Below are 65,136 nucleotides of genomic sequence, written 5' to 3'. Positions count from 1 at the left end.
ATCCGTGCCATTTTACCCGTTATTGTTTTTTAGGCGGGAATCGGTGAAGGGCTGCATTTGGGTTATAAGATTTCTGCCTTCTGATTCCACTCAGCTCAGTCCTGCTCCTCCTCTCCACTCCTCTTCCTCCACTTTGGGTAGCCCAGGTAGGTGGCAGCACCTAGCCAACAGTGGAAGCTGAAAAAAACAAACGAAGGAATAACAGAACAACAGAATTGGAAGGGACCTTTCAGGGGTCTCCAACCTTGGCAACTTTAAGACTTGTGGACTTCAACTCCCAGAGTTCCTCAGCCAGCAAAGTCTTAAAGTTGCCAAGGTTGGAGACCCCTGTAATCTATCTAGTCCAATCCTCTGCTGAAGCAGGAGACTCTTCCAGACGAGTAGGCTGTCCAGTCTCTTTAAAGCCTCCAGTGGTGGAACATCTACAGCTTCTGAAATTCGGACCAGATTATTGTACTGTCCACAAAGGATATTCCAAAGATCTATAGACTAAACTGCGAAATCAATAATAAAAACGAAACTATTCTTTATTGCTACCTGGAAAACCGTTCAAGCATCCTGCAATAATTGATAATCAGCATGCTAAATGTGAGCATGCGTACAAGTGTCTTTTACCTACAACCATGTTTTTTGCCAGGGACAATAAGTTGGTGGTTAGCTCTATTTGGAAGGGGAATTAATATTTCCTGTTAAAAGCTAAGTCAACTGCTACTTCATTGAAATATATGCCTTGTACAGTATAAGAAATGCAGGTTGCTCGTTACAGATCAGCCTTTCCGCAGTAAGTTTGAATGCAATATTTTTCAATAGATTTAACTTACACATTCAAGAGATTATTGCAAACTACAGTCTATGTAAATATGAAGTAGCGTATATGAATAGTACTGTATTTAGGCAGCAATCGGTTACTGGCCAGACCATTCAGTCATAATTTATACTTTACACTTACAAAGAACAAGGTTCAAACATTTTCACTAACCTTATATTGAGAGGACAAATTGAGGACCTTTGGATTTTTTACTAATTAAATATATACTCTATCAGAGAAGTATCCTCTCTCAAATTCAGACACATGACACACCTGTTGGAATTACACATTGTTTTCTTACTGCATTGCAGTATTACTTGATTGCAGTAATGCAATGATGTTTGCTATTGGTGCATTGAATTACCATTAATGTCCTTTTTACATCTCAGTAAGATGATGGGAAAAATAGATTCTCATGGTTTTATTTCAAGAAAGTAATCCTGACCATATTTTCTGGTTGTATTTTTGAAGCCAAATGTTTATTTCTTGATAGTGTGGTGTTATTTTTTCTGTCTCTTAAACTTTAGTTTTTTGTTGATGTGTTCATTAGGAACTTAGTTTTTACTAACAGCCACTGTATCCAGTGATGACCTCCTTTTACCAGTCCACAATAGAAAGCGTCCACATATTGCATTTACAGTGTGATATGCTGGCTTGACAGCGTGGTTAGAAAGACACTACAGAAGGTGGTGAGTACAGCACAGAACATCATGGGCTGTTCTCTGATACCACTAGATGACATTGCTAGCGCTTGCTGCCTTAGAAGAATGAGGAAAATTCTCAGGGATGACTCACATCCTCATCAGCACTTCTTCACTCTCCTACCTTTGGGTAGGAAATATAGAAGCATAGCCAGCTGCACCAACAGGCTGAGGAACAGTTTCTACCCATGGGCTTCAGACTTCTGAACAGAAAATAACTTCATAGTCAACATAGCATGATAGGCTTGTAGGGCTGGCGCGTTGTGCAACAAGGTCACATAGTGTAATAAGATTGAGACTGAGTTAGGGACTTCTGTCCTCACTGTGGGTTGTGTTGGGGGGTGTATGTGCACGAAGGGAGGCTCAGCCAATCTCATTGTACACATGTACTCTGGCAATAAAGGTAATAATAAGTTCCATCTCAAACTTCTTAAGCTAAAATTTCAGAGACAGAAAAAGAAAAGATAACAGTATATTACTATCAGGAAATAAACATTTGGCTTCAAAAATACACCCAGAAAATATGGTCAAGATTATGAAGTAACTTTTTAGGTGTCTTCTAATGTGTGTTAGGTTGATAACCTACATTATATATTTTTTTAAAAAATCCAAGATTCTAAATGGTGAAGTGGCATTTTGACAGTGCCTTGAAGCAATTTCCTGTTAAGATAGTTTAGTAGATATATTTTGCTTTTATGCAGGAAATCTATTTGTCATATCTGAAATTGGGAAACACTTCCTCCAGGTTACATTAGCTAACGCCTCTGAAGAGGAAAATAAGGTCATTGCACCTTCACTGTACTATATTTTGTTCCATGCTTTTTTTCTTCTAGTGGTACTCTAATCTGATTAATAAAATGTAGGTATATCAGGTTTAACATCCTGCTTTGCTAAAGGGAATTTGCATGGTTCAGTTGTATTTGTTGCTGTATGAGAAGCTTTCAAGATACTGCATGAAATACAAACTTGCCACTGTGCATTTTGAACATAGTGAATGAGAGCAAAACGATGTATGAACTACTTGTGTATTTAATAATTATGTGATGGATTGAAATGTCAATTTCCATTGGAATGAAGTCAGACCAAATGGCAATGCTTTATCTGCTGGATTTCTTATTTGTTTCATATACAAGCAACCTGCTGAAAATGTAGAATTCAAGTAACTACTAACAATTCCCTTTATTAGTATTACTCAAAAGAGTCAACTGAAAAAAACAATACTTCAGCCACTCTTTTTCTAAGATTTTAGTCTTCAGAAGATAGATCGCATTATTTAATATTTTTAATTGTTGTCCATCAACTTCAAAAGCATTTGGAAGTATTTGTTTTATGTTCATACTTGCAATGTAGATATTTATCCATAAAATTATCCCTAATGTTTTAATATTGCAGTGGGGTTAGTGTACTGCTGATAAACTCGCAAACCAACTGAAACTTATTTTTAAAAAAGTTTCCTATGATTCAATTTTATAAATATTCCTTGACAATATAATGTGGCAAGGGTCTGTTGTTTAAAAAAGTCTACTAACTGAACTGGCAGCTTTAAAAACAACATAAACAGGTTTTACTCTGATTAGATTTAATGAACTAGTATTTCTGGTTTACTTATAGAACTCCATGTGTGTCATATAAAAATTGAAAGTCTAAACCTGTATTGGTATTCTATACAAAGAAATCAATTTAGAACTTGTCATTTTCTTCAATAGATAAAAATAAAGATTAATTAAAATTATGTTTATTGCGATTCAGAACTGGAGAGACTCATCCCTCCAAATTGGAGCTGGGGATATAAAAATCCAGATGAGTAATAGAAGGTATCAAAGACATACAGAAAACTTATACTTTTTGCTAATACCTTGTGATTGCCTAGCATCTTGCAGCTTAGACCTGATAACCCAACTGCTTCGGCATGTAAAACAAACCAAGATATAGACTCAATGAAGGAAACACTGACAGCTTTAAAATGATGTAGTACTTAATGGGTAATATATTTCCTATTCAGAATGTGCCCTGAATGTGTTCTCTTGGTTTCTGTAACCTAAAAGAAGCCTCAACAAAAGGACATCACTGCGTGGATAACATCAATATTAAATAGATAATATACTTTGCAAAGAAAGATGAAGTTCTGTTGATTCAGCAATGAAAACCAGGGGGTGACTGTGGCTTAGCTTGTGAACCTTTCTTGTGAAATCACAAACTAATGCAAGCAAAATCACACCAATAAGTTATGCCTCAGCAATATTCCATACAATTATACAGTGAAGTTGAAGAACGGACAATAGTTTAGTTTTGGTTAGAGTACTAGAGTGCTGTCTTGAAATTTATGATACCTCCAAAGATGAAGCCAATAAAAATATTCCAAACGCAAAAAGTAAACAAAGGGAAAATGGCTGCCTCCTGGTATATTTAAAATAGCTGAAGAAAGAAAACAAAAGGCAAGGGAAACAAAAAAAAAAAAAAACTTTGTCCAATTACTTGCTGAATTCCAGAGAAAAGCAAAAAGAGATAAAGAGAAACGTTTAAATAATCAGTGGAATCAAGCTGATAGTTAAGAGCTTAATTTGATAAATTTTCAGGAATCAAAGGAAACTTTGTCCTTTAGTTAACAGATAACAGATAATCAGAGTTGGAAGGGACCTTATAGGTAATCTAGTCCAACCCCCGCCCAAGTGGGAGACCCTACACCATTTCTGACAAATGGCAGTCAAATCTCTTGAAGGTCTCAAATGATGGCGCTCCCACAACTTCCGAGGTCAAGCTGTTCCATTGGTTGATTGTTCTCACTGTCAGAAAGTTTCTCCTTGTTTCCAGGTTGAATCTCTCCTCGTTCAGTTTCCATCCATTATTCCTTGTCTGGCCTACAGGTGCTTTAGAAAATAGCTTGACCCCTTCTTCTCTGGCAGCCCCTCAAATATTGGAAGACTGCTATCATGTCTCCCCTGGTCCTTCTCTTCACCAGACTAGCCAAGCCCAGTTCCTGTAACCATTCTTCATATGTTTTAGTCTCCAGTCCTCAATTATCCTGGTTGCTCTTCTCTGTACTTTTTCTAGAGTCTCAACATCTTTCTTATAATGTGACCAAAATTGGATGCACAATAAACGATAAAACAAAGATTTACTGGAGAAAGGAGATGGAAAAAGATGATGCATGAAAGATAATGTCTGTTGGTATACCAAGCAAAGGAGTGGCCAGGGGTCCAACAAACATCAATTTACATATTTCAGTACCAAAAAAAGGTAATGCTGAAGAATGCACAGGCTATTATCCTTAAGGCAGGTGAAATAATGCTGAAGATTTTGCAATGTGGATTGCAACAGTATATGGGGAAAAAAACTGACTGCAAACTGAATTTGGAAGAGATGCGTCAATTGACTTAACAAATTCAAAGTTCAAATGGATGTCTATTTTTGCTTTATTGATTATACTGAGGTTTTTGCACATGAAAAGGGATGGATTGTTGTCCTCTCACATCTAAATCCTAAGAGGTGAGTAAAGAAAACGATAGGGACAGACACGGGTAAAGGGAAAGAAATATAGGGTGAATATTTCAGATGTTCGGGTTTATTATATTGTTATTTATTTATTTATTTCCTTTATTTTTATAAATAGCTCAAGTCCTTCCTCCTCCTCCCATTTTTCCCAATAACAATAACCCCATGAGATGGGTTGGGCTGAGAGAGAGAGAGACCAAAGTCACCTCAGCCAGCTTTTATGTATAAGACCCAACTAGAACTCACCATCTCCTGATTTGTAGCATGATGCCTTAACTACTAGACCAGGGGTGTCCAACCTTGGCAACTTTAAGACTTGTGGACTTCAACTCCCAGAATTCCTCAGCCAGCTTTGCTGAGGAATTCTGGGAGTTGAAGTCCACAAGTCTTAAAGTTGCCAAGGTTGGACACTCCTGGTCTAGACCAAACTGGCTTTCAAATGTTATGAGCTTGACAGCACCAGCCAGGAGTTATGGAAGTTGAAGTCTACATGCATCTGGGTAGGATTGATGACCTCATGGAGTCATTATGCAATCAGTGATGGGGAGAAACTGGTGCGGGGGTTGGACTTGACCTCTTAACTCTTATTATCTACAAATTGTGGGTGACCTTCAAAGCTATGGGTATATAAAGCCACCTCTCTGCCTATTTCTTTGATGATAAAAAACAGCAACAGTTAAGCTAGAAGGTGAACTAAGTAGTTCAAAATTAGAAAAGGAATATGCAAAGATTATATACTTTAACCGTATTTATTTAATTTATGTCTGGACTATATCAAAAGAAATGGTGGATTAGAATAGAAATTGGAAATAAAATTGCAGGGAGAATTACCACTGACCCTAGATATGCTGATGAAAGGGGAGATATAAGGAATCTTCAGGATTTAAATTTAAGAATGCAAAAGCCGGTTTGCTGTTCATTGTTAAAGACTAAACAGGTAGTGCAATGCAAATAAGTAGATAAGAATTTGAAGTAATTACAGATGTTTATTTTCTTTGGCTCAAAATTTCACAGGGATGGTGAATTGGGAGAAAGATAATGATAAATCTAAATAAAATATTAAGATGCAGAAACATTACTCTTCCAATTGTGAAGGCTATAGTTTTCCCAGCTGTAACATGACTGAAAATTGGATCATTAGAAATTCTCAATGAAAAACATAGATGGTTTTGAATTGTGTTGCTGGAAAAAATATTGTGAAGGTCTTGGACTGTAAGAAAAATAAATATCAGATGAACTGGACTGCTGACTATAAGCAGTAATAATGAAGCTAAAATTTATTTTCAAAATCACTAGAAAAGATGTTGATGTTTGAAAGGTAATTGAAAGATAAATTAGCAGAGAATGAGATGACTAAGCTTATGCTTTAACAACACAGATATTGGCAGACAATCCTTGCAAAATGATTTCCTCCAGTTCATGGGAACAGTGCAAGTGAACAACAGCCTAACCCTATTTTTCCTTTTCCTTGGAGCCACCTCTCATCACTACTGCTGAAAATTTGTGACAATATTTCCCACTGTTTGGGGGAAAGAAACAATATAAAGTCATGCATGCCCTAAAATAAAATAAAAATCACAAGCTCCCTTCAAAAATCCAGAAAAAAATACAAGATTTCAATTCTCCTTTTTAAATTGGCATCACTTTGTATCATTATCCCTTTGACCCATACTCATAGCTCTAGGCAAATTCATTCCTTGGATACCAAACAGTTTCCCAAAGCTATCCTAAATATTTGAGGCCCTTTGTTATAGAAAGAGGTTGAAGCAAAAGTATGATGAGCATTTTCAAACTAGTTGAACAACTATTATAAGAATATTCCAAATAATAAATAACTTGTTAAATAGCCTTTTGTTCTGCAATAAATAGGCTTTAAAATGTTGTGATCAAGTAGTGGAAAAATAACAATGATCCTTGAAGTAATATTAAGAGAGATGCTTTGGTTTGGTGGTTGAGATCAAAATCCTAGTCCTACATTAAGAGAATCGTGGATTTTTATTAAAAGACCTCTGTTAGTTGCTGGTGTTCCAGAGTTAGGGGCCAATTAAAACTGTTAATACCCTAAAAGGCATAGCCCACAGTTATTGAAGGGATAGCTTTACTCCTATGAGAGCCAGTTTGAGTAGTGTTTAGGGCACCAGATTAGAAACTGAGACCGTGAATTTAAGTCCCACCTTAAGCACAAAGGCAATTGGGGAATCTTGGAACAATCACTGTCACTTCAATCTTAGGAAGCAGGCATTTCAGTTCAAGGAACCAACCATTTCAAAAATCTTGCTAAGAAAACTGCAGGGGTTTGTCCAGGTAGTTGCCAAGAATCAAAACTGACTAAAAGGCATAAAAACAAAAATAAAAAAAAATCTATCAGAAAAACCTATCTGGTTATTAAGGTCAGCAGGCAACACCCTTTTCATGATGCTCTCACTGTCTGGGGCCTTTTAGTTGGATACAAGGCAAGTCTTCTCCAGTGTTGCTCCCAAACACTGAAATGTTCTCTCTTTGAAGTTGCTCCAATCATCCACCCAAAATGATCCTGAAAAATTACTCTTCAGCCAAGATTTTTCTGTTTGATTTGGTTTAAGAATGACTCTCTTTTGTAAGATTTTTAATTGTTACTTTTAAAAAAGACAGGATATAATTTGTCAAAATAAATGTAATTTAACTCTTTCTGTCTCTGGCCTTGGGAAAGGAACCCATAATTATAGTTTGCTTACTATTTTATGACAGATGTTTCGTGCCCTTCAGCCTTCAGTTTATTGTAGTTCTTGACTTCTCATCATTGGGTAAAAGGGCTGGTTTTAAAAGGTTGTTAAAAATGTAAGTAAAAGAGTGGTATTTCTAGGACTTTCCTCTGTCTTTGTTGGCAAATTTCTGTAAAGGATGGGTGACTTTGGGACCATTCTCTAGTGTCTATAAAATTGGTATAGCTACTCTATATGAGGACTCTTAATGTTTATGAGTAAACAATATCCCATTTAGCAAGAAGCAAATAATGTATAATAGTTAGTTGAACATAGGAAAGGTAGAATAGAAATAGAAATAGAAATAGAAATAGAAATAGAAATAGAAATAGAATAGAATAGAATAGAATAGAATAGAATAGAATAGAATAGAATAATAAGAGTTGGAAGGGACCTTGGAGGTCTTCTAGTCCAACCTCTGCTTAGGCAGGAAACCCTACACCATTTCAGACAAATGGTTATCCAACATCTTTTTAAAAACTTCCACTGCTAGAGCATTTATAACTTCTGGAGGCAAGTTATTCCACTGATTAATTGTTCTAACTGTCAGAAAATTTCTCCCTAGTTCTAAGTTGCTTCTCTCCTTGATTAGTTTCCACCCATTTGCTTCTTGTGCTGCCCTCAGGTGCCTTGGGGAATAGCTTGACTCCCTCTTCTCTGTGGCAGCCCTTGAGATATTGGAACACTGCTCCCCTAGTCCTTCTTTTCATTAAACTAGACATACCCAGTTCCTGCAACTGTTCTTCATATGTTTTAGCCTCCAGTCCCCTAATCATCTTTGTTACTCTTCTCTGCACTCTTTCTAGAGTCTCAACATATTTTTTACATCGTGGCGACCAAAACTGAATGCAGTATTCCAAGCGTGGCCTTACCAAGGCATTATAAAGTGTTATTAACACTTCACATGATCTTGATTCTATCCTTCTCTTTATGCAGCCTAGAACTCTGTTGGCTTTTTTGGCAGCTGCTGCCTGCCCACTGCTGACTCATATTTAAATGGTTGTCCACTAGGACTCCAAGATCCCTCTCACAGTTACTACTATTGAGCAAGGCACCACATATACTGTACCAGTGCATTTGATTACTTGCCTGTATATGCTTTACCAGATAACGCAGCAAGCTGTAACCATATATCATGACTGCTGAGCCTCAGTGTTGGATGAGTCATCTTTGTGAAAGCTTTCAAACTGAATTTATTTTCTTTTTAAAAAAATATGTAACACTCCAGTGTGGGGGAGAGTTCCCTTGGTTAGAATGGGGAATAGTTGAGCCTCCCCCTCAATCTGTTTGTGTTCCCAATTCAGCTCTATATAATGTGCGGGTGGTAAACATAATGATGGGAACAGTAGGGACAACTACAAGCAGAATAATTCACATCTTGAATCTCTAGACTCACTTCACTTTCTGGCTTCTAATGTTGCCTAGAGCCAGGGGTTGTATTCAGGTGGTTTGGGCCAGTTTGCGCGAACCGGATGTTAATTTTACATTTAGTTCGCCAAACTGGTAGTTCTGAAGATCAAATGGCCCCACCCCATCCCTCCCCTTCCAGGAGCCCCCACGTGCCTGGTTCTGGCTCCCAGGTAAGTGCCGGGAGGCTTGCTAGGCCCAAAAACGGGACATGGGGGGGGTGCGGCGTGTCCTCCCCCATGCTCTGTTTTTGCTTCCAGGAGGCTCCAGGGAGGCTTGCTAGGCCAAAACGCACACCCTCCAGGCCCTGTTTTGGGCCTAGGAGGCAACAAATGGTGCGCTCCGCTAAAGAGGCACTCGCTAGAATGGGCCCGGGGGAATGGTCTACCAAAGTGGATCAATATCTCTTAGCACAGCACACCACACCCTCTCCATCCACCAATGTTAGCCCTGCTAAAGTATTGATGGGCCGGCAGTTAAGGACAGACTTAGACAGACTGCATCTTGAATACTCCCCAGAAAAGCCTAGACTCTGCAAGAACCACAAGAGAGTTTCGGGAGACGGACTGGGTGAATGCAAGGAATTTCCTGCCACCATTATAGAGATAACTGGACCGTGCTCTTATAAGGCCGAATTAGAGGATGGCCGAATATGGAAGCAGCATATAGATCAATTACGAAGGTGAAGGTTTTCCAGACCACACCAGCCAGACGACACATCCATGATCGCCAAACCATGAGCCTGGTCAGCCGGAAGCACATCAGACACACAAGAGCTGACTGAACCAATGCTGTCCTAGCCACCGACAGAACCATCCATACCTGTCGCTCTGAGCCTGACTCCAGCATCACCGAGTCCAATTGAGGAGGAAGCCCAGCCGATAGTTCCTCAACATCCAACAGAAGGAAGTTCCCCTCCGGAGACTGTGCTGTGGAGATTGGGGCAAGTGCGGCGTAGGTCTGCACACTTACAAGACTATGCCTGTGCAATCGAGGTGGGAAGGGATGTTGTGTCCGAAGTCTTCACTACAGTCCGGAGCAGGCAGAGGACTCTATCCTGAGAGCTGATTGGCTGCCCTGCCTGAGCAGCCAGTATATAAGAGCTGTCAGATGCCCTGTTCGTTTTTTGCCAGACAGTCAGTTGAGCTGTTCTCTGTTAGCACTAATAAACCGTTGGCAGCTGATTAGCTTGTCTCACCTAGTTCTTCCCTGTCGCTTTCGCAGAACAGAAAAGTTCTGAAAATTCTGGTTGCCACCTGATTTGGTCACGAACAGAAGCGTTCGCGACCCGAGGTTCCACTGTACTTAAACAGAAAGAATTTTGTTTTAACACATATGGCTTCAATTCCAAAGCTACTTTTTATGAAGACCAAGTCATGAAACTGAGATGGGAAACAAAGCAAAGGTTAACCTTCTCATTCTTTCTAACCCTTCCTTCTTATGTGGAAGTGAGCCTTTCTACTTGCCATTTTATTATGAAGAATTTACCACTATCTTCAAATTAAAGAGTTGCCTTCCAACAACAAAAAACACAAGTTTGCAAACTGCCTGAATAGTAACACAGCACATAATTTTGTATGTTAAATATCGAACCACAAAGTGAAAGGGAAAATATTTGTGAGAAATATTTACTGTGTTATTTGCTTGTCAAATTTAAACTCCATAAAGGTTGTGACAGCAATAGAAGTAATGATGTAACCATGAAGCAGCAGCTAGGCAAACTGCTGAATAGTCTGAATTATGCTTTGGAAATTGTGTATGCATGCTCTGAAATTGAGCAAATGAATGAGACCTAAAGGTAAGCTGTTCTCTACAATATACATTATGAACTTACCACACTAAGCCTGGCATGAAAAAGCAGAGCAACTTATTTGTTTTGAAGAGGAGGATATGGAATAAAGAAAGAAGATTGGCTCCAATCTTCCAGGAGACTGCATAGTTTTGTTTACCTAGAACATTCCCAAGGCAGAATCAATACTGTATTAGCTCTAAGTGTTCTTTTGGCTAAACATTGAATCCAGGCATACTGGATGGATGGATCTCCCAGGAGACTGCAGGGAGGTTTCTCCCTTCCCTCCCTTTCTTTCTCCCTGCCATCCCTTTCTTTCTCTTTTTTTTCTCCCTCCCCTCCCTCCCTCTCTTTCTTTCTCCCTTCCCTCCCTCCCTCCCTCTTTCTTTCTTTCTTTCTTTCTTTCTTTCTTTCTTTCTTTCTTTCTTTCTTTCTTTCTTTCTTTCTTTCTTTCTTTCTTTCTTTCTTCCTTCCTTCCTTCCTTCCTTCCTTCCTTCCTTCTTTCTTTCTTCTTTCTTTCTTTCTTTCTTTCTTCCTTCCTTCCTTCCTTTCTTTCTTTCTTTCTTTCTTTCTTTCTTTCTTCTTTCTTTCTTCCTTCCTTCCTTCCTTCCTTCCTTCTTTCTTTCTTCTTTCTTTCTTTCTTTCTTTCTTTCTTTCTTTCTTTCTTTCTTTCTTTCTTCCTTCCTTCCTTCCTTCCTTCCTTCCTTCCTTCCTTCCTTCCTTCCTTCCTTCTTTCTTTCTTTCTTTCTTTCTTTCTTTCTTTCTTTCTTTCTTTCTTTCTCCCCTCCCTTTCTTTCATTCTCCCTTCCCTCCCTCCCTCTTTCTTTCTCTTTCTTCCTTTTAAGAGAAAGAAAGAAGAAAGAGAAAGAGCTACCATGCATCTCTATGCTATTCATGGTATATTTTCAGCTGGAACCTCTTTCTACCTAACCTTAGTACAACAACCAGATATTTAAAGCCACTAAACACCTTGGATTAATCTTGAAACTTTTTGCATACTTGTACAGTGGAACCTCGGGTTGCAACTGAAATCTGTTCCAGGATTATGGTCGCGACCAGATTTGGTCGTGACCGGAAGCAAGACCGTCTGCACATGTGTAGACCAAAAAAAAAAATGGCACCGAAGGGAAAATCGCCATGGCGATTTTTGGGTTTGCTTGGTTGCCACCCAAAGATCTGTTCATGACCAGAAGCAAAACTGTTCTTGTCGTGTCCGAAGTCTTCACTCTGGTCCGGAGCAGACAGAGGACTCTATTCTGAGAGCTGATTGGTTGCCCTGCCTGAGCAGCCAGTATATAAGAGCTGTCAGATGCCCTGTTCGTTGTTGCTGTACGGTCAGTTGAGCTGTTCTCTGTTAGCATTAATAAACAGTTGGCAACCGATTAGCTTGTCTCTCCTCATTCTTCCCTGCTGCTTTCGCAGAACAGAACACCGGCGATGAGGATGGGATACCGAGGTATATCCTCGACAATTAGGTTGTTTGGGCTGTGGGGGGAACCACCCGCAAACAGCCTGCAGATTCAAAAATGCGGATTGTCAGCGTTGTGGTAAAAGAGGCAACATAGCCAGAGTCTGTAGGTCCATTATGCCAGCTGTTCCTTCACATCCAAGGCAATCTTTTGAGAAGGGAACCCCTCGGAAGCAGCCACGAAAAGGGGATGGCTGTTTCACAATTATCAGGGATAATCATCCAAATAAATTGGGCATTGGTCAAACTACTTCAGCCATCAGGAAAAAAATTCACTTCACCGTTAGTATAGAGGGAAAACCCTGTCAGATGAAGGATGACACGGGTTCTGCTTTATCCTTAGTGTCATGGGGCACTATTAAACGATTAGTGCCCAAAATAGCAAAAAAACACCTGAAACCTTGTTTTCTAAAAATTAAGGATTATCAGGGTAAGGCTATACCCATTATTGGGTCAGGGAAATTTAGGGTTCAGTTTAAACAGTTTACAGGGCGACTTCAATTAGTCATTGTGGAAGGTTTCCTCCTTAGGCTGTTAGGGCTTGACTGGTTCGAATCCTTTGGGCTTGGCATTACTGGCATCAACAATATAAACGGCTCTTACTTAGAAACCTTGACTAAAGAATTTGCCAGTGTTTTTGATGGGGGATTTAGGCAAATACAATGGTACTCCCATTGCCTTTAATTTGGATCCCCAGGTCACCCCTTTGTGTCTAAAACCTAGAAGAGTGCCTTTTGCACTTAAGCCAAAAGTGGATGCAGAAATTGATAAACTCCTGGCTCAAGGGATTTTTGAACCAGTGGACCACGCCCGTTGGGAAACCCCAATAGTGACTCCAATTAAGCACGATGGTTCGGTTTGTCTATGTGGTGACTTTAAGTGCATTCTGAATTTAGCTTTACAGCAGAGTGCTTACCCGGTGCCAGTGGTTCAGCACCTTTTACAGCCTTTGGGCAGGGGATCGATCTTTGCCAAGCTGGATTTGGCTCAGGCCTACCAGCAACTGCTCATAGATGAGGCCTCTGCCGAGGCTCAGATGATAAAATGGAGGGAGGGAGGGAGAGAAAAAGGAGAGGAAGGAAGGACCACAAACCCTGGCACTAGACGCAGCTTCAGAGGATGCTTTGAAACAACGCAGCAATCCAGGGCTGGAAGGGACTTTGGAGATCATCTAGTCCAACCCCCTGCTCTAAGAACATTGTTAAAGTGAGTTTCTGTCTTTTGACCCACCTAGTCACATGACCACACAGCCACGCCCACAGAACCGGTTATTAAAAAATTTGAATCCCACCGCTGCCTAGACCATGGTTGAGATAGGAAACACTACAGTGCAAATGTAAAAGTCACATTAGGTGCAACCATGTTATGGTTCAGTGGAGCCTGAAGCCTGCTCTTAGTTTAATACTAACAGATTATTTACTATTTCGGCATTTCTTTTTTTTTTCCCCAATCACCCATTTTTCCTTTATATTTAATATGAGAGCTAGTTTGGTTCTCATAATGGTTAATGCATCAGACTAGAAACCATGACCCTGAGTTGTTCTAATCCCACTTTAGGCATGAAGCCAGCTGGATGATTTTGTATAATTCTGTTTCAACTCTAGGAACCAGGCAGTGGCCAACCACTTCCAAAATTTTGCCAGGAAAACTGCAAGGATTTGTCCAGGCAGTCATCAGGAGTTAAGCCTGATTCGAAGGCAAACAAACATATAAATAAATGGCTTTCTTTATGCTGAGCTGCATCTTTGTAGCATGATACCATAGCCTCCCTCTGGCCTTTTTACACTTTTTCACTGTTTAATTTTGTTTTAATTCAGCTTTAATTCTGTTTTTGACTCTGTATTTTGACTGTCTTTTTTATATGATTATATAGTTTTATTTGTAAACTGCCCAGCATCATAGAAATGAAATAGGCAGTATAGAAATTAGATAGGTAGGTAGATAATACTGCCTCCTCCCCCCACCTTGATTAAACCATTCACACACAAAGTATAGTTCAATTAAAAATCATACTATTAGGAGGCAGTTGCCTTCATACTTAAAAAGTATGACACTTAAAAAGGCCATAGTCTTCATAACTCTGGGCTAAGAGATCATGTGACTACTGAATTCTTTGTTAAAATAACAAAGAAAGCTTGGCTGGTTTTTATGTTTATAGCAAAGGATATTTTGAGATCAGGATTCAGTTTCATTTTAGCAGACGGTCACATCGGCAACGTATACAAATGTTGTCTCAGAGGTTAACCATTGCTGATACAGTTTTGCAAAATGACGAGCAGTTTGACCAGATGGATGCAGTCTATACCTTGAAGTTTTTTTCTCTCTCCATCTGTGAGAAATTACAGCAGAGTTTTGTGATAGTTCTTCATTTCCCCATCTCTACAAGTCTCTTATTATGCAGTTTTTAGACACAGCTGCTGCACCAGCTGTTCCTCCTACTGTCACAAAAGATGATTTTTTTTGGGGGGAGAAGGCAGCCCCCATGGCAAGTTGCTCAGAAGCTCCCAGTAGAATTAAAAAGTCATTCCAAAGCTTCATATGTGATATGGAATCAAAAGAAAGGCAAATAGTGTGCTCCTAATGAATATATTTCTTTTCAAAAATCAATAAAAGGAAAATGGCAGGAGGGAGAATATGTAGTTTGGGGTTTAACAAGACTAGCTGTCAATCCCATAATATTTTTAATTAGTGTATGGGATGAAAGGTAGGCAGGACATAGAAGTGTATCAACTTGCTTCCAATCTATTTTATGCTCTCCTAAGCAGGAAGATTAAAAAGAGTTGAATGGAAAATTTTACATATATTTTTTCTTTGTTTGCCAGTACACAAACCAATTTCTTTCCTTTCCTTCCTTAATAGCCTCTATGTTTATTCACCATCTTATGTTACCGTGTGTATTAGATGTGTTTTCATCTGGCCAATTTTTGCTGTATGGTAGTGCAATATAGATATTGAAACTCACTGTCCTGTTCAAAATTTGACCTAACTGTATAGATAGAATACATTTAAAAATTGGCATTAGTTGTTATGCTCTGTGTTCTACACCATAATATAGAGAATACCGATGTGTGTTTTGAAAGCATTATTTGAGTTTCCTTCATTTATAAGAAACTAAAAATTTTATGATTGTGTAGTAGATTGCATACACAAGGAAGATTTAGAATCCACAAACAACATATTGATAAAGTCATAAAATGACTTTGATGACATGAGGCCAAAAGCAACGATTTAAAAGGCTGAAGTTGTTTTTCATTTATTGTAGTTCCTAAATCCTGTTTTTTCTCTTTGTCAATTCATTGCTCTTGAAATAACTAAAAGAAAAGTCAATGCCTTTCATCTCAAATGTATAGAATTTTAATTGTAATCTTTATTTTGAAGCTTTGTATATTTAAAGACTATAAAAAGAATGTGTACATTATATGCATGATACAAGAATATTTTATACAGGAGACCAACTTTAATTGACAAATAGCCTTGGGGAGTTACAGTCTTAAGCAAGCAGCTGCAGAACTGCTTAAGTTTTTCTTCTGGTAGCTATTCTACTTAGTATCACACAAATTACCCCTTTTCTTCCAGGTGAACAACAAAATATTTCTTGCCATGGGGATAAAGTCAGAGAAATTATTTTAAATAGACATACGTAATTGTTCACATTGGTACCACCACAGAATAATATCTTCCTCAAATGAACAAACAAAACAAGGAACATGTTTCAGACAACTCTATGTAATTGCTCAATTTGGCCTTTACATTTAAGAAATTCTGTAGAGGGCTGTTCCTTTAATGGAAAATGCATGTACTCCACACAGCTCTAATATGTAAAGTACACTGTATGTTTTGCTTCATATGTTCTACATAGCATTGAAACACGAGAGAGGAGGCATCATGATTTTCCTTTAAAATTTTGCAGGATTTAAATTTTTAAAAATATTTTATTCATAAAGCCTTTAAAGGGCTTATCTGAAAATATCATAGCTGAAGAATAGCAAGAATAGCAAGAATAGTAACATATTTGCATTGCCTTTGTGCTTATACAGGTGGTCCTTGAGTTACGAATGTAATAGAGTCTGCCCATTCCATTCGTAACCCGAGGATTCATAGGAGTGAATCACGTATCTTGAATGTGATCACTCCCTCCTTTTGCGCATGCATTCGCTAATCAAATGCATGGCTCGTTAAGTACACATGAGGTAACTCGGGGGAAGGAAGGCCGTGGGAGGGCCTAGTGATGGAACAGGCCACCTGCTTAAGACCACCCAAGGTCTCCCTAGACCCACTGAAATACTTCATGCTCCCCACAATTGCTTCCTCCCCCCAACCTGCTGTGCTGGTTCACTTACTGTACAAAGATCTAGCAAGCTATCTCCTCCAGCCTCTCAGCCACATGTTCCCCTCCACAGCTTCATTTTGGTGTACGCAGGCCTCGTCCAGCACTTCGCAGCCCAAAACAGAGCTTTGGAACGGCAGCCCTCCGAAGCTCTGTTTTGGGCTACAAAGGCTTTGCAAACAGAGAGAAAGCTTCAATGTTTCAGGCCTTCCCTCCATTTGCAAAGCCTTGTGCTGCGGATCTCATCCTGACCTCTGTTTTCAGAGAACAGAGGCCTAAAGTATCATGAGATCACGAAAGATCAGTAGCATGAGATCTTGAACTACTGATCTGGTGTGATCTTGCGATACTTTAGGCCTGTATTCTCTGCATACTCACTGAAGTCCTGAAGCATCAAAACAGGCCAATAAAGCAAAGGGTCTCTAGATGAGGTGAGTATCCATAGGCCTAGTCCCTATGAAGCCCCGGCCCCTGGTAGAGCAAATATTGCGGAGTCTCTGCGGTTCGTAAGGTGGAACAACTACTGTGGTGCTGCAACATTTTTAATTTTGGGACTTGTTCGTAAATGCTAGGGGCGCTTATCACGTAACTTTGAATGTTCACTAAGGAAACGCTAGTAACCTGGGGATTACCTCTATTAGCATGTGTAATTGTCCTCTTTTGTGCTATAAAATAAGCTATTATTTCATATAACTTATCTTTTCCCTCCTGTTAGGAATGTGTATGTGATTAAAAATAAGTTTAATACAATGTTGTATTTTTTAAAAAGATGGCTCCTAAGGAAATGTGCCATTGCAATGAGGGTAGGGAGATTTGAGGATTTTATTTGGAGTAAGAAAGGTCTAGATAGATTAGAAAGGGATTTTTTTAATAATGTGGGGGAGAGTAAGTTGCATAGGAAGATTTAAGCCAGGAGTATTGGAAAGCTTAATGAAAAAGGGAAATGGAGACAGAGAAGATAGAAAAAAAATCATAATTGGAAAAGCTGACCTTGTAACAAATGGAAATGGCAAGGAGCCAGTGAGTGATAAAGGCAGCAAATGAAGAATAGTTGTTGAAAGTGAGACTCCAGTGTTGCCGTACTTGGAAGCAATGGAGGTGGCTGTGCGGCTATCATTAGAGAACTGCTCAGAGGAAAATTGGCTAAACAGGGTAGCCTCAACACACAAGCTGATGCAGACAAAGTGATGAGCTAATGGTTTGGCAAGTTCTGTGGACTATTCGCCTTGTTATCAGGATGCACTTGGAAGCTTCAATAGCTATGAAAGGCAGATCCCCACATTTTGGATTCTGGGAGGATTATTGAACAGGTGTAGCATTGGGCCTGCCACTTAGAGAAGCTACCATTCCCCCCAACTTTCTATATTGGAGAAAGCCTGTTGGGTGTTACAAAGTATAAGATGGAGTGATATATATTGTAGGTGTGATTATTAGATGTAAACAGCAGGAGAGAACAAGCAGATGCCTGTTTTAGAATATGGAGGTGGAACATTGCTTTGGAATTATTCCAAATGGAATAATGTGGAGCAGTGTGGGAACTTCAAGAGGCCCACATTGTATAGTGGTGTACTTTGTGAAGACCAAAGTTATGAATAAGGTCCTCCATAGCATAGGTTGTACCACATATAAACTAGATTCATGTCAAGCAGACAGACTGTGGCTGGCTTTGAAGGAGAGTTGGTGCCAATCTGCATTAACAAAAGTTACCATGTTTTCTTTGTATTTTTATATTTCATATTTTCATTCTGGATGTTATTGTGATAGGAGATAAAGTGTATAAAATTATATATTAAAGCAAATTTAATTGATGGCTTCGGTCATTTTGAATAGAAGTAGATAACATGTCTAGTACGTGTGGCTGTATTGCAAAGGCATAGTTGTAGGCAGGACAGCTGCTTCTAATGTGGACATTCAACTGCTCTTTATACCATTTTAATGAAGGCAGCAGATGTTAAATTACAACTGATATTCACATTACAAAATTATACAATAAGGATTTTGTTCAAATGTCTTTAATTTAAAAAGTTTAAGGTTCTGTGTAATTTTTATATGCCATCCAAAAAACTTCATTTTAAAACAGGAATCTAATCTTTTTGAAATATCCTTTTCTTCTCAACTTTCTTTTAGTTTTCTACATTTGTAAATTCCTATATTTAATGTGAGCCAGAGTTATTGTTTTCATGTTTCTTACATTAATCTGTTAACTGCAGGTTATTCATCCTGTAAAAAGACAATTAAAATATAAAAATAAACATGAGTTGCACAGAATGAAACTTAAAGCAAATAATTTATATATAATATACACCACTCTGATATCAAATGAAGGTATCTATTTAACTTACTGTTTTATTACATTGATTAAAGCTACATTAAGTCTTTCATCTTAAGCAAACTGAGCAAGTCATTAGCTGGTTTACATATTGCATTAGACCAGTATTTCTTTATCTTGGCAACCTTAAGATATAAGTAGTCTTTGACGTACAACAATTCAATTCGCAACCTTTTGAAGTTACTTCAGCTTATGACCAGTCCTCACACTTATGATTGTTGCAGCATCCCCAAAGTCACGTGGTCAAAATTCAGTTGCTTGGCATCTCTGGCATGTATTTATAACAGTTGCATTATCTTGGGGTCCCATGATCACCATTTACGATCTTCCTAGTTGGCTTCTGACAAAGAAAGTCAATGGGGGAAGCTGTATTTGCTTAAGAACAGTGTGATTCACTTAAAATCGCTGCAGTGATTCACTTAATTATGGCAAAAAAGATTACAAAATTGGGTGTCACTCACTTAACAACTGCCGTGCTTGCTTGCTTGCTTTATTATTTATTTATTTATTTATTTATTTATTTATTTATTTATTTATTTATTAAACTTCTGTGTTGCCTATCTTGCCTAGAGGCAATGCTAGATGGCTTACAATCAACATGCTTAGTAATGAAAATTCTCTTCCTAATTATGGTCAAGGACTATCTGTACAGAGATTTCAACCCCCAGAATTTCTAAGCCAGCCATAAATTGAAATCTACACATCTTAAAGTTGCCAAGCATTAGACCATGTGCCATGTTTATAAGCCACAGTGGCCATATCCATACATTGCACTAAACTAAAATCAAACAAACAGAGTTTATGTAGCTTGATGTATGTATATAACATAAAATGTTTTAAATATATTTCAATAAAATCAGGATTTCTCTCTCCCCCTACAAAAATAATTTCAGTTAATCATCAAAATGAGCATGAATTCAGCAAGCCTAATGAATGATATTACATTCCTTTTTTTTAAACAAGTTTTATTCAGTTTTCCCCATTTTAACATCTCTTTAGTGAACAGCATGATTACAGGTTTCACATATACATACAAATATGACGATGGTTACATATACAGTTTTTATATTCAATTTCTTATCTTAACAATGCTTTTATACATTTTCTATTTTATTATATTATTCCAAATGTTTACCTCTTATTTAGTTCACCTATGTTAGCTTCATAATTATTATACTTTGATACTTTTAACTGTCACATTAACACATATTTCATCTTAAATTCTAATTAAAAACACTCCTTCTAAGAAATAGTTTCCCCCTTAAAATATCAATTTAAATGCGCCATCTCTAAGTACTACATATTCATTATCTCCTCTTTTAAATCCCATTAAACATTTAACATTTTATTACCTAAAACATTAAAATTAATAATCCCTTTAAAACTACATAGTGTATATAAATCTGATTCTGCATAGTTTTTCCCCTTTTTAATTTCATAAGATTTGTTTACAATTTCAAAAAAGAAGACATATTAATCTACTCATTTAATCCTGAACCCTGGTGTTAATCCCATTTCAGCTCTCCTCCTATATCATTTCATTTATTTTAGTATATTTAATACAAAAATTCCATTAATTATTCCATTCATCTTTATATATTTAAACAAAAAAGCCTGCAATCCACTTCTAAAAAAATATCTACTCCATTACAACCCTTCTTAAATTTCATTTCAATTATTTCAGTATATTTAATAAACATATTCCATTAGTTATTGCAGTTATCTCTATACATAAGAGCTTAAATTCCATGATCAAAAGTAACAGTTCTATTTTTCATCTTATCAGTCTATATGTCCCTTTTTCATAACTTTAAATTTGTTTATGTAACCCCCCATACCTTGCAGAATCCCCTTTCTGAATATTAATCAACCATTATCTCTATGTCTAATTAAGCAATTTCCCCCCACCTTTTTACAATTTTCATATTTCTTTGTTTCCAAGTCCTGTTTCTTATCCCTTTTTTCCCCTTCTATTTTCCCCTTTATTCTTCCACTCCAGTTTTTGTCCCCCTCTCTATTTGTAGCTTCCTTCCACCCTTTGAATTTCTGCTGATTCTTTTTACCTTTTTTAATTATTGGAATATTCCCCTCTTTATTTAATTTCTTATCTCCTATATTTATTTCCCACTCTTTTCCTCTTTCTTTCCATAATTCTTTGTTCTTGATGAGAATTAAAAATGGCCTCTTCTGAAGTTTGTTCCACTTCCTCTTCTATATTTTGTCTTTGTTGTTCATGTTCTGCAATCGCATTTTCCATAATTTTAAAGCAAAGCCCAACGATTCAACCATGCTCTTGTAATGTTTGTTTCATGTTTCTAAGCTCCATTTTTAATTCCAGAAGAGACATTGCCATTTTAAACCTTTTCTATTTAACAATTTAATCCAAATAGTGTCTATGAAATTGATTTCCAACAATCAGCTTTTATTTTATTCCTCTCGAGTCTTGGTCCTCAGCTAATCCAATGCAAAATCCATACCAGAATCAACAGTTAATCCAAGGGCAGAATCTTCTTGTTTCTTTCTTTGTTACAGTGTTTCAGTTTTTCAAAGTTCTTCTTTTATTGTATCAATTTTCCTTACAGTTTTTAAGAAAGAGTCTTTTAGAAAAAAAAAAACAAGTTAAATTTAACCAGTTAGATGGCACTCTTTCTTATATCAGATCTTCACCCCCTTTTTTTCCCAGCTATTCAGAGCTTTTTAAACCAAGAATAAAAATCAAATCCAATCAGTATTACATTTTCTCTTTAACAATCTATATTTCAGCTTTACTAGTGCCTATATTGAATCAAAACATACTTATCCAAATTAGTTAAATTATTTCTTTTTCCAGCTTCTACCTTTCTCAGTTCAAAGCCCCACCACTGTCAAAAGCAATTCACACCTTTTTTTTCCACCTTTCTCTTCGCTGCTTTAAATCCTTTCTTAAAGATTCTTGAAAAAGTTAATCCTGGGGGTATTTTCCATTTAACTATATCGTCCCGTTCCTCCTGCTGTTCACTTCTTTTTCTCTCCAGCACAATCTTATTCAAGCTTAATCTTCCCCTTCAGGGTGGCCATTTTAGACCACCGCTTCAGACTTTTTTGGGAGGGAGCAGTTGCCAAGCCAGCAAGGGGATTTGCAACTCTCCTCTACCCGGCTGACGGTCTCCCCTTCCTCTGCCGCCCCTACGAGGCAGCTTCTGCTCTAAATCAGACTGATCGGGGCTCTCCGACACCGAAGCACGGACCAAAGCCGCGGACAATCGCAATCAGCAGTCCCTCTTCAGGGAAGTTCAAAACTGTATTGGTATGTAGTGCCCATGGCATTATTATTTCAGGAAGAATCATTAGGTGACTCATACAGCTTTAAAAATGTTTGGTTTGAGAGAAAAAGAGTTCAGTCAGCACTCATAATCAGTATCTTTTTATAGCCAATATTATTTTTAAAAATGCACTTGCACACAATATGATCACTTTGTTTTATTGAAAGAGAGGAACAGAATAACTAGGTAACACCCTGAATATTCCACACTTCAAAAAGACAATCTGTTCTGTGAATTATGTAAGGATAGGTAATTACAGGTAGTCCTTGACTTATAACAGTTCACTTAGTGACCATTCAAGGTTGCAACAGCATTGAAAAAAGTGACATGACTACCGTATTTGCCGGCGTATAAGACGACTTTTTTGCCCTGAAAAACATGCCTCCAAGTGGGGGGGTCGTCTTATACGCCGGGAGGACTCCGACTCCCACTTCGAGCTTGAGTTGCAGCCGGGAGGGAGGCTGGGGGGGGAGCTGTGTGTGTGTGTGTGTGTGTGTGTGTGTGTGGCGGGTGTCACTCGCCACGCTCATGCAACCTTTCCCCCTCTTCCTTCCTTAGCGGTGTGGGGAAGGAGAGGATTCGAAGATCCTCACGTGCGGCGTACTTTTCTTTTTCTTTTTCTTTTTTTCTTTTTGCACGCAGGTTTTGCATGCGGGCAGCTGTAGGTTAAGAGATGGGGGAGCCCCAGGGTGGGTTATCAGGTTTTACGGTGCTTCCAACATGTGCGAACGGTGGGAGAGAGGGGAAGAGAGCGAGCGAGCGCCCCGCTGTGTGAAATCCTGCCGTCAAAGCAACACTGGGGGAGGCAGGGTATAAATTTACCAGGTTAATGTAGCAATGGTGATTAATGCCCAGAACATTGTTTGCGGGTATTGGGGTGTGTGTGTGTGTGTGTTGGTGGTGAGGAGAGGTTGTCCTTTGAATGCGGAAAAGTAGGTGTGACCTTGTGTAGGAAAATAAAGAGATCCTTTTTAGCGTGTTTGGCTTCTTTGCCTCCCCTCGTTCGTTTTGACGTGGAGATAATGGCCTTCGGGCGGGAGGGGAAGAAAACGGTAGCTGGATCATTTCAAATTTCACTTACTCTCCTGCCTCACTTCAATATGTCTGAGCGACTCCAGATACTGGAAGACTTTTTGAATGAAAGTGTTACCTCCATTTTTTTTTTTTTAAAGAGGGCCACTTGGGGAAAAAAAAAGATTCTAAGGAATTCCTTGTTTCTTGATTAAAGAGAAGGCATTGAATATACTGTTCCTTGGCAGCCTTTTCAGTGTCCGGGTTTTTGTGTGTGTGTGTGTGAGAGAGAGAGAGAGAGAGAGAGAAGTCAGCTGTATTGAGAAGAGAACGTTTCCTGTGTTCTCATTTTATTTACAACATATTTTACGCTTAATGGTAAGCAATGAAAAATATTTTTAAAACTCATTTCTAAACTCCATAGCTATTTGCATATTCTTGGTTCAAAATTGGATTAGCTCATTTCAAAATTGTCCAAAGCAGAAAAGTGCGTCAAAAAAAAAAAAAAAGTGCAAAAGTGGAAGGTGTGTGGAAGAGGGGGTAGTCTTATACGGCGAGTATATAACAAACTCTATATTTTGAGTGGAAATGTTGGGGGGTCGTCTTATACGCCCAGTCGTCTTATACGCCGGCAAATACGGTATTTTTCACACTTATGACCATTGCAGCATCCCCATGATTTACATTCAGATACTTGACAACTGACTCACATTTATGATGGTTGCAGATAGTCCCGGGGTCATATGATCCTCTTTTGAAATCTTCTGACAAGCGAAATCAATGGGAAACCAGATTCACTTAACAACCATGTCACTAAGTTAACAACTGCAGTGATTCACTTAACAAATGTGGCACGAAAAGTTGTAAAATGGGGCAAAACTCACTTAACAAATTTCTCACTTAGCAACTTAACTTCTGGGCTCAATTGTGGTTGTAAGTTGAGGACTACCTGTACAGTATAGCCACCTAATATTTCTAACATACAAAAATATGATTAGTTTACAACAGCCTGAAAAAGCCTATATTGGAAATTATATTTTAAAAATAACTTTTGTTATCTACCCATATGAAAACAGGGAACAAAAAATAGAACATAAACATTTCCAGTGAATGGGGGAAATCTATTATCATAAAAAACACATGGCTATTTTCCAAAATGTCTAAATTCAGGAATATACGTAAAATGGCCATTTGCTGTTGCCAATATGAAGGGTTTAAAAAAATCTAAAGAGAAACTTCCATGATACCCACAGGAAAGTTCCTATATTAAGAAAAAAGTATTTATACATTCTTTATACTGTTAAATGATTTGTTCCACTAGTTAATGCTATTTGAGACCCTGCACCTACAATATCAATTAAGATCCACAAATATGTCAGGGAACTTATGTTAAGTAGTGTTTATAAATAGGGAAAAATCTTATTGTGGATTATCTTTGAATTATGTAGGAGATTGTACTTTTCGTATTCAAATTAGGATAATGACTTATTCCAATCTTCCTCATTTTTTATTTTATTTTTTTTAAAAGCTGCCTGTACAGCATTTCTAAATCTATTTCATTCAGTTTAAATAATATAAATAATTCATTCAATTTATATTGTATCAATATAGCATAGATACTTTTTATATTATTATTTTAAAAAAAACATTTTTCAAGCCTAATAAAATCATGGCATATTAAGTAAGGATGAATATTTTCTCAGATCAGGAATCCAGATCTCCTGTTAAAATGTCCTCAATGTAAATAAAACCTCTGCTGAACTGCTTTTAACGCAATTCACATATGCATCTGTTTTCATCTTCAGGGCCGAGATAGTTGGTACTTGGTTAATTTTGATGGGGCAAGCTGTTTGGGAGCTGGATTTCCAAACGGTCGCCTTATTCTTTTTGTGTTTCCTTCTTATTAGCATGAAAACCAAACAGAATACTTAGCTTGCTAAACAATACAATTTGAAAGAGTGAGGAATGGAACTTATGTATCCAAGAGTCTTTGGACCGACCCATTACTTCTAGTTCACTTCCCTAGCACACACCAGCATTGTTCAGTCACATTAGTGGCAGAAGGGATTCGACCTCATCTGTAAGCTATAGGAACAGTAGTGGAGTGATCACATATGATTTGCTTTACAGTCCTGTGCTTTGTGTGAGTTCAGACAAGGTCTTAAACAATATCCTTAAAAAAAGAAAACTCAGTATTACTGTTTGATGACTGCAGCTCAAAAGAAACACAGAAAAATCTAAAATCTATTTGAAGTACTAGTTAAAAATATGCTGATCCTTCAACTTTTAGAAGAAATATTGCCCATTGTTTAGGGAGAAGGCAGCAGGAGGTGTCATTGAATGAAAGCAATGATGTGAGACGAGAACCAATAAAAGCTTAGGGCAGACGTTGCCCAAAATATCAATAATTTTCTGAAGCAGATTGATATTTATTCCTTTGAACATAAAACATGACGTGATAGTGATTTTGGCATGGTGGCTTTTAAATATTTGTATGGAAGGAATTCAGAAAGAAGGCCATAGATTATCTCATGAGAACAGACACTTAATGGTGCAAGATAACAAATATATCAAACAAACAAAGTAAAGATGTGTGATAAAAGAATTAACAAGCCACATATTATAGTCCTATAAATTAAATACAAAACTTTCTTGGCTCCCAAATATATACACTTGGTACCATAAGCAAATTTTCAATGATAAATCAAAACTCAGTGCAACAGCATAACCAATAATTTTTAATGCCTTATAATCAGTCTTGCTTTTTTTTAACCAAGGTCCTATTAAGCATCCTATTTCAAATAACACTCCAGCACATACAAAAGTACATTTGTTTTCTTCAATTAAAAAAAGCTGCTTCATTTTGTATAATGGTGTTTAAAAACAGATTCTTCACTATACTCATTGTGTTGAAAATGATTACTGTAAAATGATATTAGGACAGCAGTCAGATATTTTAATTCATAAACCTAGTTTTTTTTAGCAGCAGTAGTATGTGTGTGTGTGTGTGTGTGTGTGTGTGTGTGCAGTGCATGAGGCCACCAAGTGTAGTATTCATAATGATACAGAGAGATGAAATTATGAAAATAAATTAACATTTTAGGAAGATCTATGCTTGCTATGCAAATGAATTTTGCAAGATCTTCCATTTCATCTAGAAGTCCAATTTTTTGTTCTTTTAAAATAAGAAATCCACATTGCTTTTCTGTGTATCTGTACAAGCCCGGAAAAGACCCAAAAAGACTAGCTTTAGTCAGTTCACATGATTGGATTATAAATTTTTGGAACATCATTCCTCCAGGGATAAGATTGGCCTCTACCCTGATGCTTTTCCACGAGGTCTTGAAGACATGGTTTTGTCAGACGGCTTGGGGACCCCATTCTGAGCCAGTCAAATGGCTTGTCTGATTCTGTTGTTTCTGCACTAGGGTGGTTTTCTTTAAATAAAAAAAATGTGGATTTTTAAAGTTATACACAGCCCGGAGTCACTGTGTGCGAGTCAGGTGACCATATATGTTAAATAAATGTCAAAAAATACAATACACATCTGTATTCATTAATAAAAGAAAGAGATAAAATCTAATGCTCCATTTGGCACTTTTGGTGGATTGCTAAACAGAATTGTACCTGTTGACTGTATGATCAGAGTATGATAACTGCAATAATAGTTTTAGCTATGTATGATTGCATCATTTTCCATCTAGTAAAGCTTCAATCAAGGAAAAGTTTTTTAGTATTCACACTCTTGCCTCACCCCCATCATATTACAGGATTTCACAACAAGAATAACCTATTTGACACCCTTCCTTTGTTCACCATACTATTTACTCTCTTCTTTCATTTTAGAAACCCAAGAAATAAAACCCAATTTTCCTCTATTTGTTAACGTTACTAAATTTTAAGCATTTTGTAGGATAGTGTACTTAAAAACTCCCACAGTTTTTGTTTTATATTTATGCAACTGGATTTAAAAAGTCCATTTAAAAAAAACATCCTTAAAATTGGTTTGATATGTTATCTGCTCTGATAAAAGAGGCATGGATAAACAAAACATAAGCAATAACACTTCCAAGTACCATAACTACAGACCAAGATCATTATAAAATGATATCCAACATGCAGAAAATTTGGTTATTTCTTTTGTTGCTGAAGAAGTTGTAGATAACATAGTTGCACCTAGATGCAAAAAATACTTGTGATACTTGTGTCATCTGATCCTTATATTTTAACATTTAATTCATATTTCTTGATTTTAAAACAATGAAGGGATATTTTCTTCAGCTGATAGCATAAAAGGGGAAACTAGGTATCTTGAAGAAAAAGGAACAAAATATTTTGCTTATAAAATACTCGTTTCAAGCTCTAATCAGAAGAAATCAGCAATCTATACTAAACATTGTGGACAGACTTCAAGTAGACATTCATATCCAATGTTAATATAAATGTTCAGTATTGCAAAGGATGTTCAGATATACATCATTTTAACTGCCATTGGAATGTGTTTTTATCCAAATAGTTGTCAGGTTTATTTGGTAGTAGATCTTTTATTATATACAAGGAAGTCAGAAATATCATGCCAAACATTACTGTCATCATATACGTAGGTCATGGATGATTGTAGTGATGGTTGTAGAGTGTGCCGGTGATACTCAAAAAGCCAAAGAACAATCCCCCAAACCATAGCAGCAAAAATTGGGAAGGTATCTTGTTTGGGCTGTGGGATATAACCCTTCTCTACTGCCAATCGAGACAAGCCAAACAGGATACGAGATAATAGATACATATTTATCTGTTCAGGAAAAAAGTACTGAATTAAAATTAGGCAATTAGCACAACAGGAAAATGAGATTACTTGAAACAACTTTCAATTAAGGAGATCATCTAGTTCTTTCATATCAAAATCAGTCTCTAATTTTAACCAGACTGCTTGCATTTTAATAAAGTTCAGCAACATTTTACATCTATTCCTAAATCTAATGCTAGAAATACTGTATCAGCTATAAATAAATCCTTTCTCAGTTGCATCAAGACTGGTTTCAAAAGAAATGCATCTGTATTCAAAATACATTTCCTAAAAAGCATCCAAATTATATCTGGATTTTTAAATTTTACAGTGAAAAATCAACATGGATAGGAATTCTTCTGCCACAATTATCTACCACTGTGAAGTATCGGTTGTAACTTACCAAATATTTTTTTTCATCCTGGAAGATATAATGCTTCTCTAAATGGGCTTATCATTTGAATAACAATACTTATCTTTTGTTAAAATGTTCATTGAGTGTGGTTAGCAAATAGATAGCATATATTCTTTATAGTAGGGCCTGTTCTCTGGAATAAGGTTGTCCCCAAGACTCAAAGGGACCCCAGTCTACTATTGTTTATATGAGCTGTGAAGACTTGGCTCTTCACCCAAGCTTTTGGCACAGGAAAGTGAGACCCCTTGCTTCATCCCACTTGCCACCTTTTATCTTTTATTAATGTTCTTGTAATATGATTGCTATGATCCTTCCAGAATAGTTGAGAATTGGGCAGCATACAAGCTTATGATTACTAATTCCTTTCTTACATTTTATTAGAGTGAAAGAAAGATGCAGAAGAATTGTATACAGATAAATTCACTACCCCATCTGTGGCAGATACACAAAAATTAATAATGGAAGAATGTGATGGAACAATTTACTAAATTTTTTAATTTCCCTTTCACTCTTCATGAGATCAATAGAACCATAAATCTAACACAAAACAACACAGTTGCTTACCTGGCTGTTAACATTATTACTTTCCCCAAACACTAACCAGCCCCCAATGAAGGCTGCAATGAAAGAATGAAGTGGAACCTTCTTTCCTTGCATTCGTGATTGCATGGCCATCAAACCCTTATAAATGAATACAAAACAGGCCAGACATCTAGAATGAGTATAGGTAGCTTGAAGAATTGTTTTCAATTTTTCCTTTAGGCTGAAGGGAAGAAACAAAGAACAATTATTACACATAACATTATTTCCCTGAAAATATAATAAATCAATTATAATATTTCCCTGAAAATATTATTAGTCATTGCTTCTGATGTACATTAAAAAGTAACATGATCTTCATTTCACTTTCAGAAAAATTAGAAAACTAAAGCCACATAAGCCAATCTGTTTCTAATAAAAGAGCACAAATATGTTTTCTAGTCAATGTACTCAAATGTTTATAATTTTTACAGTTTGTGGCATTTTAAAAAACATAGTTGTAGAAACTGAAACATTGGAATTAACATTGAATTAACATACAAAGAATGGCAGTTAAGTTAAATCTGACATGACTAAGATCGTTAAAATTATTAAAAATTCAAAGAAGAAATTGTGATATCTACTAGCTGAATTCTATTTAGTCAGGAGAACATCTATAAATTAATGAATCTTCAACTACAGAATCACATTACAATGGATAAGATTGCAATGTTACTTTTACATTAAGGGCTGATATGATGACAGCATAAGCTGCATTGGACATAGTGAAACTTAGTTGAGAATATATACGTATGTATTGTTAGATTGCCTCATAACCCTCCCTTGATTTCCTAGAAAATGTTGTTTCTATGGATAAATATTCATAAAACAGTATTAAATACATTTATAGTCTGATTTAAGTACAAAAAGGACAAAGGGTATTATTAATCTAATACAAGATAATCCCTTTTCTGTCCTAATATACAGTATTTAATTCAGTGAAAAACATCCAAACAGAAACATTAAGAATGCAGAGAGAAATCACAATGTGTACTAAAAGACTACAGATAGCCCTTGACTTACCACAATTGAGACCAGAATTTCCATTGCTAAACAGGGTGTTTGTTGAGTCATGCCCAATTTTATGATCTTTTTTTGCCACAGCTGTTAAGCAAATCACTGCACTTATTAAGTAACTCATACTTCGTTAAGTAAGACTTTGCTTGTTGGAAGTTGGCTTCTGCTTCCAGAAGACTGCAAATAATGATCAAGTAACTCCGGGACACTGCAACCATCATAAATACATATTGGTTGCCAAGCACCCAAATTCTGATTATGTGAATGTGGGGATGGTTGTAAGTGGCTGTGATGGTTATGTGAGTACCAGTTGTAAGTCACTTGTTTCAGTAATGTTGCTAAACTAATGGTTGTAAGTAGAGGGCTACCTGTATTTTAAAAAACATGCACACAACAAGGTAGGCTTCTTCAATTTCTATGGCTTTATTCTGTAAGTGACAGATGCTCTGAGAAATGTACCTTCCACTTTTGAAGAGAAATGTCATTACCAAAGCATGAGGGGCACGGATTTTGGCTCCATAACTGCCAAAAACAAAGAAAATGCATAAAATTGTCAGTAAAATAAAGTTTAATGTGTGTTTGAATGCAATTATTGCAAGTAAGCAATACCCCAATCAAGAAACTGCCAAAAAGCCATCAGTAAACAGCCCAACCAAAGAATCTCTAAGACTGCCGCCACCCACACAGATAGGCAAGACACCAGAATATAAAATGACAGGAAACAGTACTCTTTACTAGCACTGATGAAGTTACCTAGGGTAATGAAACACCTGCAAGAAGAGCAAGCTCAGAGTACCAAGGATCCCCTAATTATTGCTTGATGTAACTTGAAAACAGAATATGGGGATACAGTTCTTGGGATGACAAATCAGCACTTTTCACAACTCCTTTGCCATATATATTGGGAAATAAATTGCACAAACAAGTTGAGTTTGTTCTACACTGAAAGACTTAACATGGTTGCCTAATATGGCACATAAATCTGAATGCTCAGATTTAGTATATCACTAAAACAATGTTCTGAAACCTCTTCCTTGCTTTTAGCTTCTTGGAATACTCATTATCATGTGGGAAATGATATTTAATGCTTTGAAAATATAAAAACAGCCATGGACAGGAAGATAATCTTGTTCATAAGAGAATCACAGAGTTTGTTTTGAAGTACCAGCCACTAGAAAAGAAACACTACTCTAAACACCAGAATGATTGTAAAATATCTAGCCACAATGTTGCAGGAGCAGAGATAAGTAACTACTAAACAATGTATAGAATAACAATTGCTTTATTAGAATGATAATTGAATGAATGGATTTTGGAGATTACAAGAAGAAAACAAAAAATAATTTATTGTAAGCATTAAGTATGAATGATTAAAAATGAAATCCAGGTGAATCCAGACCTTAGAAGGCATCAACGTAAGCTCACTGCTGTTCCGTAAACTTATATATGGTTCTACAGCAATGTTTTAGCTTAATACAGTATATACTGAACCAATATTGTCCTCTAAAAGGAAATGAAAACTCAGTATAATAGCAGACATATTTTCACTTTGTCAGTAATACTTCTTTGAAGTCAATCATAAGAATTTGAAATTCTTATGAATTTGAAATGAGATGCAGATTTGAAATGAAATGCAAATTTCAAATGAAATTTGAAATGAAATGCAGATAAAGCATAAGAAACAAATGTACTGATATAAAAATAGCCAGGACCACTTTAAATTACCCCAGGATGACAGTCAGATTGGTCACTCAACTTAGCTTGTGTCAATAATTTTAAACTTTATTTACACAAGAGTGGGAGAGAATCGTATGCCTGCCCACACAAAATGTCACTTACACCTATAAACAAAACATCAGTAAAAAGGGTCGTTATTTTCTCACCAAGCAGACAATACCAGGCAATCTAGTGCAGCATCCCACAAAGCGGCGGGGGGAGGGGTCTGTGAAGAAGAGCGAAAGCAAAGTTGGAGACAGCCCAGCCAAGAGCGGTCAAGGGCAAATCTGCTTCCTCCCATTCAATTCTTAGTGAAATCAGCGTAAACCCTGAGGACTCCGGCGATAGTTTCGGAACAGGAACGCGAAAGAAAGACGGTCCCCAGCTGAAACTTACACCGCTCCGTTGCGGAAGCCCTTGAGCACCGCCAGCATGGTGTGATATCTCCGCTGCTGTAAGAGAGAATTGACGGTGTACAGCAAAGTCTTGAGAATCGTCTGATCGTCCATTGCCTCAGCCTTAACAGTTGGGATCTAGCAGCCTGTCAATCCGGGGAAACAATTCGACTGAAACACAGAAGCAGAGCTTCAGGAAATAATGTCCAAGCGGAAAACCAACCCCTGAACTTTAGTTCCGCTCTAATTTTATAGGCTCGAGAGAAGGTTACAGACGAAGAACATAGAATTATCAGAGTTGGAAGGGACCTTGGAGGTGATCTACAAGCAAAATGTACAGTCCTGTAATTATAACTTTTCCTTACCCGGCTGTTCAAGCGGAAACAACTTCTATGTCTGCATCTTTAAAAGAAGGCGTGAAGTTGGTCGTTTAAGATCCAGACCAAATTGCAACAATAGTACAGCATTTTCAGAAGCCATGACATCACAATGGTCATTCTGAATATTACGGGAAATTAATTACTTTGCAGAAATGTAGGACGTCACTTTGTCTTAAATCCCCAATTTTACAATATGAATAATTATGGTCTATATTTTCAATGTGGCAAATTTAAAGAAGATAAACAAGATTGGATCTAATTAGAATGGAAGATTATCAAATCCCAGAGGTTCAAATTAGATTGGAAATTTGAAATATATACACACATACACTAGTGCCCCAAGAAGGCATGACAAAGCACTTTTTAAACAGTGCCAAGAAAACTATATGGAAGTGTCTTATGCCTTTTAATAAAAAAAAAATTCTTTGGAAAAGGTGCTACCAGGCTTCTTATTTTTCCCCATGAAGTTAACCAAAGGTTTAGTTAATTCTTTTCATATTATATTTTCATTTGTGGCAGTTTTGTTTTAAAAAGCTTAAAATATTATTTTTCTAGAGATAATAACATGAATGAAAACCAACACAAATTCCTCTTCATTTTATAATTTACTTTATAGGTGAAGCAGGTCACATGGCACTGAATTCCTTTTTTTTCTTATTAAGAATATGTTTCATTTTAGAATAGAATATAATTCTTTATGATTGGGCACACAAGGAATTTATCTTTGGTGCTCAGTGTATATAAAGGAAAAAATACATCAAGATACATACTTTTCACCCTTTATTAATACATACATTTCACCCTTTAAACAAGATTTTAACCCTTTAAATAATATTTTTAACTCTTTAAACAAGATTATGTTAAAAGTAAGCAGGTAGTTTATATGAAAATAGGATATCAATTTAACTGCTTTTCCTGTTGATCAGGTACCTGGTATCGGTGGCAAACAAGTAGAATTCTTTGATGTTGACTTGAGAAAGATTTTTAAGCAAACTGTGTTTTGATAGAGAATAAGAGTGTGCCCTTAAATCCCTCCCAGACTTGGAATTGTGGAAAGGGAACTTCACGAAGACAGTAGTGTCACAAAAACAGGAAAAGCCCAAGGGGAACATCAGGTCAGCCAGAAAACAAACTTACATAGGAAAAGGAATCAAATAAAAAGTATTAAAGAATCCCTATAGACAAAAGCCTAAGTAATTAAGAAAACTAGACAGATAGGAAAAGGAAATAAAAGATAATTTAGAAAACCCTTACAAACACAGGACATACCAAATAAGCAAAACAAACAGACAAAAGACACAAAATATAAATTACAAAAGGGACAGACAGGAGATTGCCACAGAACAAATATGAAAAACTATCTTCAAGGTAAAAGAGATTACAGAAAACCAATAATACAATCTGGCCACCCTGCGGAGTTTGCCCTCCGGCGGAAATAAAGACAAACTCAAGCAGGATTTGAAACATTAGGCACAAATACAAACACTCACACAAAATCAACTTACAAAGGGAGAAAAGGGTATAAAAAACCAGGGACTTACCATGGGAAGCTAGCTAGCCCAGGAACGCAGACTTCTCGCTGTTCTCCGCCTTCCTGAAAAATAAAAAGATCCAGCTTTCAAGCAGTTGTCCGTATCCTTGCGCCGGAGCTCTCCCAGTGGGAAAATCAAATCCTCGAAAGAAAGGCATTTTGACACCTTTCAACAGAATGTTGCCCAGTGGATTAACCATTAATTTATAAATTTGTCAATCTGATGTTGGAAGAAAAATCCTTCTGGGTTCAGTTCCAAGTGGGGAAAAAGACACTAGAAACATGGAGGCTGTTTGGAAGGTTTAATGGTGGACAGGACTACATGGCCTGGAGCCCCAGAGTGAAAAGGAAGGATGATCACATGCTTCAAGGTGAAGGAAGAGATCAAGAAAAGGGCTGAGGTGCTGAGAATGCCTGGGTTTTATAACCTTTGTTAGGATTTGAATTGGAGCTTGTATTCTGATTGGTTGTCAGACTCCCATGAGGCCATACTGTAGGCTGTCCTGAGTTCCAGGCTTGGTTGAGCTTTGCTGGATGATGATGCAATTGCTATAGTTTTACCTGGAGATCTTTGTTATGTAAAGTATTCTGGCCCAGGCCTTAATGGCCCACCCATTAACAAAGGTGGGGGTGAGTTTCTGCTTCTGAGGTGTTTTTGCTCTTGAATTTCTACTCTTTTTAGGGGAAATATTCTGCCTTTTTAATATTTCCTAGGATATTTCAATTTTCTAGGAGAGGTGTGGGTGCTAACTTCCTACAATCCCTCTTTTTTTTTTCAAAACACGCAAATGTTTTGACAAAAGATTAAAAGGTGATCACATCGGGGAGAACTTGATGGGTGCTTTTAATTTTTCTGATGCAAAGGGAAAAAGAGGCAGCAGAAAAGGATTCCTTCAGTGGCTCCCAAAAGCCTTCAACCATGAAGGTCTAGCAGGCTGGGAAAACTTCTGGATTATTATTATTTTTTTTTGCTGTATCCAATTTTTCATGTCAATTAATTTTCAGATGTTTGATGTACTTTTTTATGAGAGTACAGTCAGGTTGTAAGCACAAGCCCCTACATTCTCCACAACCTTTAAATTACAGGCTGCCCATTTCCAAGGTTATGATTACTACCTGCCTAGCTCTTAGTTTCCAGGGTTTGTGAGGCCAAATTGAGGTTACCCAGTGTGCAATCCAGTCTATTTAGTATTTTTAAAGTTACACACAATGAGCCCTGGGACTTCTATTCATGAGACCACCAGTGCAACATATCCTGCTTTACTGGGCAACTGGGCAGCATCATTTGTGAGTCACAGTCAGGACTTGGGGTTTGGAAATCTCTTTTCTACTATCCCTTCAGGAATTGCCTGAGGGGGATGCCCCCTCCCCCTTGGGATTAGCAGGGCAATATGACTGCCTGGGCCTTAGTGCCACAGAGCAGCAAAACAAAACAAAACAAAACAAAACAACACATTAAAATGAAGCTAGGAGCAGCTTTGTGTGGATGTAGGTGAAAGGGATAACCTCTATCTAATTCTGAATGGTGTGTCTCTCTTGTGTGTCCTTGTGTATGTAGCTACTTGTACAATACAGACAATACAAACATGCTAGACAATTTTCCCTCCCACCAGACAGAAGTCCAAGGTGTTCAGAACTTGCTGAGCCAGCCACTCTCAAATACAATCCTTACATGAGTACATCAAACTGGTTACAATATAAATGATACAAGAAAGAAAACATTACAATGGATTTCACATTACAATGAATTTTCAATTAACAATGAATTTCCACCCTCCACCCATAATCTTTCTAACTATCTTTTGGGGATTGAAAAGAGTCTTTTAGTCTTTTACTGGTCCATTTCAGGGTCCTTTCCTTCTTGTCTCTGGGTGGCATAAGCTTGGCCTGGTGGTATGGGTGGTCAGTCAGGCTTGGGAAGGTCTGCCCCACTCTGGTTTGCTGTAATGACTTTCAATGGAGGCTGGATCCAAACCCAATTCTTTGGCTCCAATGGATGGAAGGTCTCTAGGGAGCAGCATCTGCTTCCACATGTGGCAGGGCTGAAAGACAAAGAACAAGGGTCCCCTCCCCGCTTTGCTAGTAATTCTACCAGGAAAGGCATTGTAAAAGGATTAGAGATAGGGGGTGGTGGTAGATAGCTTGCAGGCATGGTTTGAGGAGGAAGAAAAATAGCACATCAGTATTGCAGTTACTAAACAGCTAAATCAATTTCAACAAAATGGAGACACAACAGTTGAGAAAGGAAAAAACTGGATTCACATGCTTCAGGAAAAGGTGAACAGGTAAACTCATTTAAACACACAGTAAATGCAAGGATGAAACTTTTCTTGTAAATTAACTTAAAACATTTGTTAATAACCTTGGGTTTTTCTTAAAAGCACAGAGGGGAAAGAAAATTGAACTCTGTTCCTCATCTAGTCTAGTTGGCCTGACCAAACTGGGCGAAGACATTTTCTTTTCTCCTCAGTGTCTCTAACTCTTAACAATTTAAAATTAATATATGAAGGAATCAGAGACACTTTATAGTTGCACCGGTTATCTTGAGGACTCACAAAGACTTAGACACACACATGCGCACGCACTCACGCATACACACATACAAACAAGGACACAGAGAGGAAAACAAAACTCTGAGGTTTACACACACACTGATCATTCCCACAATAAATATCTGTTAAATTGGGAAAGGCACAAATCTTAAGGAACAAACCACGGGATTGCATAGAAGACGGAGAAAGAGACACAGAAAGAATAAAAAAAAAATCCCATGTGATCCTGTTTATATATTGCCCTTTTCTTTCATTTTTCTTTTCTTTTTTTTTTCAACTACCTTTATTTACCACATTGGTCTTCCTGTATCCCTCAGCAAAGCCTACACATACATTTTGCCTTTTTCTTGCTCATGCCAGCTAGGGTCGGCATCTGCCACTCATCCCAAGCCTCCAACAGGTCTCCCGGGGGAGGTTCCACTCAGGTCCCTCAAACTACCGCTTCCCATGTTATTCCCCTTCCGATGTGGGGCCTTCACACTTTGGCTTAGTTGGGTCAGTCAGCGACCCAGTTTCCAGACACAAGAAATTCAAGAGCAAGAAAAAAAGGTGTCTGGGGGAGACTTTGGTTCCTTCCACAAAATATGCACACTCCCGTTTAAAAAAAAAACTCTTTCTCTCTTTTCACCACAGTTTTCAGACTGGGGGTAAACTGCCTGTGCAGACTTCTTTCCTCTCCCCAAAAAAGACAGTCCGTGAGACTTTCTCCCCCCCCCCAGATAAGTACTGGTACTCCACCTCTTTAACTTCAGGCCCACGTTTAGTGGATTTGGAAGAGCTCAAATCCAGGAAAACTTGCTGCTCTTATGCAGGCAAGTACTGGCACTACTAATTTAATATCCAAATTACACAATTACCTAAAATCCTAGGGTTTGCTTTTGGGATACACTGGACAAAAAACAACAAAAATTTTCTTCCCTCCCTTCAATCATAACCCGCTCGGCTTTCCTTCTTACATATAGAAGGTCCCACACTCTGATGAGCCCCCCTTGCTTTTCCTGTCCTGATGATCATGGCTCTGTAGAGCTAGCAACAGGCAAGAGGGTGGCTAGAGGTCAAACAAAGAAATGAGATCCAGCTGCTGTCCAAGGGTGAAGCCACTCACACACACGCTCTTCCTCCTTCCCTAACAAAAGGTCCTGTGCTCTGGCAAAACTCCCATGCTCTCCAGACTTTTGGTCTTTCTGCGGTTAGGAAATGCACAGAGGAAGCAAGATCCAATTGTGTTAGGGATAAGGGCCCTCTCACACACATGCAAGCATACTGTTAGGAATGTAAGTCACCTAACAGTTGGGTTGGAAATATATAAACCAGGACAGACATTTTAATACTGTCTCTTTAAGGGAATGCTAAAATTGTAATTGGGTGTGGTTCCTCAAATGGCCATAAGATGGAGCCAGAAACCTGGGTTGTTTAGTTCTGTTGTTGTTAGTTGCTAGTTGCTAGATGTTCTGATGGTCTATGTTCTTGGTTCCTGCATTTCCTTATTGACTGTTGCTGATCATCGTTATTCTTGGATTGATGTGAGTCTATTACTGAACTGTTTTTGATACTGGATTTTGTTATTGGATTATCCCTGCACTGAAAACTGACTGCTATAACCATGTATGACTTGGACTGTTTGTTGGATTTTGCTTAACCATTTACTGGAAGTAAAAACCTACATTTTACCATACAGTGTATCTGTGTGCTGGTTGTGTGTTCACCACTCTCACTACGTCTCCCTGTGTGCGCTCAATCTCCTAACGGGGAATTACCTCAACACATATGCTTTAAATCAGGGGTGTCCAACCTTTCACCTTCCCTGGGCCACATTAGAAGATGAAAATTTGGTTTGGGCCGCACATAATTAAATTAAATAATTAATTAAGTTAAATTAAATAATTAAATTAAATTAAATTAATTAATTAAATTAATAAAATAAAATAAAATAAAATAAAATAAAAAAATAAAATAATAAAATAAAATAAAATAATAAAATAAAATAAAATAATAAAATAAAATAAAATAAAATAAAATAAAATAAAATAAAATAAAAATAAAATAAAATAAAATAAAATAAAATAAAATAAAATAAAATAAAATAATAAAATAAAATAAAATAAAATAAAATAAAATAAAATAATTATTTATTATTAATTATTAATTATTTATTTAAAAAAATTTATTTTTTATTTTATAATTTTCCGCCAAATTTTGCGGGGAGGGGGAAGAAAGCTCGCCTGCCTCGCCCCTACTCTCCTCCTGCAAATGCAGCAGCGGTGGCGGCAGCGGGGGGCAGAAGCAGCAGCGGCGGCGGGGGGGGCAGAAGCAGCAGCGGCGGGGGGCAGAAGCAGCGGTGGGGGGCAAAAGCAGCAGCGGCAGGGGGGCAGAAGCAGCGGCGGGCGGCGGCGGGGGCGGTGGCAGCAGCGGGGGCGGCAGCGGTGGCAACAGCAGGAGGTGGCGGGGTGGGACTTTTGGGCTGCGGCTGCCCGCCTTTTCTGTTGCTCGCCTCGCCCCGCCTCGCGCCTGCTTCTCCTCCTCCTCCTTGCTGGATCTTTCATGAAGGTTGGGGTGGGCGTTGGGCCGCATTACGAGGCGACCTGGGCCGCATGCGGCCCGCGGGCCGCGGGTTGGACAAGTCTGCTTTAAATGTAGAATTTTGAGGTACTCACCTTCCTTCCAAACAGCCTTTGAGCTCCACACTCTACCCCTTTAAAACCTTTTTTCCAAATGGCCAAGTCCAGAAAAACTAACCCCCAGACTCAATGGGTCTGTTTGCCAGCAAGGGAATCTTACCTGGGCCTGGTCCATTGGTTAGGTTAGCCTGGAGTCCCTTCGTGGTCACCAAATTGTTGGAAGAAAAATCCTTCTGGGTTCAGTTCCAAGTGGGGAAAAACACACTGGAAACATGAAGGCTGTTTGGAAGGTTTAATGGTGGACAGGACCACATGGCCTGGGGCCCCAGAGTGAAAAGGAAGGATGATCACGCGCTTCAAGGTGAAGGAAGAGATCAAGAAAAGGGCTGAGGTGCTGAGAGTGCCTGTGTTTTATAACCTTTGTTGGGATTTGAATTGGAGCTTGTATTCTGATTGGTTGTCAGACTCCCATGAGGCAGGGGCAACTCTGTAGGCTGTCCTGAGTTCCAGGCTTGGTTGAGCCTTGCTGGATGATGATGCACTGAAAGGGCTTTTGAGAAATTGCTATAGTTTTACCTGGAGATCTTTGTTATGTAAAGTATTCTGGCCCAGGCCTTAATGGCCCACCCATTAAGAAAGGTGGAGGTGAGTTTCTGCTTCTGAGGTGTTTTTGCTCTTGAGTTTCTACTCTTTTTAGGGGAAATATTCTGCTTTTTAAAGATTTCCTAGGATATTTCAATTTTCTAGGAGAGGTGTGGGTGCTAACTTCCTACACTGATTCAAAGAGTTTGAGCATGGTTAAAAGGCATTATAGAGAAAGGCTGGAGGAAAAAATGGAGTATAGATTGGACACAGACCCTACACTGATTCACTGAATTTCAGAGGGTCTCTTGGTCATAAGGCTGAATTACTTTATGGATTTAAGTCAAGAGAGATGGTTGTGTAGGCCTGCTCTCTGATAGATCACAAAGATGTTCCTGCTGACTCAATACGTCTTGTTTATTAATAAGTCATGCCTGATGCTGCATCAAAACGTAATCTTTGCTTTGATAGGGTACATTTCCGTTTTCTGGGCGGGATTTAAACTTTGATTCTCATCAGTGTTTTCACAAAGGTTATTTCCCCATTGCTCTTTAACACTTGGATTTCTTTTCAGGGCTAGATCCTTTCCCACAGAGGCCATTGATGAGGCTACACATAGTGGAACATGAATATTGTCTTATAGCGATTCTGAAATATCATGAGCTCCATGGCTGAAAGCTAAGCTGATGAGCATCATTTAGAGTTGGTGAGCATATCTGAAATTTTGGGAAGATGTTTTGGGTGCTTTCAGAAAATTACTCCCATAATGAAAGTCTCATCAGTTTTGGTTGTGGTTAAAATGTCTTTCAGAAAGTGGCAACATAACTCTATTATCCTACACCTGCCTTTGGTGGCTGAGTCTGAACATTCAACAAAATACGTAAGTACCCAAAATTATGTTTAGGCTGCACATAGGTCCTACTAAATGCACATCCAAATCCTTAGTTGAATAATACCTTTATTGGGACCAATAAAAAAGTACAAAATATGATAGAAACTTTCAGGTTCTCCAAAATGTATGAGTCATGCAAAAGGATATAAAAAGGAGGAATGCATGAAGAGGCATGGAAGTCCCCAAAATCTGGACCATCGGATTTCTTGTGAAGAATCTGAAATGGAGTTTGATTGTTCGTGGCAATATCACGGATACAACTTTTCCTCTTGACAACTGGGACAAAGAACAAGGTTGGCCCTAAGCTCAAATCGCAATATGCAAATTTTTTCCTTTGCTCCCAATTTTTTTCCTATCCTTTTTTTTCGTTTGCTTTCCTTTGCTCTAGACACAGAGGTTCCCGAAGAAACTCTGACATTTCTTCTACATAAATTAAAAGATAAGGTCCCCTCCCTGAACAAGCCGAGTGAAAGACCGGGACAACGCAGCAGCAACCCCTCTGGCTAACCCTACGGCCAGGAGGCCCCGCCCCTTCCAGCTAGGCTATTCCCTGAGCCAGCCTCCCCTCCCCACCTCGTCGCCTCGCGCACCCCCTAGCGGCGGAGCGACCCTCCCTCGTCTTCCCATAATGCCCGTTTAGGTTGTTCTGCTGTGGCTGCCTCGGCTTCAAGATGGCGCAGGCGATATTCGAGGCGCTGGAAGGTATATCTCGGGGAGCCGGGCGGGTTGAGGCCTCGCGTCTGGGAAAGTCCATTAAAAAAAAAAAAGCGCGGCTATTCCACGCTGGGCGCCTCCCTCCCGCCGTTGTGGATGGGACAGGGGCTGAGAAGACGCCGGTGCCGCCTCTGGTGCTGAGGGAGGGTTCCTGGAACAGCCACTGTACGGTGTCTGTCTTGGAGGAGTAACCGCACGCACCATCCGGCGGTCACCATCCTGCGTGCGCGGATAAATTTGTTTCTCCCGATAAATCCCGGAGGAGCCAAATCTTGGCAAGGGACGGGAAACCAAGCAGGCGGCTCGGGTTCTCCTGGAAATTGTTTCCAAAGCAAAGAAGGGACGGTGGCTTGGCCAATTGCTACCGCCTCTTTTGCAAGTTCCGTTCAAAGGGCATTTGTTGCTTTAATTTCCTCTCTGTAAGAATTCCTTTTTACCTCTAAAGGTGCCTTTTCTGGGTTCTTGAATAATGCAGCTTACGTAACATCGCCACCATTCCCTGGAAGAATTGCATCGTAGCGATTGGTGTGACATTAAAGTCTGGGCACGTACATTTGTGAAAATCACTGCTGCTAAAGGTTATTTATTTTTTACAAATGCAGATGTAGTTTGCTACCTGCAGGGGCAGTTCAAAATTGAAAATGTTCCCTAGTTGCAAATTACGTTCCCTCCTAATTGTGTCAAACTCCAAGATACTGTATGCTTCTGTAAAAACTGTTTTAAGAAGGATCCCTAATGAATTGGATCAGCAATCTATTTAATGCAGTACCCTGTCTAAGTTTGGCCAACTGGATTCTTCTCCATAATATATAATTTAAAAGAGCATTGTTGTTACTTGATTTACACATCTCAGGACCAACTAGTTTAGGTTCAGTTTCCACTGTTTTGTGAATCAGCCACTGAAATTTGTGTTATAATGAACTTGGTCATGGTGGTATCTACATATAAGCATAATTTATGAAATTTATGTCTTCTGAAAGTGCTCTAAAACAGCAATTGCATTATATTTATCTGGAAAAAAACCTAAAGGCTTCTCAGTAGACACTTTGTTGTGTTGAACAGTAATTTCCTTAAATTATTGTTTTATAGGCCCTATTTCCCAGGCCATTAAAACATAAACATTTAGCCTAGTCTGACAAGTAAATTCAACTATAGACATGTGTTTTTGTAGTTGATGTGGCATGTGTTATCACAGCAGTGAAACAGTTTTAGTGGGCTGTCATAAGTCTTTCAGAAAAGTGTGCTAAAATGAATGTCCTTTCAGTACTGTTTAAAAAGAAACAATTACTGGATCCCATACTCCAATCTATAAGAACTTGTCCCATTTAGGTTTGAAAACTGGTTGTTCTATGTTCTGTATAGTGAAATCTGACACAAATCATTGACTAAATTGATACCAAAGAATAAAATCACTATCCAAACAACAATTATGTCTGTGCAGAGCATTCTTGTTTTGGAACAATTTGATTTTGAAGTCTGTCTTGACTTGAAAAAACATGATGTGTTACCTCAATATCGACAATTTAAGAACTGAATGTGCTACTTTATTGGAAATCTTGTCTCTTTACTAAGTGCATCTTTGAGGCTTAGCATAGCTCTAGTAATAATATTGGACACAAGATATCCTCAAGCTATTTCAAAGTCTACCTTATGATGTTCTTAAAATTATATTTCTTTTAAAAGAAGTTTCTGGGATAGTTTTCTATCTAATTTTCAGGATGCAAGGGATCATTTTGATTTTCTGAGTTTTTGTTGTTTGAGCTATCAGAGACTACTACTTCCTCCAGGTTTTATCAACTATCTTTTAAAAGAAATGTCTGTGGTAATTTCCTTTTGATCAAATTGACAGCCAGCTAGTAGAAAAATGACAGAACTTTTCTACATGGCACTAAAATATAGCACATATGTATGATGTTTGCCCAAAGCTCTTTATTTGGTACAATGAAAAATAATTGAGGTTTCCCGAGTCTTTACCTTTTATTAGGGATCACAGATAACTGACAAAGGTATGTTTGATATAGTATATTCTAGGAAAACTTTAGGAAAACTTTTTAAATCACATGTACTTCATTCAAATAATTTGTAAAGTATGATGACAAATTTGCATATACATCACATAAGACATATGTATGAATTTACAGCTTCTTTCCAACTATAGTTAACCCAAATACAATTTCATTTTGGAAAAGCATTTAGTGTATTTAAAACACATACATAATATACAAATATAATCAAGATATTTTTTATTGGAAGTGATGAGAAAGCTTATATGACAAGAAGGATACTTCCTTTTGCCTTATTTATAGATAATTACTATGGATTATGGATGGAGGAGGAGGAAGAGTGAAGGAATGGAATTTGGGATCATTATTACTAGTCTCCTATATTACCTTGAAGCATGATCTTATTAAGATATTGGCTAATTTGCAGTTTTAAACTATTACAGTGGTGCATTTAAGTTTTCAATTGACAAAAAGTAAAAAAATAATGGTTCTTAGCTGGCTTAATTTATCAGTGAATTTGATCTTAATAAAAAATAAAAATCCCTTCTTATCTCTTATTGGACAAGATGAAATGCTGTCAAGCTCCACATTTTTCTTTTAATTAAAACTGCCAGTAGTGTCTATGAGAAATCATAGCAATGAAATAAATTGTAGCTTTGGTATAACAGCCTGGGCACATGTTGTCATTTGTCCCATTTGTGGATGCTCATGACCATTGCCTGCTGGTTCATAAGCAGACAGTGAAACAATAGCCATCTCTACCTCATTTGTAATAAGTATGTGTTTAAGCATGACTTTCTAGTTTGATGTAATTCAGATTTTCCTAATCTCCTAGTGTCATCTTGATATATTGGAACTTATTTTATTGCCAACAATGTAATCAAAGTTGACTAGAGATAATTAGAAAAGATGTACAAAATTGGGGAAGATTGGTTTAATTCATTTTAAAACCTTGGAATTCTACTCATTGACTTTGTATTAGGTTTTTATGTTATTTTAAGTAATATGGTTATTTGTTTAACTTTGGCTCAGTATAATACATAAACCACTGTAGTTTGCTTCATAAATCATGTCTTAGACCTAGAGTAATATGTGAAACTGTCCATTGTATAAAGAAAGACCTGGATTTAAGGTTCTGTCATTTAAATATAGCAGAAGGGGAGAAAATCTACTTTGTAAGTAGTCTTTCCTGTTTTTTTTAAAAAAAGATTTTATGTTTAAGATGCATAAAGCATTTAATAATTTGAGGTTATAATCCTACAGATATTTGCTTAGAAGAAATTGTTGGCAATTTAATTTGTGCTTTTGTGTTGGTGCTTGTCCTTTTCTAGCTTCCTAATCTTTTTGACAAGGAGGCTAGAAGGTCATAGCAGATGCTCCACAAATTACAGAATGGTGTTTCACTTTTCATAGTAAGGACAGGCAGAAAGTAATTTGTATTTATTTAAATTAGTACTTTTGCTTTCTGTAAGTAGATCCATATGTGGAGAATGCTGGAAAATAGTCTGCTGAAAGGATTCCAATACCCTTGATTAAATATGGTTTCAAAACCAAATGGCTGAGGAGACTTTCCTCTGTGTAATAATTTAGGAATACATCCATTGTGGTCAATTATCTTTAACATGATGGTGCTATAGGCATCGGAAAACATGCTGTATAAGTGATACTGAGTCATACACGGAATGTTCCTAAACGCTATGGTGAGAAGGAGTATCTCTCATTAGGATGTTATTTTCAACAGCAGTCCTCCTGTGGATAGTATAACTAATCTGCTCTTTTGGATTATACACTCGTCCAGTGACATATGCTTAATGTAACCAATCTGTAGAATTAATACCTAGCAATCTTTGAGCTAATAAAAGAATATGAAGTTCATTTTCAATTTATTCACCTTGTAGTATCTAAACAAAGTTCAGAAGATAGTTATTTGGAAAAAGTGAAGGTTGCCTTCTTGGACACTTATTAGGAATCCACTGTTTTGTAGTTAAATGCATATAGGAACAGGAAATAAAGATGCTTAAATCTTACTCTAGTGGCTAAATCCAGATAATGGAATTCTGATATTGAAATTAATCACATCATAGAATACCATGCCTTGCAGTCCTTTCAGAAGAACAATTTATGGTTCCCTAACAATAATCTTCCCATGCTTATTGATGGACTCTCCTTGAGAATGTTTTACTCTGGTGGATATATTAAAACCATTGATATAATAGAGGATTGATATTTGAAAATTGTAAATATATGTGGTTGTGATAATAGTATTCATTTAGTAAGCACTTTTAACATGATATGGTAGAGTATAATTCAAAAGAAAAAAAACAATTATACAATTAGATCTAATAAAACTAATTTATAGGTTAACATGCAACCAGTATAGATATTTGCAATTACAACAAATCAAATGCAACCACTATATATATTTAAAGGAAAATTCTTCAATATTAAACACTATATATATATATGCATAATTAATATTAAACAATACAGGATAAAATTAGAGTAGGGTAAAAGGCAGGTAGTCCATGACTTATGACCACAATTGGAACCAGAATTTCAGTCAACAAATTTGGTTGTTACGTGAGTCATCAAATGACCAGGACAAGTTTTACTGTCTTTTTTCCCATGATTGTCAAACAAATCACATGATCCTTAAGCAAATCTGACTTCCCAAATTAACTTTGTTTGTCAAAAGCCAGCTGGGAAGGTTGCAAATCATGGTCACATGACTGCAAAATGCTGCAATCATTATAAATGTGAGCCAGTTGCCAAGTACCCAAACTGCGACCACCTGATTGTGGGAATGGTTGTAACTTTGAAGAGAGGTCATAAGTCACTTTTTCTGAGGTGGTTGTAACTTTGAATCATGATTAAACAAATGGTTTGTAAGTCAAGGATTTTCTGTAATTGGGCCTTAAACTAACCCATTAATTTAAAAAAAATCTTTTAAAAAACCCCAGAGTCTGGGGATTGCCATCTTGGAGCCAGGAAGAGAAAGAAGAACCCACTTAGCGGAAGGAAAGAAGGAGAAGTTTTGAGGGAGAAAAAAAAGTGTCAAGTAATGGTGTTTGTGTTTGTGTGACCAGACAGTTGTAAATATAACCAATAGTTTGAACTGTGATCTGGTTTGTTTAAGTATAGTACTTGAGTTAATAAAGATCCCTACACTGTAAGAAAACTGGAAATAACATGGAAGTTAATGCGCCGAAATAGGTTTTATTGCAGTCAATTTGTTCATATTTTTATCTCTGGAAGGAATACAGATTTTCTGATTGCCATTTCTATCCCCTCCAGGAATGGATAATCAGACAGTGCTAGCTGTTCAGTCCTTGTTAGATGGCCAAGGAGGTGTTACAGATCCATCATCACAGACAGTCAACACATCTTCCTCCATCCAGTCCATGGGTGAGTCTCTCATTGGGACTTCTTTGTTGCTTCTCTTTGTGATATGCAGTAACATAGTAATTGGTTCCCGTGTATCTGTGAGTGTATGCATGCACTACTTCTTTGAATGCCCTCTGTATTCAAAGAATTATATGATCCTGAAATAATATTAATGAAACCATTTTATATTCACTAGCAATAGGGCAGTTAATTTGCTATGTATTGTCACCTTGCTGCCATTAACATAAATTCATTTAGCATAAGATAGCACTTTATTTGGTTTCATTCTCCCTATACCTTTATTTTTTTAACAGACACATGCTGATTCAGGATAGTGTTTTCCCAGGACAATTAGCAATTAAGGTGATAGTTTAAAAACACACAAAGACATAATATAAAAACATAATAACAAATACATTACTAAATAACTTTTATGTAGCACGTCCAATTCAAATTTATTTATTTCTGAAATTGCTACTCAATTCTGCAATATGCTACTCTATTCCAAAAAGGCTGAGTAGTTTACCGTATTGTAATATGTTATCATGAATATATTAAAAGACCTGTGACAATTAAAAAGTTTACTGCATAGTGTTGACAATAAAATAGATCCCAGAGCATTTCAGATTTGGAAAATTACCACTGAGAAGGTCCATATCTGAGAAATTAGCTGCCACACTCAGGCATCCTGTAATGGCTAAAATCATACCAATTGGAGTTCTGTTCAAATACCATGGTGCAATACCGTGCAGGACCTTAAAGGTGAATATTTATCTCTTCAACTGCAATTGGAAAAAAAAACCGAGACCAAGTAAAGATGACATAAAACTGGCATAATATGGTTATAACATCCAATTCCAGTCAGTACTCTTACTGCCAAATTTGGTGATAACTGAAGTTTCTGGATGGTTTTCAGAGGCAATCCAATATATAATGGATTGTGGCAATCTAGATGAGAGATTAACCAAGCATGGTTTATTGATATGTGACTGCATTTTAGTAGCATCATAGCTGTTGTTGCAATTTTAGCCAATGAAAGGTGTTATGTGTGCCTGAGCCTATAGTGATAGAGATGAATCTAAAAGCATGTCCAGTCTACAAATTCACCCGTTTAGGAGAATGTAGCCTTTTCTGAAACAGGTTGATTATTATGAGCCACCTACTGTTTCCAGCCTTTTCATGCTATGGTCGAATCACCTTGATAGTTAAGTGAGACATCGCATGATTGCCATTTGCAACTTTCCCTGCTGATTTCTCTGGATGCTGCAACTGTCACTAATATATATTTGTTGCCAAGTGTCCAAATTGCAATCATGTGACTGTGGGGACAGCAGTTGTAAGTGCAAGGAATGGATTGTAAGCCACTTTTTTTCAGCATCATCATAAATTTGAACAGTTGCTAAATGGATAGTCATATATTGGGGACTTCAGATGGGGCTTGCTTTGAGAAAGCTAAGCATTCTCCTAACTGCCACTTGACCGTGTTTAGTTAATAATTTCTTGTCACTTTGTTCTGCTGAAACTCTGTGTCTTCTTGGGAGGAAATCTTTCAGATTAAATAATTTTTTTTTTTCCTTTCCCTGATTTCAGATGACGAAGATGTATTTCTCTGTGGGAAGTGTAAGAAGCAATTCAACTCATTGCCAGCATTCATGACTCATAAGCGGGAACAGTGTCAAGGCAATGCCCCCTCACTGGCTACAGTTTCCCTAGCTACTAACAGTGTGTATACCCCGTCCATTACCTCAGTGCAGCAGGCTCAGACCACCAATCGTCAGGTAGAGATGCTGAATGTTGCAGCTTTTTGTGGTTGGGTCACCAGTTGTACCTAAGCAAACCTGTGTACTAAACATGCCAAGGTTTCCTCTTATACTCCAAAGTCAGTCTCAGCATGTCTAAAACCTGTTAATGGCTGTCATCTATTAACTTAGAGCAGCAGCCCCCAATCTTTCTGGCTTGGCAAACTGGTGGCGGGGGGGAGGGGACGTTCTGTGTGGGTGGCAGGCATGCATGTACATGCATGCTTGCCCACTGCTTGTGTATCTGGGTTCTGAACAGGCTGCGGCCTGGTAATGAGCCGCAGCTCAGAGTTGGGGACCCCTGCATTCGAGAGAAGTTGGTGACTATAATAGTGTGAAACAGAGGCAGTGGACTCAGAATGAGAATTGGCAGTGGGGATACCTGATTTCAAGCTTGTGTAACTTCTAGAATGGGTAGTCTTAGGGTTTTAATTTTGGGAAGACTGCAATAGAATATCTGAGATAAAAATCGGATTTCCTCCTGTTTAATGACTAATTGCCAGCTGAACAAACTTTTACCCTTTGTAGTAATCTACATAATTTAATTGAAGAAGTTTATTCTCAAAATTTTGACTTTTACTACATCATTTCTTATAAGGAGTAGTTGCACTGAATGAGTTTCTGAAGAATTTTCTGAAAGGTTTCTTGCCTAATATCCAGTGTAAGATTTTGTTTTATCCATTTTGCTCAACAGATCTCTACTTACATTACTGTTCCACCCTCTCCTTTGATCCAAACCCTAGTCCAAGGGAACATCTTAGTGAGTGATGAGGTCTTAATGTCAGCCATGTCTGCTTTCACAACCCTGGACCAGCCAATGTCCACAGTGCAACCCACTGTGCAGGTAAATATTCTTTTTCCTGCCATTTAAAACACACACAAGCACTGACAAATAGAATGTGCTATAAAAACAAAAATCAATAAATGTATGTTGGAAAATAATGTTTAATGTCTGATGATCACCTACTGTATGCATAATGTTGTGTAGTAGGGCTGGGCAGCAATCTGAAGGACAAAATGCAATTTGAAGCACAGGGTTGGCACACACCTAAAATAGATTGGAAATATCTTAAACCATCCATCTATCCATTTATCATTCATAGAATTGTGTTAATGTTTCTAAAAAAATCTACACATATATGTGTGTGAACCAGGAGTTGACCTTGACTTGAGGCATTTTTTATCTTTTGTGGTCAGTTTCTTTATGTAATAATATTGTTATGTTGAAAATGTAAGCTGATACATTTATTCCTTAGAAAAGATCCCTTCATTATTAAATAAATGTAAATTAGGATTTGCATATACGTGAACTTTATAGCGACAGATTTATTTTGCTAGTATGCAGAAAAACATGGGTATTGATATTGATCTTGGTCAAAGAAGGAAAGCCAAAGTCTTCTTGCAAATATTGTTCCTATTTATGGACCAAAAAGGGAGGGAGGAAGACTACTTTCTCATTCTTTGTTTTTAGAGCAGCTTGAATATGCATCCTGGAGCAGGATACCTCTCTCAGCCTCCCCCACCCCCTCCACCCCCTCAGCCACCACCTCCACCACCTAGAACTCTTGGAGTGCCAGGCCCGGCCAATGCAGGTAGCAGTGGAGTGGCGGAAGTCTACAGTACATCTACCTCCATGCCTGGGAATGGGACGGTAGAAATACAGAATCTGGGGATGCAGCCATATCCACCTTTGGAGGTAAAAATGGCTGCCTGTCTTAGTGATTATATTCTTGCTTATGATTATGACATGGTTTTATTGGCCTTTGTAAAATGGCACTGTTTCTGATTTTACTCCATTTCAACGTGCCATTTTTGTTGGTTTTCAGAGAGTGGCATAACTAAATGCACAAAGCTATATTATAATAGATAACTTTCTTCCTAAGGAAAATGGTTGTGAAATAGTTCCCAGTCTCCAAAAGAAGGTAATTAATTATGTTCCAGGCAGATTGTCTAAACTGAGAGATAAGTATTACTTAAATATAGTTAGCTGGGCCGCACATGGACAGAAGGAGGAATATCATATATTGACCTACAGGTGTAGTAGACATTTGTCCATGGAGATTTGAATGATTGTTGAATAAAAAAGTAAGATAAATAATACTTAACACACACAAATTTATCAATGTGTCCTGAAATGCCAACGCTAAATCAGGTGTTAAAGAATCTGACTTTCAAGAGATAAGAGATAACAGATTTACTGTACAGACTCGGTATTGAGATTGAATAAAAAATTTCAGAAGGCTATTATTCAGAAATTGTATTTAAATGGTCATTAGATTGTAGATTAGAATTAGATTATAGATTAGAAAATCTAGATTGTGCATGATTAGAAAAAACAATACATTATAGAAGAAAGGAAAGTAATGTAACAGCAGAGAAAGGTCTCTACATTCGGCAAGACTGGTTTAGGTTATCTGCAACCTAACTGCAGTTAAATTGAATAAGCAACTAGTACTGACTTATGTTAACTGCTGTAATTATATTTCAGGCTAACTATATTTAAGATTTATCAATATTTATCCAACACAGCAAATTAAGGTTAGTTAAAAACAGGATTAGCACCAGATTCTCCACATGGCCATACGAGAAGATGATGCAAATGTGTAAGCAATGCAGAGAGTTTGTAGTTTTCATCTGTAAGCAACAGAGCTTTGCTATGCTTCCTATTTCCAAACTTTGAGCTGACAATAGAAGTCAAGATAGCCTATTTCTCTTCTGTGTGATGGTTGTGAAGTCAGAAATGATGGAGCTTTGAATTATTGACATTTTTCTGTCATGTGTTATCACTGATTTCTGTTTTAGGTGCCCAGCCAATGTGTGGAAAACCCAGTATATCCCTCTCCTCCAGTATATAGTCCAAGCAAACAAAGCTTTAAGTCTAAAAATGCTAATGCTGCTGCTTCCTTGAATAATACATGTGGAGGAAATCTGACCAATTTTGATTCTGCTTCCAAGAATCGTCGTTCCAAACCGGACAATAACTTGCTTGAAGGTAGGTCTTCTTGCTACTTATTCTTGCTTTAGTCTAATTACATTTAAGTAAGACAGAATATGGAGTCCATGACACTGGAAGACTTGAGTGATATATTGTAAAGGGAAATCTATGATCCTCCAAGAATCCTGTGATTCGTGTACCCCAAAACCAACATGCCAATAATAATCAAGGATGATAGACATGTTGTCCATAAACCTCTGGAAGGGCAGATAACCCAAATACTGGTTATTAGAATCCCGAGGACTCATTATTTTATAGCTATATGAAAATGCTAATGTACTATTTCCTATTCAATGGTGAAACATGTGAAATAGAAGATTCACATCATTAGCTTCTAATTGATGTACAAGATGTCTTTATTTGGAAGATGTAATAAAATATGTAAAATATGTTTTGGATGATACAGGAATGTGAAACTTTGGTTTGTTACATATTTCATAAAATTCAGAAACATTATGTAGCTATTGTGTTCTCATTATAAAGAAGGAACTAACAGCCATATGGTTGAATGGGCTCATTTTGTTTTTACATTCAGGTTATTTTTAGGACTGGTTTTTTTATTTTCTTTTTGATTAACAAATCAGGTTGAATATATCTTGAGATAGATACATAGATAGATAGATAGACAGACAGACAGACACAGACACACACACACACACACACACACACACACACACTAGAAATCCATGTCCTGTACTCAGGAAATCACATTTAAACCTCACAAAATTTATGTTTTTCTTGTCATTTTGTATAGCACATTATTAGAATATTGGTTCAGCATTAACCTTTTCAGGAAGCCAAATGTATTCATTGTAATCCACTAATATGGATCACTACGACATTGTAACCCATGAAAGCTGAGCTATTGTTTTGATGTTGTAGGAAATGTTGCAGTGCCATTCCTTCATCAGAAAATATGAAAAATCCAGTGTAGGTAGGAGACGCCAATGTGGCAGATCTTTCCTTTACCAAGATTAATGCAATCTCAATTAAAGTGATATAAGCATGAGATGTAAAGCAGAAAGTTACCCATGAAAACAGAAAATGAAAATAGTGGTTTTACATTCCTTCCATGTAACATCATTTTGTTGGATTTTCCCACTATTTTCATTCTATTCTTCCCATAAGGCAATGTACTCAAACTCCCTGCAGCACTTCCATTCCTCAAACTTCATTCTAGTTTGATGGGTAGTGGACAAGCAAGAATCCGCAGCAGGATGGCCTTTTCGACATAAATTCATGCTTGTTTTTTGCTGTTTGCATTTCAGGAAAGCCCAAGTCACCAAAACTGAAATGTACATACTGTGATAAAGCCTTCACCAAGAATTTTGATCTGCAGCAGCATATCAGGAGGTACTGTTGAGCTTCCAAAATCGGACAGAAGCAGTGTCTATTTGGACAGGCCAAGGACTTGATTGGATATTCTGAGCAACAATTGGAGCCATTCTTACTTGCTGGCAAGAGCTATGGAAAATAAAGCCATCTCTCTGCTTGGTCAGTGTGATCCCCCAAATGTTGAACACTGGTCTCTGTATGGTGTATGTGTGAAACTTAATCTTGGTTCTGATTGCTGAACCATCAGGTCTTTCAGAGCCTCAAGGGATAACAAAATTTTGCACCTATTATTAAGGCAGGATTTGTTTTATTATTATTGGATAAATAATTATGCCTGATGGACCCATAACTCTAAACTGCAGTAGGAGAGAGAGATACAGAGTTGTACCATTTTAGGATACAGATGAGCGTTTGTAGGATTTCATGTTTCTCCAGGAAGATTCTTGTCACATGGAAAAACATATCTCAAAGCAACGTCTTTTATCTGTCCTCCCTGAAGGAGTAGGGTTTTTATGTATTAAGAAAAGTTGCTTGTGAAGGAGCTTTCCAATCATGTAAATTCCTATCTATATGCAGTTTGGAATGCAACTAAATTGTAGTTATGAGCCAGCTGGAAAAGTGTTCAGTATTAAAAGGATAGAGGAAATTAAAGTAAATGAAATATATAAATGGTGGATTAACTTGCTCACTTAGAAGATTGTGTCTCCTCCCTGAATGCTGAGAGAGGAAACATCCTAAAAAAAGATGAAGCCACAACAGTGAAGATTGCGGTCAAGTGCACTAGTAATATGTTTCCCCCTCTATTGAGATATTATAATTCCTGTTCTCTCATGTAGTGTCTATTTTTCCTCCAGTCATACCGGAGAGAAGCCATTCCAGTGCATTGTGTGTGGTCGAGCTTTCGCGCAAAAATCCAATGTGAAGAAGCACATGCAGACGCATAAGGTGTGGCCACCAGGAATTGGGTGTACCATCTCTCGGAGCTCTGTCACTGTGCAGGTCATGCAACTCAACCCCAACCAGCAGGAGGATGAGGAAAATGCAGGTGCATTATTACTGTAATTGCTTGAATGGTCAATCATATGGGCCTGCTTTCACCAAACCTCTGAATAAAAGTGCTTCTGCTATTCTGTTTTATCGATTTATAGATGGAAGGGTTAGAAAAATAACTGGTGTACTGGTGGTTTAAGTATGTGTTAGCATATGAATCTATAAATCAGATATACAGCTGTTATGATCTTGCTCAGTCATAGCCCTTCGCTTAATATTGTTTCATACTCTTGTAATTCTTAATCCTTTTTCAAACTTTTTCTTCACTTGTGGAACCTGTAATACCGATTTTTCCCCCCTTCTATGGACTAAAATTAGATGTATACTGAAAATCAGTCATCTATCTTCAGGAAGAGAATATCCAAATGAGCCTTTAGATACCGGTATAATTGCTTTAATTGAAGATTATTTTGGCTAGTAATTATGAGAATTGGAATCTGCAGAGCAACAGATTAGAAAGCCCATGTTAGATGTATTCCTGAAACAGAAACTGTGCATCTAGTGCTTGGGTGTGTGGTATCGCTAAATTCCTAAACATCTCTGTTGCTGGCTATGGATGATCATAAAAAATTGTGGACAATGATCCATGCACATCAAGCCTTTTGCACATTGTGTGAATGTAACTGCTTGGGCTAAGATGAGTTGTACATACCAACTGGTTGATAGGCAATGAGAAGATTGGTAAGGGCCAAACTGTTTTAAGTTATAATTGGGCTCACCAAGGCAAAAGTTGGAACTTACATAACAAAACAAGCCTAACAGTGCAGAATGAATCTTATGTGGTAGAGAATATTTGTGTTACTTTAGTCTCCTCTGCCCACATAACAAGTCTATGACTTCACCAAGGACTAATTGCTTCATTGCTTGAGAATATGAGAGGAGCACTTTAAAAATAATATAATCCAGTCAATAATTTATTCCCACAGCAACGGAATAGATGTCAGTGCACCACCTGAACGGAGTTCACAAGTACAGTAAAGTCCCTTATCTAGTGTTCTTTAGCAGCCGCCATTATCAAGCATATCCCTCCAATACTGGAGATAATATATAAGATTGGTGGCAAGAGTTCTTCTGACTTTAAAGTGAAATTGAGCATAGGTATTATCCTCAATCTTAATAAAGAATGAAAAACAAAGAGACACAAAAAAGGAAATCTAATTTCCATGGTTTTGCATCTTGGGAAAATGATTTATATTAATTGTATTTTGCTGATTTTGTTTGTAATCTTTTCGAAAGGCTTATTTCCCTTGAAATGCTTGCAATTGAAACTAGTATTTCTGTGTTCTGCGTTTTTTTTCCCCCTTTAGGCTTAAACCAGGCTCCAAGAAGCAGCCCTCCACAGCCTCAAGCCCTGCCTCCTGGGGAAGAACATGACACGGCAAAGATGGAAGCCAAGCAAGTAGTCTTGATAGACAGTTCTTATCAGTGCCAGTTCTGTCCCAGCAAATTCAATACATATTTTCAGCTGAAATCACACATGACTCAGCATAAACATGAACAGGTAGATAGTTCATCATGAGATGGCTTCATTCTGTCATATCTAGCTTTTTACCACTTTTCCATGAGCTGCAGTCCAATGCATGCGTACTTCCAAGTTTGGACAATCTAGGTTTCAAAACTCACATGCAAAAATGTTGGCTGTTTTGCCAACTGTTTTATCTTTAGCCTATAAAGTTTAAAACATAAAATTATACTCTATGATACTCAATTCTGTTTAATTGGCTACTCACTGATTGACACAAACTCTACGATGCTAGGTATGGGAATTGTAATACACACACACACATACACACACACTGTATTCTTGACATTGTTCTTTGGATCGAGCATAGGAATTTTCTTCTACGCATATTTTAATTTAGCGTTAGAAATCTGTGTTGAATAGATAACACAATGTATTCTACACAAGCAACTCCACGGAATCTAATTCACAGATGTCTGATAGTTGAAATACATTTTTCCGTTATATTGCCTTCATATTTTTTTCCACTGTGTAAAAACCAAACATTTCCCTTTTTGTGTGCATGAATTATTATTCTGGGCATATTCAGTAAGTCATTGCTCGGAGCCTATGTTTGATTGCAGGACATTCCAGTTTTCATTCTTGGAATTTCTAAAGAGATAGAGAACAAAGATTCTGCTCAAAATTCTAGAGTGCCATTGCTAGAAACTATTCTAAGCTAGATGGTATCAGCCCATATCAGGGGCCGTCCTAGGTTTTTTACTGGAAGGAGACAAATCTAGAGGCAAATCTCATGCACCGACATAACATGTAACCTCCGCAGGGAAATAGCTTTGTATTTTTTCCATAAGGAAGAATTGAATGTTCACTGCAAACTTCCAGGAGAGGCTGACTGGAAGAAGAGAAGTTAAGAGTAATTCATTATCTAGGGACATAATGCATAGCTTTCACTGTGAGTGGGTACATCAATATCAGAGGAACCTTCAATTACATTTATACATTTAATGCTGAGACTACAGTTTGTTTGCTTTTGGTGGCGTAGAATAATGCTGATTTGAATTCTCTTTTCTTACCATTAATGTGCAGGTGTACAAATGCGTTGTGAAAAGTTGTGCCCAGACATTTCAAAAGCTGGACTCTTTCTTAGAGCATATCAAGAACCACCAGGAAGAGCTGAGCTATCGCTGCCACCTCTGCAGCAAGGACTATCCTTCTCTGTATGAATTGGGTGTCCATCAATATTCCCACAACTTGCTCCCTCAACACAGCCCTAAGAAGGACATGGCAGTTTACAAGTAGGGTAGCACTGCAAATAGTAATATTTCTAATCTGTTTGGGAGGGGAAAATTAATGAAAAGAATGAAAAATGATATAATTCAAACTTGATGGTATTAATACATCAGGCAATCATTTAAATTGTGGATTTGCTGTTGAATGATTTGGTATTTTCCTTTTAAAAAGTAACAAAATCAAACCCCACTGTGAGAGCATAATAACCTTCTAGATTGAAGAAAATATATTTCATAAATATTGATGTAGAACAATGGTGGAATTCAATTTTTTTTACTACCGGTTCTGTGGGCGTTGCTTGGTGGGCGTGGCAGGGGAAGGATACTGTAAAATCTCCAGTCAGAGGTGATATTTGCCGGTTCTCTGAACCTCTCAAAATTTCCGCTACCGGTTCTCCAGAACTGGTCAGAACCTGCTCTACACCTCTGATGTAGAGATTATTTTTTTCTATTTATGGCATACCAGAGCTATAAGATGAATAAGTTTTTAATCCATTCCATAAGCTTTCATCTGGCAATTTTGAACCCAGACATTAGGCAATTACTTATTTATTTTTAAGCCTTTATTTCCTTCAAGGATCTCTTAAGTCTTTTCCTCTTTGAAAATGCCTTTTGAAAATGCTAGCTTGCAGACTTCAGCCATACTAACACATTCTTTCTTTCTTTAGGTGTGTCAAATGTGTAAATAAATATTCCACACCAGAAGCCCTGGAGCATCACTTACAGACAGCAACACACAACTTCCCCTGTCCTCATTGTCAGAAGGTAGGCAGATACCTTAACAGTAAATTGACTTTCTGGAGTAATAAGCAATTCTATAATTTAATCACCTAGTATAGCAAAATTTTGTCCCCTTATTATTTCATGTTTATTTCATAGTTTGTTTCTCAGGCTTTAGAATGAGAAAAGGGAGTCATGCCCAACGTTGCTTATGTAGTCACTGTGGCTCATTCTGTCCTGTGGCTCATTCCCTGAGGCAAGAGCTATGTGTCATCTGTACTGCAGAGGATGCTATGGAAATTCTAGCACCTGAGTTCTCACAATTATCTTCTTCCAGGCATAACATACTTTCTGTCCTGTGGCTCATTCCCTGAGGCAAGAGCTATCCATGGAGGGGTGTTTCTTTTTTTAATAGCTCACTTGATTTATGGTAGTAAAGTCTTTCTCTCACTTATTTTAGAATTTTACTGTATAGATTAGTTATACATACCCATTTCCTTAGGGAAAGAGTAGGAAATCTGTAGACCCTGGACCAAAAAGAGCCCTTGAGGCCCTCAGAGTATCCATCTAACCGTAACTGATGAAAAGTGATGAAAGTATTCTGTCATCAATTAGTGTCTATTTCTTGAGCTGAGAAATAGATGAAAACTGTAAAATAAGCCCCTAAGATAAGGCTTTCCGTGTTAAAAAGTGAAGACAATCCTGAAACTTTCTAAAATTCAACCTTGTCCACATTTGAGATATGACCTCCCCATTCACTTTTTAGATTCAGTTTCTCAACAAAAAGAGCAAACTGTAGCCACAAAATGGTGCCTCCTCCTGGTCTGACTGGTATTACTATCCTTTTAAATGCCCTTGATCTTAACCAGAGTTTCAGTGACATGCCTTCTTTTTACAGGTGTTTCCCTGTGAGAGGTACTTGAGAAGGCATCTGCCTACGCATGGAGGAGGAGGCAAATTTAAGTGCCAGATCTGCAAAAAGTTCTTCCGCCGAGAACACTACCTCAAATTACACGCACACATTCATTCGGGTAAGAAATGGCAGAAATCAGTTTCCAATCTGTTGAACTAATTCATTTTCCAAAGTTCTCCTGTCATCATCTTCAGTGGTGGCTGATATCTTTACATTTGCTGGGTTTTGCCTCCCTATTAGAAAAATTGGGTTCACTTAGCAATCTTCTTAATTTCTCTCTGATGGATCACTACTTCGATTGGAACCATTTGAATATTAATTATTTTAATTAAGTTTCTGTTACCAGGAATAGAAAATGACTTGTTAGAATGCTTTTTAATCAAACTCATGTATGTCTTTATTGCTGAATTTATACCTCTTTCCTGTGCAGGTGAAAAGCCTTTTAAGTGTTCAGTGTGTGACTCAGCCTTCAACAGGAAAGATAAACTCAAAAGGCATATGCTGATCCATGAGCCTTTCAAGAAATACAAATGCCCATTCTCGTAAGTATCAGAGGACCCACAGCAACGCTAGCTTCATAGACAACAGTGGATTGCTTAGATATTGGAAAATAAAATGACGCAAATAATTAGCAGATTTTTGAACAAATGCATATAAAGGAGGTGGAATCGTCTTATTTTTATTGACTCTGAGGTTGGCTAGAAGTTCCCAAACTTTCTCAGTTCATAGCAGAATTCCCAGGGATTCCCAACTTGTGGGCTGTGACATTCTCACTAACAACTCCATTTATTAAATAGTGAAGTATCCCATTATACATCTGTGCATAGTTTGGGTACAGCAGGGTTATGTGTTTTGTACCAAGGTTACTTGTTTTTGAAAAAGCTCTGGTCACACATTGAGTTATTACACTAAAAAACAGTTTTGAAATGAAAGGAAGACAAAATTGAGAAAAAATGTGGTTTATGCAGGGGGTCCATGCTTTTGTAAGGTGCTTCCAGGTGGCACTATTGCACATCATCTCATACTTAACTATAGACCTGTGAGTTTGTCAGTAGTCTCCTGTAGACCTACCATTCCAAAGCTCTCATTATACTGAAAATATTGTTTCTGTTGAATTCTGCTTCATCTGACTTCTCTACCTCTTCCCACCCCTGGCTCGATTAAGCGACTTTGACTTTCTTAAATGGTGCAATAAAGTAGCATAGTAGAAACAACCTGACTTGGAAGCAGATTATTCACTGTGATAATCTTTTATTCTTTCTGCCTCTTTAATTAAGGATCAATATGCAGCTCTTTTTTGTTGTTTTGTTATTTTTTCACAGTGTACTTTTCAAAAACATAGTGAAGGAGAACACAGAACAAAATTATTTCCATCAATAAGTAGGGACTTTATTCTTGCAGCAGAAGAGAATATAAGTAACTCAGGGTAGAAATGTAGGGTTCTTGGTGCTCTCTTTCTGTACCAGACATTATCATTGTGAGAGAAAGTAGCAAGCTACTCTAGAAAGTCCTTATTTAGCAATCATTCACAGTTATGATGGTGATGAAAAAATAACTTTACAACCAGTCCCCACATTTATGACTTTTGGAGGTCTGTAAAACAAAGTAAAGCTGAAGTAAGATCATAAGCAGAGTCATGATTTCAGTTAGCAATCACTTAATGACTTGAATTGCCGGTCCCAATTGTGGTTGCTAAACAAGGACTATCTGTATATATAAAACAACTAGCAAATCTCACTGTCTTTTGTGCTGATGATGTTACATAGCATGAAAATAAAATGTGTGCAAGGAAACAACCAGGCTCAGAAAGTACCAAGAACTCAATACTTCTTTCTTGCTATAGCAAAGGGTTTGATCATTTAAACTTATAACTTGCTTCTACTAAGATGACTATTACAGTGTTAGTGTAACAGAATTATCTGTTCAAATAATGATGGTCATACAGATGTTTTAATAAATGACTAATCTTAGAAGTGCCTCTCTGCATCACTTTTTTTGTTATTCAGAAATCATACAGGCTGCAGTAAAGAGTTCAATAGACCGGACAAACTGAAAGCTCATATTTTATCCCATTCAGGTATGTGGAATTATTGCTTTTGATTTGGCTCAGTACTGGAAATAATTATAATTAATGTATTGAATGTTAATAAAGCATTTAGAGTTTGTTTCTTAACTTCAGTGAAGAGTAGAAGCAGTGCAACTCAGCCCTAACTATTTGTTTTCCCTTTTTGAGCTTTGAATCAAAAAATCTAATTCTAGCTATCATGGGGACTGAATTAACCATTCCACATTGAATTGTTATGCCAGAAACTATTCCCAACAGCCAAATATAGCAAAACCCTCAATAAATATCTATTCAATGTAGCTGAGTTTTCATGGCTTCCTATACAAAATATGGTTTATATCACCAGTGTAATGATATGGAATTGATCTAGAGTCACTAAGAAAGTGTTCCATAAAGTTTTAGGTTCAAATCTTGCTTCATCCAGAAAAGTATTAATTGGATATAGATGAGGCCTACAGAAACTTTTTATATCTAAGCTGTTCGTTGTATTCTCCCATTTTTAGGTATGAAGATCCACAAGTGCCAGTATTGTAACAAAGCCTTCAGCCGGCGAGCTCATATGATGGAACATCAGCGTTCTCACACTGGCAACTATAAATACCGTTGCTCTACGTGTAGCAAAGGCTTTACTCGCCAGAAGTACATGAAGGACCACAAATGTAGGCTGAACTCATCAAAGGATAAAGAATTACCAGTCAGAAAATCTCAGAAGAAGTGGGGGGCACGTGGGCGGAAATTGGGACTTCCTCTTTCAGCTCAGTTGGCTTTCACAGAACTCAAAGACCCTACAGGTGGAGAGAGCCTTCAAAAAAGTGGTCCCAATAAAGAACAGTTTTCTGAACCTGACACTGTTCTCTCCATTGTGGTTGGCAGATCAGCAGCAAATTCAGACAGTGGCAACTCTGGCCAGCATTCTGGCATCTCACCCAACCTTGCTCTGACAGAATTGCAACCTGGCTCTGAGAGTCCATGTGCCATGCTGGCAGTCCCTGTTTACATCCACACTACTGACTAATTGACAAATGCAATGCTGCATCCATTTATAGGAGGGAAAGTTCCTGTTTTAACTGATACAAAAGAACTGCTGCAGAGTGAGAAATGAATGGCGTATGTGTACAAATGTTTGGCTTCACCGATGCAGAGAACAGCATTCTTTTAAAGAAACATTACAAAGTGCAGTCATTCCTCTCCTTATCTGGATGAATTCATTTGAAGAAGCTGTTAAAAACGAATAGGAATAGTTTATATTCTTTTTATTTAAAGATAGCCGGTGCTTAAATATTCATTCAAGTTCTTGAACTCCGAATCTAGATCACCACAGCATTGTTTCACTTTTCTTGATTTAATTTTATTGTTTCATTATGGAGCACTTACAGCAAACGGTGATGACACCAAAATGACAAAACGTGAAAGAAAATGTTATTGTGCAAGTATTATGTACTTGCATCCTGACCTCTGACACAAATATGCAAATTGTGAAATTTCCATGATGATGCCATCACTTGCACTCCTAGAACCCCATTTATGGTTCTGTCCTAAACTCTACATTGCACTTTCAAGATGAAGGTTTATTCATAACATGATCCTTTGAAAACTTCACAGACTTATTCATAGAAGTATTTTTTTTTACCATTTCCCTTTCTCAGGGTATATCGGAATGGGGAAATTGTATACAAACACAGTTGACAAGTTAAAGCTGGAGCCCCCCTCCCCCCACTCCAAATTTTCTCAGATTTGCTGATACTAAGCAGCTTTGGAAATTAATACATCTGAACATATGATTTTGAAACGGGGGAATATCATAGGAATTTAGATTTCAAAGGAAAATGTGACTCTTTCAAGAGTTGAGGGTTGCTAAATTTGCACCTGCTAAGAAAGAACTGCGAAAGGGGACAAAAGGGAGGAAAGTCCAGCATGAACTGTAATGGTGTTCATACTCTTTTCCATCCATTTGTAACACCACAGTTACTACATTTAAGAAGAGAGCTTTTTAAGGCAGTTTTTCTCAACCTCATGCTGGCTGGGTAATTCTGGGAGTTGAAATCCACATGTCTTAAAAGTTGCTGAGGTTGAGAAACAGTACTCTAAGGTACTTTACCAGTAGGCTCAGTGACAAGGCACTTGTGGAGCATTGTAGCTTGATCTTGTGTCTCACAAACACTTGTTTGATAAAGGGAAGCAACTGGTCGTGAAGGATAGCCTCCTAGAATGGGGACCATGTTCTTCAACCTGAGCAAGTAGTTGCTTTGGGTTTATTAAAATACCAGATTGAGATAATAAGTATGAATGATATTAATTTAATCAGTGAGAGAATTATATTAATTCCAATGGATTACTTGTGCTGATGTTACATTTTATGTTATTTTTCCCCCCAAGATGTCCTGTGGTTATGGTATCCAAATCCAATTGTCTTGAGCGTATGCTGTCCATAAGCTTCTGTAAAACATGCATTCTGTGACATTAGATTGTTAAATCTTTGAGTCTGAATTTTTGGCCTTTTGTGTACTTATTTTTATCTGAAATTGTAGAGTGTCTGTTATAGCCACAGGAAATGAGAGAATTTGATTTGACTTCAAGAGAGGTAACTCAAAACCATGATCCATGGGCATGTATGAAGGATCTCTTATTTAAGCAGCTTTTCAATCTGCATAATGGCATTGGTGTGACTCCTAGCTGTTTCTATGTATGTGTACATATATTCCACATGTGTGGGGACAGTTGGAAGCAATTTCCAGAGAAACTATGTTGTGCAAAACACATTTACAAGTCACATTTCAAGAGTATACCATATCAGTCTGTTGAAAGTGAATCCTTATTTTCAACTATCATTGCACATTAGAATACCAAGAACATAAGGGGCTGGCATCTTCATTAGGCATCTCCATTGATCTGGTTTCCTTATGCCCATTGATGCTTGCGCAATGACTGTGAAGATAATACAGAGAAGTGATATAAGTTGCTTATGTGGTTTCAGAGTTTTAGCTGCAGTAATTTGCCTCTGGATTTCTCCCAAAAACAAGATTGTACTTCCAGCACAGAGGATAAGATAATATCAACGTCTTTCTCAACAAAATTTGTTATGTCACAAAATAAAAACTAGAAATGCACTAAATTATTTCTATTCCAATATTACAGATTTTCAGATATTGTGTAATTCTTGTCAGTTGTATAATTCCTTGAGGCTTTCTTTAAGGAAAATGTTTTTCTAAGATTCCCCCCTCCCCAATAAGTTTAAGTGACATTTGCTGAGGGTCGAGATTACTATATATATTTTTCTCAATTACCTTGTTACCATAAATAACACTATAATTATGTTGTTACCGCATCCTGTTGTCTGCAGTTGCCTTTTGATGATGTGTATAAAGCAAGGCTAGTCTGCCTGACCATGGAGTGTTCTTTTACGTTAGGTCTTTTTGAAGTGGCATTTTTCAAAATGATCCAAAAGAGTATGTATCCTTTTGAATTCTCTAGATGCAGTATTACAAAAATGAGATTGGGAGGAACAAACGATCCAAAATCAAGTGAAACATTTAAGCCATCAGCACAAGATCTATAGGTCAATGTCAACCCAAGAGGGAGGTTGAAGACCAAACACATTCAACCTAAATTATTGGTATCAGATTATGCCCAATATTAACCTGTTATGAATGAGTTAATCTGCTTAACTCATTCTTTGCATCACTCTTCACACAAAAATAAACTATAGCCCAGGGGTCTTCCAGGGGTCCTCCAGTCATGTTAGCTCAGGAATTCTGGGAGTTGAAGTCCACAAGTCTTAAACTTGCCAAGTTTGAAGACCCTTGCTATATAGCCCAACCTACCAAAAACATAACTGTAAAATACAGACTAGAAATAAAAATTAAACAAGAAAATGGTAAAGAGAACACACGTCTGATTTTGATGAATTCACTGGGACCTGACTGATTACACTCCAGAGTTCTGAAGGAACTCAAGCTAACATCAATATGTGAAAAGATACTGGAAAATATAATAAAAAACAGATCTATGAACATCTTAAAACAAATACTGTAGTTATAACTAGAAGCCAGCACAGGTTTGTTAAAAACAGGTCATGCCAAACCAATCTTATTTCATTCTTTGACAAAGTGACTAAATTAGTAGACCAGCGAAATGCTGAGGACATAGTATACTTAGACTTCAGTAAGGCATTTAACAAAGTATGCCACAACTTACTTCTTGGTGAGAAAAATGTGGCATAGACAGCATCATCACCAGATGGATTTGTAACTGGCTGACAAACCATACTCAATGAGGAGTCCTTAAAAGTATTACATCTGCATGGAAGGAAGCAATGGGGTATCACAAAGTTCTATTTTAGGCCCAGTACTTTTCAATATCTTCATAAATAATTTAGTTGAGGGAATAAAAGGGGAACTCATCATATTTGCAGATGACACTAAACTGGCAGGAATAGCCAATCCCAGAAGACAAGCTCAGAATCCAAAAAGATACTGACAGACTTGAACAATGGGCCCTCCAACAAAAAAGGTAGAAGTAAAGAATAGGCAAAACCTGGCTCAAAAACAAAAACTTGTACTGGTGGTCAATCAC

At 37.5% G+C, this 65,136-nt stretch overlaps 2 protein-coding genes across 4 annotated transcripts; one reads left to right on the top strand and one right to left on the bottom strand.

The window, feature by feature from the left end:
* Positions 1-25,998: 25,998 nt before the first annotated feature.
* PXMP4 (peroxisomal membrane protein 4) lies at positions 25,999-34,332 on the bottom strand. 2 transcript variants are annotated; one of them, XM_026681693.2, is made up of 5 exons: positions 34,202-34,332; positions 32,282-32,451; positions 30,629-30,691; positions 29,138-29,336; positions 25,999-28,164 (listed from the first exon to the last, which is right to left on the bottom strand). In XM_026681693.2, the coding sequence occupies exons 2-5, from the start codon at positions 32,392-32,394 to the stop codon at positions 27,901-27,903; spliced, it is 639 nt and encodes a 212-aa protein (XP_026537478.1). In that variant the 5' UTR covers positions 32,395-32,451; positions 34,202-34,332; the 3' UTR covers positions 25,999-27,900. The 2 variants fall into 2 exon arrangements, with proteins under 2 accessions (XP_026537478.1, XP_026537477.1); XM_026681692.2 differs by lacking the exon at positions 34,202-34,332 and having other exon boundaries at positions 32,053-32,420.
* A 7,139-nt stretch (positions 34,333-41,471) lies between these two features.
* On the top strand, positions 41,472-63,939 carry ZNF341 (zinc finger protein 341). 2 transcript variants are annotated; one of them, XM_087959433.1, is made up of 15 exons: positions 41,472-41,537; positions 46,847-46,957; positions 48,527-48,714; positions 49,430-49,579; positions 50,276-50,431; positions 51,538-51,727; positions 52,999-53,083; positions 53,920-54,110; positions 55,423-55,616; positions 56,664-56,872; positions 57,535-57,631; positions 58,485-58,617; positions 58,930-59,041; positions 60,506-60,576; positions 61,068-63,939. In XM_087959433.1, exons 1-15 carry the CDS (start codon positions 41,507-41,509, stop codon positions 61,577-61,579), a joined length of 2,430 nt encoding a protein of 809 aa, XP_087815559.1. In that variant the 5' UTR covers positions 41,472-41,506; the 3' UTR covers positions 61,580-63,939. The 2 variants fall into 2 exon arrangements, with proteins under 2 accessions (XP_087815559.1, XP_026537473.1); XM_026681688.2 differs by having other exon boundaries at positions 50,207-50,431.
* The last annotated feature ends 1,197 nt before the right edge of the window (positions 63,940-65,136 follow it).

This window comes from Notechis scutatus, chromosome 3 (genome assembly GCF_049901735.1).
Source record: "Notechis scutatus isolate UNSWTSFEM ecotype Mainland chromosome 3, rNotScu1.2, whole genome shotgun sequence".
NCBI classification, from domain to species: domain Eukaryota; kingdom Metazoa; phylum Chordata; class Lepidosauria; order Squamata; family Elapidae; genus Notechis; species Notechis scutatus.
The sequence above is the reverse complement of the archived record's forward strand: the minus strand, read 5'-3'. Positions and strand labels throughout refer to the sequence as shown.

Excerpts from the sequence above, each read along its gene's own strand:
- PXMP4 (XM_026681692.2), bottom strand. The coding sequence starts at position 32,186 with ATGGGAGGAAGCAGATTTGCCCTTGACCGCTCTTGGCTGGGCTGTCTC. Across the intron at positions 30,692-32,052 it reads TGCCTGGTATTGTCTGCTTG|TTATGGAGCCAAAATCCGTG; the intron begins GTGAGAAAATAA and ends TGTTTTTGGCAG. Across the intron at positions 29,337-30,628 it reads TTTCTCTTCAAAAGTGGAAG|CCTAAAGGAAAAATTGAAAA; the intron begins GTACATTTCTCA and ends TCTTCCCTTCAG.
- ZNF341 (XM_026681688.2), top strand. The coding sequence starts at position 41,507 with ATGGCGCAGGCGATATTCGAGGCGCTGGAAG. Across the intron at positions 49,580-50,206 it reads CAGTGCAACCCACTGTGCAG|AGCAGCTTGAATATGCATCC; the intron begins GTAAATATTCTT and ends CTTTGTTTTTAG. Across the intron at positions 60,577-61,067 it reads TCATATTTTATCCCATTCAG|GTATGAAGATCCACAAGTGC; the intron begins GTATGTGGAATT and ends TCCCATTTTTAG.